General features: G+C 35.0%; 7 protein-coding genes and 1 long non-coding RNA gene across 14 annotated transcripts; 4 read left to right on the top strand and 4 right to left on the bottom strand.

Annotated features, from left to right (window-relative positions):
* Window positions 1-26,767: 26,767 nt before the first annotated feature.
* On the bottom strand, window positions 26,768-29,656 carry LOC110645089 (transmembrane 9 superfamily member 12). The gene is made up of 2 exons (XM_021798119.2): window positions 29,471-29,656; window positions 26,768-29,104 (listed from the first exon to the last, which is right to left on the bottom strand). Exon 2 carries the CDS (start codon window positions 29,044-29,046, stop codon window positions 27,073-27,075), a length of 1,974 nt encoding a protein of 657 aa, XP_021653811.2. The 5' UTR covers window positions 29,047-29,104; window positions 29,471-29,656; the 3' UTR covers window positions 26,768-27,072.
* A 1,900-nt stretch (window positions 29,657-31,556) lies between these two features.
* Window positions 31,557-36,488, top strand: LOC110645087 (elongation factor Ts, mitochondrial). 4 transcript variants are annotated; one of them, XM_021798117.2, is made up of 9 exons: window positions 31,557-31,761; window positions 31,997-32,316; window positions 32,403-32,575; window positions 32,686-32,775; window positions 33,321-33,495; window positions 33,702-33,886; window positions 35,060-35,185; window positions 35,341-35,429; window positions 35,853-36,488. In XM_021798117.2, the coding sequence occupies exons 2-9, from the start codon at window positions 32,022-32,024 to the stop codon at window positions 35,896-35,898; spliced, it is 1,179 nt and encodes a 392-aa protein (XP_021653809.2). In that variant the 5' UTR covers window positions 31,557-31,761; window positions 31,997-32,021; the 3' UTR covers window positions 35,899-36,488. The 4 variants fall into 4 exon arrangements, with proteins under 4 accessions (XP_021653809.2, XP_021653808.2, XP_021653807.2 ...); XM_021798116.2 differs by having other exon boundaries at window positions 31,557-31,776; XM_021798115.2 differs by having other exon boundaries at window positions 31,557-31,893.
* A 68-nt stretch (window positions 36,489-36,556) lies between these two features.
* Window positions 36,557-37,839, bottom strand: LOC110645088 (chlorophyll a-b binding protein 8, chloroplastic). Its single transcript, XM_021798118.2, has 3 exons — window positions 37,582-37,839; window positions 37,436-37,497; window positions 36,557-37,331 (listed from the first exon to the last, which is right to left on the bottom strand). The coding sequence occupies exons 1-3, from the start codon at window positions 37,726-37,728 to the stop codon at window positions 36,716-36,718; spliced, it is 825 nt and encodes a 274-aa protein (XP_021653810.2). The 5' UTR covers window positions 37,729-37,839; the 3' UTR covers window positions 36,557-36,715.
* A 2,212-nt stretch (window positions 37,840-40,051) lies between these two features.
* LOC110645094 (ultraviolet-B receptor UVR8) lies at window positions 40,052-42,268 on the top strand. Of its 2 annotated transcripts, none has more exons than XM_058129163.1 (4): window positions 40,052-40,487; window positions 40,949-41,165; window positions 41,293-41,611; window positions 41,736-42,268. In XM_058129163.1, exons 1-4 carry the CDS (start codon window positions 40,147-40,149, stop codon window positions 42,212-42,214), a joined length of 1,356 nt encoding a protein of 451 aa, XP_057985146.1. In that variant the 5' UTR covers window positions 40,052-40,146; the 3' UTR covers window positions 42,215-42,268. The 2 variants fall into 2 exon arrangements, with proteins under 2 accessions (XP_057985146.1, XP_057985145.1); XM_058129162.1 differs by having other exon boundaries at window positions 40,946-41,165.
* A 6,780-nt stretch (window positions 42,269-49,048) lies between these two features.
* Window positions 49,049-56,144, top strand: LOC110651867 (uncharacterized). 2 transcript variants are annotated; one of them, XM_021807333.2, is made up of 6 exons: window positions 49,049-49,275; window positions 49,359-49,390; window positions 51,380-51,571; window positions 52,537-52,587; window positions 55,566-55,630; window positions 55,722-56,144. In XM_021807333.2, exons 1-6 carry the CDS (start codon window positions 49,199-49,201, stop codon window positions 55,758-55,760), a joined length of 456 nt encoding a protein of 151 aa, XP_021663025.2. In that variant the 5' UTR covers window positions 49,049-49,198; the 3' UTR covers window positions 55,761-56,144. The 2 variants fall into 2 exon arrangements, with proteins under 2 accessions (XP_021663025.2, XP_021663024.2); XM_021807332.2 differs by having other exon boundaries at window positions 49,050-49,275; window positions 55,709-56,144.
* Window positions 52,639-53,094, top strand: LOC110651868 (uncharacterized). Its single transcript, XR_002494270.2, has 2 exons — window positions 52,639-52,762; window positions 52,857-53,094. It is a non-coding gene; the product is annotated as an uncharacterized LOC110651868 (long non-coding RNA).
* Window positions 55,988-57,850, bottom strand: LOC110651865 (uncharacterized). 2 transcript variants are annotated; one of them, XM_058129161.1, is made up of 5 exons: window positions 57,518-57,850; window positions 57,108-57,183; window positions 56,785-56,966; window positions 56,610-56,682; window positions 55,988-56,528 (listed from the first exon to the last, which is right to left on the bottom strand). In XM_058129161.1, exons 1-5 carry the CDS (start codon window positions 57,635-57,637, stop codon window positions 56,371-56,373), a joined length of 609 nt encoding a protein of 202 aa, XP_057985144.1. In that variant the 5' UTR covers window positions 57,638-57,850; the 3' UTR covers window positions 55,988-56,370. The 2 variants fall into 2 exon arrangements, with proteins under 2 accessions (XP_057985144.1, XP_057985143.1); XM_058129160.1 differs by having other exon boundaries at window positions 57,108-57,180; window positions 57,518-57,845.
* Window positions 57,851-58,270: 420 nt separating this feature from the next.
* LOC110651869 (probable carboxylesterase 5) lies at window positions 58,271-59,104 on the bottom strand. Its single transcript, XM_021807335.2, has one exon. It carries the CDS (start codon window positions 59,102-59,104, stop codon window positions 58,271-58,273), a length of 834 nt encoding a protein of 277 aa, XP_021663027.2.
* Window positions 59,105-70,933: the final 11,829 nt, after the last annotated feature.

Here is a 70,933-nt window from a genome sequence, read left to right as displayed (position 1 = left end):
CGACCTCCAGCCATGTTTCAACAAATGGCCGACTTCTTTAGACAAATGGCCGAGTAATGCCAGACCACCACCACCACCACCACCTCCACAGTAAATCACACTGGAAAGGCTAAGGAAGTTTGGAGTGTGGACTTCTATGGAAAGAGAGAAGATGACTCATTGCGGTAGAATTGGTTGAATAGAACAGGTGATTACTAAAACAACTTCACCGCACTCCAGAGCAAAACACAGAAAGTCGCCATCTCATGCTGCAAGATGATGCATATGAGTGGTGGGACACCGTGTCCAGTGAAGTGCAGCCAGAAGCTGTAACTTGGGACTTCTTTCTCTCCGAGTTTAAGAAGAAATATGTGGGTACTGTATACCTAGAAGAGAGAAGAAGGGAATTTATTAACCTGAGGCAGAGACAGCTGTCAGTGGCCGAATATGAGAAGGAATTCGTAAGATTAAGCCGCTATGGAAGGGAGATAGTCCCTAATGAAGCTGAAAGGTGCAAGAGATTTGAAGAGGGACTAAATGACAACATCAAGATCCAGCTCACTGCCTTGGGAATCACAGAATTTAGCAAGTTAGTGGAAGCTTCAATAAAGGTGGAAAAAGTAAGAATCAGTGAGCAGACCAGAAGGGATAGACAGCAGAAGAGGGGACCGGGTCAGTCTAGTTCAGCCCCTGCATTTGGGAAGAAGTTCAAGGGTCCTCCGCACGCAGTTGGGTCAACCACGAGTCGTGGTCGGTCTCGGGGCCTGTGCCACAGTTCACCCCTAGGAGAGGTCAGTCCACACCATCAGTGGGCAGCTCTCCAGGGATGGGGTTCAGGGGACCAGCCCCAGCATCTTCTGCGTGTCCACACTGTCAGAAATGGCATAAGGGAGGGTGTTGGAGAGTGACTGGTGCCTGCTTGAGGTGTGGGTCAACAGAGCATCAGCTGAGGAACTGTCCACGCAGAACTACTACAGCTGCTCCAACACAAGCAGACAGACCTGCTCCTGCACCACAAAGAGGTAGAAGGTCTGGTAAATCCGAAGCTATGGGACCATCTCAGAGGCACGCATTCGAGCCAAGAAAGAGGCGGATAATGGACCACCTACGTAAATTATGCCCTAAGAGCTCAGGAGGAGCAAGATGCCCCGGACGTCATCAGGGGTACGTTCTCCCTCTACACTACACCTGTGCATGCATTGGTGGATCCAGGATCCACTCACTCATACATCTGCATCAATCTACCCGTAGAAAGGGGATCTTGGTAGGGAGAGTGACCAAGACATTCTGGTCACTAATCCATTAGGCCACAGTGTAGTAGTGAACAAAGTATACAAGGGTTGCCCGTTAAGGATTCAGGGGTATGAATTCTTGGCAGACCTAATTGAGTTGCCCTTCCACGAGTTTGACGTGATTTTGGGAATGGACTGGTTGTCACGTCATCAGGCAATAGTTGATTGCAAATTGAAGAGAATTTCTCTAAAAACTTCAGAGGGTAATGAGATCACAGTTGTGGGGGAAAGGACAGATTTCTTGTCCAATGTCATCTCAGCCATAGTTGCAAGAAGAATGATGAGAAAAGGCTGTGAAGCCTACCTAGCACATGTGGTGGATACTAGGCAGGCTAAGCCAAACCTGAGTGACATACCCACGGTAAGAGACTTCCCAGAGGTATTTCCTGAAGAATTGCCTGGTTTGCCACCAGAAAGGGAAGTTGAATTTGCTATTGAGACACTGCCGGGTACAACACCCATTTCCATTGCTCCTTATAGGATGGCACCCACTGAATTGAGGGAGTTGAAAACTCAGTTGCAAGAGTTGCTGGATAAGGGGTTCATACGCCCCAGTGTGTCACCATGGGGAGCTCCAGTGCTGTTTGCGAAAAAGAAGGATGGGACTTTGAGGCTATGCATTGATTACCGGCAGTTGAATAAAGTGACGGTGAAGAACAAATATCCGTTGCTTAGAATTGATGATCTGTTTGATCAGTTGAAGGGAGCAGGAGTATTTTCTAAGATTGATCTCAGATCAGGGTATCATCAGTTGAGGGTGAAGGATGCAGATGTGCCAAAGACTGCATTCAGGACCCGGTATGGGCATTATGAGTTTCTGGTGATGCCCTTTGGCCTAACTAATGCACCAGCGGCATTCATGGACCTTATGAACCGTATCTTCCATCCATACCTAGATCGGTTCGTAGTGGTCTTTATTGATGATATTTTGGTGTATTCTAAGACCAGGGAGCATTTGAGGATTGTTCTGCAAACCCTGAGAGAAAAGAAGCTGTATGCTAAGTTGTCCAAGTGTGACTTTTGGTTGAATGAGATTGCATTCCTTGGACACATAGTGTCAGCTGATGGGATTAGGGTGGATCCCAAGAAAATAGAAGCAGTGATGGAATGGAAGCCTCCCAGGAATACAACTGAGGTTAGAAGCTTTTTGGGGCTAGCTGGGTATTACAGAGATTTGTGAAGGATTTTCCCTAATAGCCGCTCCAATGACCAAGTTGTTACACAAGAATGTCGATTTTGGAATGACAAATGTCGCACCAGTTTGAGAGGTTGAAGGCTATGTTGACAGAGGCACCGGTGTTAACACCGAGGTCGAGAAAGGACTTTGTGGTCTACTGGTGATGCCTCTCATAATGGGATAGGGTGTGTATTGATGCAAGAGGGAAGGTGGTCGCTTATGCTTCCAGCGGCTAAGGCCACATGAAGCAATTACCCTACCCATGATTTAGAGCTTGCGACAATTATCTTCGCCGAAGATATGGAGGCATTACTTGTATGGTGAAAAGTGCTACATTTACACGCACCACAAAAGCACGAAATACTTGCCAACCCGGAAGGAGCTCAACCTTAGACAGGCGATGGATTGAGTTCTAAAGGATTATGACTGTAATTGACTATCATCACGGGAAGGCAAATGTAGTTCTTGATGCTTTGAGCAGAAAATCCATGACGACTTTAAGATCATTGAATGCCCGTCTAACTTTGATTCGAGATGGAGCTATTTTGGTGAGTTGCAAGTGAGGCCAAACACTGCTCTGACAGATTTTAGATGGGCAAAGCGGATGGAAAGTTAACGGCCATTATGAGCAAAATCCCGAAGGAAAAGCAAGCGACTATGAAGTAAAAGCGGATGGGTGTCGTATTACAAAGGAAGACTGTGTACGGAAGATGGGAAGTGAAGGCGATGATTCGAAAGAGGCACACACCGGTGTATATGCTATGCACCTGTGAAGTACAAAGATGTATCACGATCTGAAGCTTGATATTGGTGGCTGGTATGAAGAGAGACATAGCCGACTATGTGACTAAATGCTTGACATGTCGGCAAGTCAAGCGAGAACATCAAGTTCCATCGGGTTTGCTCTGACCTATCGCATACCGAATGGAAGTGGGATCGGTCACCATGGATTTTGTAAGTGGTCTACCCCTCACCCGGAAGAAACATGATGCAAGCGGCATGGGTGATAGTTGATAGATTGACAAAGTCGGCACACTTTACGCGATTAGGGTGACTACTCACTAGAGAGGTTAGCGAATTGTATATCGGTGAGATAGTTAGGCGCATGGAATTCCACTTTCCATCATATCGATCGAGACCCAAGGTTTACATCGAGATTCTAGAAGAAGTTGCATGAATCCTTGGGTACACAACTCCATTTCAAACTGACTTTCCATCCTCAGACGGATGGGCAATGCGAAAAGAGTAATCCAGTAAATAATTGAAACCAATGAAATTGATACAAATATTGAACTGAAATGATAACAATAACATGAAATATATGTCGTCCTTGAGGATATCTTTGAGGAGTTGTGTCATTGAATTTGAGGAAGTTGGGATAGATACCTCCCATCGCGTAATTTGCATACAACAATAGCTACCAAGCTAGCATCCAAATGGCCCCATATGAAGCCTTGTATGGGAGAAAATGTAGAACTCCAGGTGTCTTTGGACTGAATTGGCGAACAAGCTGGTAGGGCGGACACAGTGAAACAGTGAGGAGATGGTAAAATCAATCAAAGCCAACTTGAAGGTTGCCTCGGACAGACAGAAATCTTATGCCGACCTGAAGAGGAAAGAAATAGAATATGTGGTTGGCGACAAAGTGTTCCTCAAGGTGTCACCATGGAAGAAGGTATTGAGGTTTGGAAGGAAAGGTAAGTTGAGCCCTAGGTTCATTGGCCCATATGAAGTCATTGAACGTGTGGGTCCAGTAGCCTATAGGCTAGCTTTACCACCAGAGCTGGACAAGATCCACAATGTGTTCCACGTGTCTATGCTCGTAAGATACGCTCGGATCCTTCACATGTCATCTCCGGAGAAGAAATTGAAATACAATGGATTTGACATACGAAGAAGAACCTCTACGGATCTTGGCTCGGGAAGTGAAAGAGTTGAGAAACAAGCAAATTCCATTGGTGAAAGTGCTTTGGAGGCACCACAACACCGAGGAGGCAACTTGGGAAAGTGAAGAGACGATGAGGCAACAGTTCCCTCAACTGTTTGCATCAGGTAAATTTCGAGGACGAAATTTAAATTAGAGGGGAAGAGTTGTAACACCCTCCCTGTACCAACTCCGTACATTCTCTTTGTTCGGTGACGGTGTGGTCAGGACAGCTAGAACGTCCGGAAAAATATTTAAACTAAAGTCAGGAACCATAATTAACTCAAATATTAATAAGAAAAATTTAGTAAAAATTTTAGAAATAAAATACAACCAAGTTAAACGAGCCGGTGCCCTAGCGATGGGTAACCAGAGGGAAGTTGCGGTTCTCGCAACGAGGAGCCCTAGACCCGGGGGAAAAATTATAAAATAATTTTTGGGATTCCAGAGAAGGGTCATTAAGGTTCCTATGACATTAGAATGCCAAGAAAATATTTAGAAAATTTTTTCAATCGGTACAGACAATTTTGACCCGTTAAGCCAAACGGAGGGCATTTTGGTCATTCGCCTTCAGAGGTGATTTTTGGCCGACTTGTCCAGTTGAGTAAATAATTAATATGAAATAAAATATGAAGAAATATTACTAAAAATGAAATTGGAAATGAGTAGTGAAAGAAAAGAAAAGAAAATGCAAAATAATGCAAATAATGACATATTATGATGTCATTCAAGATTTTCCACCAATCACCATTAAGCCCTCATTTGACTAACTATTAAAAGACATGAAAGAAGACCAAAATAAGAAAGAAATTGCAGCAGCCATCCTTCCCCCAAAAGCCAGCCGAAACCCATTCCATAGCCACCCTCCATTAAAGCTTTTTCAAGCTTTGGATTTCCATCATTTCCACCATATTTCCCTAACCCCTTTCATTAAACTTTGACCATATCACTTGGGAGATCTTTTGGCAGCCAAGAAGGAGAAAGAAAGTGAGGTTTAGGGGCTTGGAAAATTCTGCCACTTGAGGTTAGTGCACCTATATCCATTAAACTCTTTATTTTCATGGTTTGGGACTTGAAACTAGTAAGAATTGTGATTTAAATTAACAAAAACTTATGTGTATAACATCTTGAATTTCGGCTGCCCTAGCTATGGAATAGGGGGAAGTTTTTTGATGAGCTTAGAGTGAAATAGAAACCATGTTGAAGTGATAAACATATGAGCAATGCATTGGTAGCTACTAAGATACATGGCATAAACCATGAATTTGAATTAGGGTTTGGAAAGGTGAAAATGTGACTTGGCTTAGGAAATTATTAGAGAGCATTTTAATGGTCAATTAGTGACCATTTTAGGTAATTTGACCAACAAAGGGACTGAAAAATAGGATTCCAAAGTGAGGTTGCAGGCTACCCTAGGACAGCAGCATAGGGACTGAAAATTCAGTCCATTTGCACTGCCATAACTTGGGCTGTGTTAGTCCAATTGGTGTTTGGCCAATTGGACATGAAACTAGGCTTATAATGGCACATTTTTGCTGAGGAAACCATGCCCAAAAGACCAAAGCAAGAGGACCAAAACTTGGCCCCAATCCGGACACCCTGCACTGATTCTGCAGAATTGACCAAATGAACAGTAACTGTTCATTTGGCCATAACTCACTGTAGATTTGGTCAATTGACCTGAAATTTTTACAGCAACAAGTTAAGACATAGACAAACAACTTTCATGAAGGAACCTACCCCAAATTATGGCCAGAACCTAACCCAAATGGCAGTGGCATTCACTGTTCATGTTACTGTAGATATGGTAATTCTGCAGTTTTGGCAATCCGGCCAGCTTGGGTTTTTGGGCCATATCTGGAGCTACAAAACTCCAAATGGAGTGATTCAAAAAAGGAAATTCAACTAGACAAAATAAGGAACAACTTTCATGTTTTACATTTCTTCAAATTCTCACAGTAACAGTATCCAATGGAACAGTGAAGTTGAATCATCAAAACTGAAAATTCTGCTTGTGTTGGTTTAAACTTGAAATGGTATTAACACTTAATGCCAACAAGTTTTAAACACAAAATGTGGTATGTTGGGAGTGCCAAAGTCAATGTACATATTTTCTATCCAAAAGTCAACATTTTTGTTGACCAATGAGGTGAATAGTAACACCAAAACATGAAATTCACAAATTGAAGAATTTAAAAGTTTCAAATGCCCTAGTATACCTAACAAGATTGGTTTGGATAGTTTGGCATGCCAATAGGGTTCAGTTAGCAGTACTGCACATGGCAATATGCCATTCCGTGATTTCATGGCTTTTAGCCATTCTGACTTTATATTGAGACTTGGCCTTGTGCCTGAGATTATTTACAGCTTGGTAGCTGTTCTGTTGCACACCGGGTGATGCATATGCGACCGATGGTGTGACGGCCCGAGGTATTAGATACCCAGTGCCAGTTTACCCGTTATCCAGTCCAGTCGTCTAGTGTAGGTTACTTTTACAACCAAATGAATAAAAGTGGACAAAGTAAATAATATACAAATACCAAGCAAATGAAACATATACATTCACTACACATTTAAATTCTTGCTATTTTCTTTTATTATATTATTGCACCACTAAGCATTATTGCTTAGCGCGTTGCTTTTGCCACGCGTAGGTACTGGAGATACCGATCGTGAGCCCAGTAGACCACAGACTGGGTGAGTCCATCCGGCAGTTCTGCTCAGTGTCCGTGTCACCTCAACTTCTGCTGTGCATTGGTAGGACACTAGGTGTCATTTTGACATTTTGTAACTTAATTTTGTTTTCTCATATGTAATTAAACTTGTGTAATGTATATTGATGTTTATGTAAATTATGAAAATTGTGCTTGTGAATGGAAATGTAAATGTTTACTTGTGATTTATATGTGATCATCACATGTGATGGATGATTGAGAACTGGAATTGAAATGTTGTTGAGATCTTAATGTTGAGAATTTGTTGATAAATTGAGGTTGGGATTGTTTGGAAATTATTTGGAAGTGTTTTTAAACAGGTTCCGAAGAACTGTTTTCTCCATTTTTAGCCGGTACTCCGCCGGATTTCCTTTAAAATTTTCGGAACCCCAAATAAATAATAATTTCGATAAATGGCTTAAATAAATCATATTTCATAAATTAGCTTCAAAAGCATGACACAAATTAAGTAAGGTATATTAGAGTGTGCCAGTACACCGTGTGGCATTACTTACTCGGGTATACTATACACGGGTAAGGGGTGTCACAAAACTTGTTGGTTTTGGTCACTTTTTCAAAGCATAGGTCATTTTGGCAAAATTGCCAATTTTCGGTTTTAGTGCTTCGAAGTTGCACTGTTCCATTGGTCGATCTACTGTTGGAATTTGACAAAACTTCCTTCATATAAAATGTTCCTTATTGTCTTAAGTGTATTCTCATTTTTGGATCACCTCAATCGGAGTTTTGTAGCTCAAGTTATGGCCAAAATAAGTTTACTGTTCACATGCACTATTCATACTGGTATTTTGGGTTCTGGCAGATTTTGATCCAACTTTGGTCAGTAATTTGATTAAGTTAAGTTCATAATTTGATCTAACTTTCTTCATATGAAATGTTCTACTATGTCTTAGGTTTCCTTCGGTTCAAGAATCGCCTAAATCCGAGTTTCCTAGAGAGAGTTATAGCCATCCAAACATTACTGCTCAATTGAAAATTTGTAGAGTTGCAGGTTTGGTAACTTAACTTTGCTCAATAATTTGAATGGGTTAATGGCATAATTTGGGGTGGTGTTCTTCATGAAAGTTTTAGATCTATGTCTCATCTAATTGCTGGTAAAATTTCAGGTCAATTTGACCTGTCTAGCTCGAATTATGACCAAATGAACAGTTATTGTTCATTTGGTCAGTTTGGTGCAGTGGCAGCCTGCTCTCATTTCACTTTGGTCAATTGTTTCACCAAGTTTTGGTCAGTTTTTGGCCATGGTTCCTTAATGAAAATTGTGCTATTTTATGTCTATTTTCATCCCCAATTGGTGGCATATCAATTAGACTTGTAAAATTTGAGTTTTGGTCCTTCAAAGTGGGTTTGGTCATGCTGCCAGCAGCATGACCATTTACCTCCGAATTTAACTTAGTTTCCTATCATTCCCACACAAGTTATTTGGTCATAATCGACCATTATTTCACTTCACAATAGGTCCAACATGCCATTTATGCATTTCTCTAAATTTTGGTTCATAAACCCTAGTATTGAAAACCCTAACTCATCATTTTCAAGCCTTTAACTACTTCTAATGGTTTAAATGTTAATCATTTAACTAAGTAAAGTTTCTAAACTCATTCTATTGCATCATATTCATGCAAACTATACTCCTCCCAAGCTGCCCGAAAATTCAGTTTGTTCCTCCCCATATTTTTATTTCATTTTAACACATTACAAACTAATTCAACAACTAATGATGCATTAAAAATGGAAGATAATAAGTTAACATGCTCACCTCTCTTTAATCCTCAAAACCCTATCTTTAGCTCCACTTTCTTCTTGTAATTCTCTTCTCAAATTGCAACTACAAGCTTTAAAGAAGTTCTTATGAGAGTTATTATGGTTGGGTAAGGAAAATTTAAGCTTAATGTAAGCTTAAAGAGAAAGTTTCCATGGGGGATTTATGGAGGAAGGTGGGGTGTCACTTTAGGAAGAAGAAGAGCTTTCTAATAATTTTCTTTTTCTTTTCTTTCCTTTATACGTTTTTTGCTTATGGAAGACCACTAAATCCAAATTAATTAATTCAATTTATTAATTTAGTTATGACATCATGCATGATGTCATAACTTTTGACTTTTTTCATTTTCATCTCTTTTTCTTTTCTTTTTTTTATTAGTTCTTTAATTTAATTCTCGATTCTGAAATTTTCTTTTCTCTGATTTTATTTGACAGTTAGGTCAGGAGTCAGCTCTCGGGGTCAATTGACCAAATTGCCCCTCGCCGATTCATCCCGGTTTGCAAATAATCTAATATTTCTTTCGGCTCCCTGACCTAATTATTTGACTGGCTTAACAGTTCTTTTTCATGATTTTCTCTTTTTCACTGTGTTTATAAGGGTCCTAAGGACCGCAGCGTCACTTTTTACGGTTCGAAATTTGAGTTTAAAACGACTTCGCAGTCGTTCCCAAGGAGGTCACTCATCGCTGTGGCTCTCGGCTCGTTTAACCTCTTATGTTCTGTTTTTCTTATTTATACTTAACTAATTGGACATTACTAATTATTTGTGTTTATGGTTTCTCTGGTTGTCTTAAGTGTGGTTCTAATCCCCTTAATTGTCCGGACCGACACCGGTCACCGGAACAGTGAAATATACCAGGCTATACCAATAGGGGTGTTACAATTCTCCCCCCCTTAAATAAATTTCGTCTCGAAATTTTACCTGGTATCAATCTCTGAACAGCTGTGGGTGTTGTCTCCTCATGTCCTCCTCTCGTTCCCAAGTAGCTTCTTGGCCCGAATGATGGTTCCACAGCACTTTTACCAACGGTATCTGCTTGTTCCGTAGCTGCTTCACCTCATAAGCCAGAATCTTTATGGGTTCTTCTTCATAAGTGAGGTCTGGATTTACTTCAATTTCCTCTACTGGTAGTACATGAGATGGGTCTGATCGATACCTCCTCAACATAGACACATGGAAGACATTATGTATCTTCTCTAACTCTGGAGGTAGTGCCAAATGATATGCCAAAGGACCCACTCTTTCCAATACCTCATATGGCCCGATAAAAGGAGAACTTAGTTTCCCCTTCCTGCCGAATCTCATAATCCTCTTCCAAGGAGAAACCTTGAGGAAAACTTTCTCACCCACTGCATACTCAATATCCTTTCTTTTCAAATCAACATAGGACTTTTGACGGTCTGATGCAGCTTTAAGTCGATATCTGATTACCCTGATCTTCTCTTCAGTCTGTTGAACTATTTCGGGTCCAATCATTTTTCTTTCACCCACGTCATCCCAACACAACGGGGTTCTACATTTTCTGCCATACAAAGCTTCATATGGAGGCATCCCAATGCTTGATTGGTAGCTGTTATTGTAAGCAAACTCAATCAAAGGCAAGTGTGTATCCCAACTACCCTCAAACTCAATCACACAAGCCTGTAGCATGTCCTCCAAAATCTGAATTACCCTCTCGGGTGGCCATGCATGCGTGGGTGGAATGCGATCGAAGTTCAATCTAGTTCCTAGGGCTCTCTGAAGACTACCCCAGAATCTAGAAGTGAACCTAGGATCTCTGTCTGATACAATGGATACTGGCACTCCATGAAGTCTCACAATCTCATCAATGTACAACCTGGCCAATCTGTCTAGACTGTAGTCCATTCGGACTGGCAGAAAATGAGCAGACTTAGTTAGTCTGTCGACAATGACCCATACTGCATCATGACTCTTCTGTGTCCTCGGAAGTCCCATCACAAAATCCATAGTTATTCTTTCCCATTTCCATTCTGGCACTGACAGTGGATGTAATAACCCAGTTGGTACTTGATGCTCTGCCTTTACTTGCTGACAAGTTAGGCATCTGGATACAAACTTTGCCACATCTCTTTTTAAACCCATCCACCAGTAATGCTCCTTTAGCCCTCTATACATTTTTGTACCACCAGGGTGCATAGCAAAAGGAGACTCATGTGCTTCCTTCAAAATGATCTGCCTCAAATCAACATCATTAGGAACACATATTCTACCCTGGTGTAGTAGTAGACCATCATTTCTGATTGAGAACTCTGGTTTCTTGCCCTGCCGAACTTCTTCCAACAACTTATGATACCTTTCATCATTCTGAGCAGCCATTCTAATCTGATCAATTAACACTGGCTGTACATGCCATGCAACTGCTGTCTGCCCCTCATCATTAATATCTAAACTGGCATGTAATAACCTCAACTCATGTACCAAAGACAAAGGAGTAACCCGTAGACTTGCCATAGTCTTGCGACTTAGGGCGTCAGCCACAACATTAGCTTTCCCTGGCTGATAATCTATCAGACAATCATAGTCTTTTATCAACTCTAACCATCTCCTCTGTCTCAAATTCAACTCTTTCTGGGTGCCCAAATACTTCAAACTCTTATGATCTGTGTAGATGTAACATTTCTCCCCATACAAATAATGTCTCCAGATCTTAAGAGCAAACACAATGGCTGCAAGCTCCAAATCATGTGTCGGATAATTCCTCTCATGCGATTTTAGCTGGCGTGATGCATAGGCAATGACATTTCAATCTTGCATCAACACACAACCTAACCCATTGTGAGAAGCATCGCTATAAACTGTGTACTCTTTACCCGGAGTAGGTAAAGTCAGGACTGGAGCCTCTGTCAAACATCTTTTCAATTCATCAAAACTTTGCTGGCATTTGTCCGTCCACTGAAATTTCACATCCTTTCTAAGTAACTTGGTCAATGGAGATGCCAACATGGAGAATCCCTTCACAAATCGACGGTAGTATCCAGCTAACCCCAGAAAGCTACGAATCTCTGTGACATTTCTGAGTGGCTTCCAATTAAGGACAGCTTCAATCTTGCTAGGATCTACCTTAATACCCTCTGTTGATACTATGTGCCCCAAAAAGGATATCTCCTTCAGCCAAAATTCACATTTCGACAATTTGGCGTATAGCTGTTTCTCCATCAAAGTCTGCAGTACAATCCACAGATGTCTATCATATTCTTCTGCATTCCTCGAATAAACCAATATATCATCAATAAATACCACAACAAACTGGTCGAGGTATGGTCTGAAGATAGTGTTCATCAGATCCATAAAAGCAGCCGGAGCATTAGTTAACCCGAATGGCATAACCAAAAACTCATAATGGCCATAGCGGGTTCTGAAGGCAGTTTTAGAAATACTCTGCTCTTGTACTTTTAGCTGATAATAACCTGATCTCAGGTCAATTTTGGAGAACACAGCTGCACCCCTCAACTGATCAAACAAGTCATCAATACGGGGTAATGGATATCTGTTCTTTATCGTCACCTTATTCAACTACCGATAATCAATGCATAACCGGAGAGTGCCATCCTTCTTCTTAACAAACAACACTGGCGCTCCCCAAGGTGACACACTAGGGTGGATGAAGCCCTTATCAAGCAGCTCTTGCAACTGCACTTTCAATTCCTTTAGTTCTGCTGGTGCCATTCTGTATGGTGTTATGGAGATTGGGTCCATACCAGGCATAACATCAATTTCAAACTGCACTTCTCTTTCTGGAGGGAATCCTGGCAATTCATCAGGAAACACATCCGGAAAGTCACATACAGTAGGGATGTCCTTCAGTGCTGGACTCCCCACTTGGGTGTCTATCACATGTGCCAAGTACGCCTCACACCCTTTTCTAATCATTTTTCTAGCCAGTGCAGCTGAAATGATGTTTGAAGGCAATAACTGTCTCTCCCCATGTATTACTACATCACCATATTGAGGGAGACCAAAAGTGACTGTCTTCAGTCTACAGTCAATCGTGGCGTGATGCCTGGCTAACCAATCCATGCCCAAGATAATGTCATAATCTCTGAAGGGCATTTCAATTAAATCAGACAGAAAAGTGTGTCATTGGATCACCAAAGGACAGTCTCTATATAGCCTATTTACCCTGACCTCCTGGCCTAATGGACTAGTTACTAGCACATCATAGTCCATTGGTACACACTGAATAGCAGTAGAGCACATCACACTAGCACTAACATATGAATGTGTGGAGCCAGGATCAAATAACACATACACATCTTGGTCAAGGATGGAGAAAATACCAGCTACAATGTCTGATGTTTCAGCTTCTTCTCTCTGACGCATGGTATACACTCTGACTGGTGCACCACTGGGTACTGGCTAGTTAACAGTGCTCTGACTTCCAGGAGTGCTACCAGGACCCCTACCTCTGCCTCTGCCTCTAGCAGCTGACTGTGACCCTCTGGGTGCAGAGACTTGGGCTGATCCTTCAGATGTAGTGAAAGATCCAGACCGGCGCGGACTAGTGCAATCCTTAACGAAATGTCCGCTCCCTCCACAGTTAAAACATGCACCAGTAGCTCTGAAACAAACCCCACCATGAGTTCTACCACAAGTTTCACACTGCCGGACTGATAGAGCTCCTCGGGGTGTCTGCTGGGTCTGCTGACTGCACCGGGTGGTCTTTTGGCGTAAAATCGCCTCTGCCTCTCACGGAGCTAGATCCCCCAAACTGTTTCCTCTTCCCAGAACCACTTCCAGATGCTTGTTCAGTAGTCTTTTCAGTTTTCTCTTTCTCTTGTGAACCCTTCTTCACTGCCCCTTCGGATTTTATCCTTTCCAATTCCAGGGCCTGTGAGATCAATTCAGCAAAATTCTGATGTCTGAAACCTACTACTTGCATTCTCAAATTCTGCCTTAGCCCAAACTCAAACCTCTTGCATCTGTCTCTGGGGGTGGAGACTAAGCTTCCAGCATAGTGGCTTAGTCTTGAAAAATCTCTTTCATATTCTGCTATGGTTCTGTTCCCTTGTTTCAGACTCAGGAATTCTTGTAATTTCATATCCACATATGCATCGGGGACCCATTTCTGTCGGAACTCCCTCAAGAAGTCTGACCAGGTTAACACAGGTGGCTCCACCAGGCTGTGGGGGATGGTCTTCCACCATTCATAGGCATCCCCTTGTAATAAGGAAACAGAATATTCGAACTTCATCTCTTCCGTGCACTGCAGCTTTCTAAAAACTCGTTCCATTCTTTCCAACCACTGTTCTGCCTCCAGTGGATCCACAGTGCCTTTAAACTCAGTGGCCCCAAATTTCATCAATTTTTCATCTTTGCGAGTGAGAAATTTTGTGGTTGTGCTACTGAGCCGGTATTTGAGCTTGGGGTGGCACATTACCCGCCATTTGCTGAAGGAAGGCAGACATCTACTGTATAAATTGAGCAGGAAACTGCGGTGCTGGAGCAGGAGCTGGAGTGGCTGACCCACTCACATTCTGGAGTGCTGGGGCTTCCTCTTGAACCTCAGCCTCAACAGATTGTTCTTCGGAATGATCTCCTCCTTCCATTCCGTTTTCTCAAAATTTCTACTTCCTGAGATCAAACACAAGGAGGTTGACCTCCGTTAGTGCATATTCATGATGTAAATACGTCATATGTATCAATTAAAGATACTTGAGCAGTTGTACTTATCAATAAAATATTCATACACATAGTCAAAATTTATTGAAAAACCATGCTCTGATACCACTAAAACATGTCACACCTTACCCCTCTGTAAGGCATAACATGATCCCGTAGAATACTTAATGAACTACCGAACTTCACCTACCGATAACCCATTAAGTATTCTACGGGATCATGTTATGCCTTACAGAGGGGTAAGGTGTGACAGAATTCTTATAGTCTTATTGATCATCCTCAGGCACATCCATTATTGGAATTACAATAAACTATAAGTGAGCAACTCCTTGCCCATCACATCTCATGTGAGGTTCAATCATTTATTTAGCCCCTAATGCTCAAAATCTCAGGCACATCCATTATTGATTTATCTTGCATTAGTTAAGTTGATCTCATTGAGCCAGTAAACATGCAAATAATTTTAATGTCCTTAAGCACATCCATTATTGGCCATCAACTATTTATATATTTACAACATCTCATGCTTAACAATTATTCTTAAAAAAATCTCTTAAATTAAATGCATCACATGCAAGTATTTAAAATTTCTTAAAATAATTGCATCAATAGAGGGCCATGGTATAGATATAATTACTTTAATTATACCATTTCCAACTTAATCATTTGTTTGGAAGATTTAGTGGTCGGCTTAATTACTATTATGGTCCCACTTTGCACATTATCCAATTGGCATGCATATATCATATACTTGCATACATTCCCATACATCTCATGCATACATGGATAAATAAATAATATGGTATGACCATGGACTTTCTAAGGGATTCAATTCTGAGCCACCAAAAATTGAATCAGGGCATTCCTAGGTGTATTTCATTCATTCATTTTACAAGAGTTACTGAAGAAGTACATAATCAACACTTAATCTTGATTTCCTCCCACTGGTCCCACCAATGCTCTTGACCTCCTTGATCTTCTTGCAATCCAATTACATTGTAATCATTGGCATACAAAGGCAAATTTATAAGAATATGGACTTTAAAGTCCTCAAATAAATGAAATTACAACCCAAATTATTACAATATTTATAATACATGCTACTAAAACAAAATTAATTATTTTTCAACTCAAAGAAAAATAAAAGAAATAAATCCAATCACATTGGTCTTTTATTGTCCATGATCATCCATCATGCATATTAAAATTTAACAATTAAATTAAATATACAAAATAAAAAATTAAATTGAATATCACATATTCAACAAAAAAATTCAGATTTGAATCTCATTCAAATAAATTTAAATTTAGAAACCCTTTCCAAATTTAATACTATGAAAACAATTATTCATAAATTAATTGTGTGATTAAAATTCTTAATTAAACAATTTAATTAGGTATGGGCCTAATTATGGGCCTTAAAATATACAACAATTGCATAAAGGACCCATAAACTATGCACATACATCAAACACACCCTTAGGGTGTGATTCACTTTTATGCCGCCACTAAGGTGAGATCCAAACAGCTTTGGATCAATCCAAATTTGATCAACTCACACAATTAAACCTCATATTCAATCCTAATGGTAAATATAGTGGCTCTGATACCAATTGAAGGAAGCAAAAGTATGGTAATTGGTGCATTGGAGCATTGAATTTCAAAAATTTTTCTTCTAAGGTTTCATGCATCATGCCACATCTCTTATGTGCCTAATTAATTTCAATGCTCAATTGCATATTAAAATACTTTTAATATGTATTAGGATCTTCATTTGCCATTTAAGATTATGAATTAATAAATTAATTCAATTAAACCCTAATTTGAAAGAGGAATTTGGGCACTAACCTCTTCAATGCACTATGGATGCAATTGACACCTTTAGGAAGCTCCTAGGACCCCAAGTGTTGTCCCTCTAGCTTGTCCACACCAAGATCACCAATGGCAACCCTCAATTTTGCTTCTCAAGTCTTGCCAACCAATTATAATTTAGGGTTTGGCTTTTAGAGAGGTTATATGTGTGTATAGGACACTAGAAACAATTCCTAGCAATTTTAATTCAAAGAAACCAAGGGATTTTTCTTTGAATCAAGCGAGAAAAGAAGAGAGGAGATGGACTCTCCAAAGGTGCCGTCCACTTTGAAGAGAGGAAGAAGAATAATTTTGTTTCTTCTTTCTTTTCCTTTTATACTTAGGTTAAAATCTCATTAACCCTCTTACCATATATCACTACTAGATTTAATCTTACTTTTGTTGACCTAATCTCATCAAGCTAAGTGTCTAAGGTAGATTGAATCTTGACTTTTATCATCTTGCATGATTAGAAGACAAATGGCAAGCTCATTTGGTGACATGTGGCACCATGAGCCATGTGTCACCATCTCATGGTGCCACATGTCACCATGTAAAATGACCAATTTACCCTTACTTTTAATTTGAGTTCTCAACCTAAAATTATAGTTTCTCCTCTTCAAATTAATTTATATCAAATATAAATTAACTAATTAATCCCTATTAATTAATTTCTCACAATTAAATTCATATTTAAACACTTTAAATATAAATTTAACTTATACTATATATCCAATAACCTAGATTTGATTTCAAGCCATGCCCAGGACTTTACAATCTCATTGCAAATCAAAACCTATTTAATTAATCAATTAAACTCTTTAATTAATTAATTAAATCACATTTTACTTGGTGATTAACTTGTGTATGTGTGTGACTCACTAGGCTCATCACTAATTGGCAATGAGATATGATATTAACTCTTAATATCATCAGAACTCTTTCTTACCATAAATGATTTCTCTAAATCATTTTAGGCATATCATAGACCATGGTTAACACCTAGCATAGCATGCCATGGCCATCCAATCAGTAACAAGGAATATCTTAAATGAACCTTTAATAATATGTTACCATGCACTAGAATCTCTCCGTTATAAAATCTCAATTCGAGCTGGAGTCATGGTTAATGTCAAACCCCATTTGCTATGAACATTATGTTCTCTTTTAATTTTAATTCTTGATTAATTAGATTTTCTTATCAGAAACTCTTTTCTAACTAAATCTGTCTGTCCTGGCCAGGAACTTGAAACATCAAGAACAATTAAATGAACATAGGATTTTATCCCTATTTACTTAGGGTAACTGATTGCATCTTGATCAACACCTATCTCCATATATAACTAGTAGAAGCCAACACATGCCCATATACCCATACACAATACAAGTATGAAAGCAGTATTGATGCGTCCCACATCGATTCTGCAGGGAGGTCTTGGGTGTTATATATATGAGTTTGCAAACCTCCCCTTGTGAGCTAGCTTTTGAGGTGGAGTTAGGTAGGTTCATATCATTTGGTATCAGAGCCTCACTCTGTATGGGTCGGTGGGCCATGTACAAAGGTTCCCTGACCTTATTCGGGAGAGGTCGGGGTGAACGAGTCATGACCCCGGTTACTTCACGAGGACGTTCAGTCTAAAGGGGTCGGGAATGATGCGTCCCACATCGGTTCTGCAGGGAGGTCTTGGGTGTTATATATATGAGTTTGCAAACCTCCCCTTGTGAGCTAGCTTTTGTGGTGGAGTTAGGCAGGTTCATATCAAGTATCAAACTCAAACCACCTATATACAAGATAATTGTGTTATCTTAGATCTAAAGATTATATGCACTGATATGATATATGACAATGCATTGACAAGAGTAAACTCCATGTGCTTGTCATAAGCAACATTGGTTCGGCCTACTTATCATGTAAAAGTGCCTATCATGTTTGTTATGTGGCATAAGACTCACCACTCCATCTTATTTATATCTCATATAAGTACCTTGGGAACAAAGATGATAACAATATTTTTGGATAAGTCATGTTCTTTGTGAAGTATCCTAGATTGTGAACCAATTTATGATACTTTGAGTTAGAAATACTGTCACTCATATTCTTAACAACTTAAGATTAGAATTTCTAATAAAAAATCAATGGACCTTTTCTATTACATATAAATATATTATGTAAACGAAAAAATGAAATTACCTTTTATTAATAAAATATGTACTAGATACAGACAAAATGATATGCTCTAAGGCATACTACTAACACTTCACTCATTAATAACGGTTAGTGAGGTGATTTGCTTTGTTGTGGTGTGGTGTACAACATGGCATTGATCGTGAAATTTTGTGTCATGGTTTAGACTGGGTGTTCTTGGCAATACCTTTATTTAGTGATTTGTGAAAAATGGTTTGAAATAAATAGTTCATGTTAACTTGAGATTTTGGAAAACACCTCATGTGATTATGAAATTTTTAATTTGTCATATTTTGGTTTATTATGCTTTGTAATGAGTTGAATTTACTTAGTTGCATACCACTAAGTATCAATATTCAGCAATAGCTTATTCTGCTGGCGCAGATAAGAAAAAGGATAAGGCAGCAGAATAAGCTGCTTGTAGTTGAACTTGAAGTTATTTTGGACTTTCTCCGGGTATATTAATTATACCCTTTGTAAATTTTTCTTTTGATGTAAATTAATAATATGGATCCATATATACAATTGAGCAGTTGTATAGTAAAGCTTTTAATAATGTTATTTTTGATTTTCTTTTTGAAATTTGGGACTATGGTACGTAAATTGAATTAAATGCAATGATGATAAGGTTTATTGAAATGTGCTGACTTGTGTTGAATTGAGAATTATTTAGAGTTGGGTTGATTAAAAATCTATTGGAAGTGCTTTCTTTTCAGGTTTTGAAAAACTGTTTTCTCAAAATACAGCTTGCACTCTGTCAAAATTTTTTCAAAAATTATAAAGATTTTATATAAATCAATAATTTAATTTTGATATAAATTCTAATTAAATAATTTTTGATAATTAAAAGATATGACCCACCATTTTAAATTGAAAGAAAAAGGATTTAAAATCTCTTATGTTTAATGAATTATCGGTAGGTGAACATAATTCGGTGAACATAATTCACTAGGAGATCGTGTTAGGGTAAGGTGTGACAATATCAGAGCGAGTTTCAATCTAGGAGACAGTTATTTTTTCTTTTCCTTCTGAAATTCTCTCAGAAACTTGAAGAATTCCATTAGAAGATTTGCGTAAAGCAGAGAATGGAGGAACATGTTGTAATAAGAGGTTGAAATCAAGTTGAAAGAGAAATTGTAAAAAATCAGAATACAGGAGATCCAATGAATTTACTAGGATCTGATCATCCAGGTACGATTCTCGTCTTAGCTCCTTTAGTTGGAAGTAATTTTCGATCATGGTGTAGAGCAATACGAATAGCCCTAGGTGCCAAGCAAAAATTAGGGTTTGTTAATGGGACAATTCCAACACCTGAAGAGGGATATGAGGGTTATGAGTTGTGGAAAAGATGTCATTACATGGTCACTTCATGGATTTTGAACTCCATATCAAAGGAGTTAGTGGAGGGCCTTTATATACGCAACTTCATCTAAGGAGTTATGGGAGGACATAGCAGAGAGATTTGGAGAGAGTAACGGGCCTTTGATTTACCAATTGCAAAGGAAAATTTCTTCAATCACTCAAGAAAATGTTACTATTGCTGTGTATTTTATGAAGCTTAAAGTGCTTTGGGATGAATTGAATTCTGTTGATGTTTTACCTCAGTGTACATGTGGAGTAGTAAAAGAGGTTACTGAGTTAACTAAAAGAAATAGGTTGATGCAATTTCTCATGGGATTAAATGATGTATTTGAACCTGTTCGTAATCAGATCTTGTTACAAGATCCCCTGCCTTCAATTAACAAGGCATATTCAATGGCTCAGAAGTTTGAGACACAAAAACAAGTTTTGTTGAATTTTTATGAACTAAAGGATTCAGTTCCTCTTTTTACAAAAACACAAACTCAGTCACAGAATTTTAAGAGAGACCAAGGGGACCAAAGAAGGTATGATCCGAGGAAGGGACATTGCACATATTGCAATCTGGATGGCCATACTAGAGAAGGGTGTTTCAAACTTTTAGGGTACCCAGATTGGTGGCAGTCCAAGAACAAAAATACACAGCAGAATATTCCTCGACGGTACAAGTTTAACTCAGATCAAGGCAATAGAGTTGCTGCAACAGCTGTGAATCAGTTTTGTTTGAATACTCCTCTTGATATTGCATGTGACAATAGTAAAATTGAGGAGTTAAGTACAATGTTGGGCTTATTACGGCAGGAGATTCAGAGACTGTCTAGAGGAAAAGCACCAATGATAGCTGCTACTTCTTCAATTTCACATCCAGGAACGTCAACACTTCAGAGTGTCACTAATTTTGCTGGTAATTTTAGTTAAGTTAGTGGTTTATTTGCAAAAGGATATGATGACAATTTATGGATAATAAATACAGGTGCCACAGACCACATGACATTTGCATTACACTTGTTTGGTTCCCTTATGACCCTTGCTACACCTATTTCTGTTCACTTACCAAATGGCAATGTTAGTCAAGTTACCCAAGCTGGCACCATTAGTTTACATTCACACATACAACTCCAAAATGCACTTTACTTGCCTTCTTTTACCCATAATTTGTTGTCAGTAAGTAAGCTAGTCAAAACTTCAACTACCAAACTCACCTTTTATCCTTTATTTTGTTTGCTTCAGGACCAGCAGACTGAGGAAGTATTAGCAGTAGGAAGAGAGGCAGCAGGATTATACATTTTGGACAAATTGAGTTTTGTAACTTCCACAATTGTTTCTTGTTTAAAAAAGCTGCAACAAATTTTTCTTTCTTTTCACTCTGTAAATACCATTCTCTCTAACTTTGAAATCAATAAAGAGAGTTTTATATGTTCCAATGCATCTTCTATGTCAACACAAAATATTTCTGTCATACATGCTAGATTAGGTCATGTTTCTTTTGGTAAAATGTCTCATTTACCTAGAATGTCATTTACAAATAACGATAAATTCAGTTGTCTCATTTGTCCATTAGCAAAGCATCATAGACTTCCTTTTCCAGATAGTGACTCAATATCCACCCATCCTTTCGATCTTATTCATATAGATCTTTGGGGACCTTATCCTATCACCTCTATCACAGGAGCCAAAATTTTCCTTACCATAGTAGATGATTATTCTAGAGCCACTTGGACCTTATTGCAACATAAATCTCAAACTCTTGGTATTTTCTCAAAATTTGTCCATTCTATTCAGAACCAATTTGGAGTTACAATTAAGACAGTTAGAAATGATAATGGAGCAGAGTTTTTAAGTCAAGCTTTTTCTCAATTACTGTCTGATAAAGGTATTTCCCATTAAAGAACTTGTCCTTATACACCCCAACAGAATGGGGTGGTGGAGAGAAAACGTAGATACTTACTTGACACAGCAAGGGCAATAAGACTTCAAGTCAATCTGCAAAAAAACCTTTTAGTCTGAATGTATATTAGTTGCTACATATATAGTGAATAGATTGCCAATTCAAAAATTAAGCTAGCTTACTCCTTATGAGCTTTTGTATCAAAAACCACCAGATTATACCCATTTAAGAGTCACAGGATGTCTTCGTTATGTAGCAAATATATACCCTCATAAAGTCAAATTCACTGACAGATCCATTCAATCCCTTCTTCTTGGCTATTCCTGCCATAGTAAAGCTTACAAGTTGTATGACTTGAAGACTAGGGAAATCTTTGTTAGTAGAGATGTTCTGTTTTATGAGTCTATTTTTCCATTTAAACACAAACTTGAAAATGAGTCTTCAACCATTTTTAATTTCTCTGATTTAGTTCTACCTGTACCTTCAGCATCTAAATTTGATAGTCCTAACTCTTCATCACCAGCTACTTCTACTGACTCACAAGATTCTCTTCCTCATGTTTCATCTTCTTCCATACCAATTTCTTCAACTCCACCTTCTACTCCTACTGATAGTGTTCCTGTTACTCATTCATCAAATATTCATAATTCTGTTCCCTTAAGAAGATCTTCTAGACATTCTTCAAAACCTACTTGGTTAAAGGATTTTGTTCATTTAGCTTCAGCTGCCACTCCAACTATAGTTAATACCGGCTCAGCTGCATCCTCATACTCAGGTAACCATTTTCTTGCTTTCACTCCCATTCATCAATCTTTTATAAACAATGTATCTGTTATTCATGAACCTGTTACATACTCCCAAACATCTAAGGATACTAACTGGATTGAGGCTATGCAGCAAGAGATAGTGGCTTTGGAGAAAAATAATACTTGGATGTTAACTACCTTACCAGTAGGGAAGAAAGCTATAGGCTACAAGTGGGTGTATAAGGTGAAATGCAAGCCTAATGGTGAGGTAGATAGATTTAAGGCTCGTTTGGTTGCCAAGGGATACAATCAAGTTGAGGGGCTGGATTACAAAGACAGATTTTCTCCTGTGGCCAAGCTTGTTACTGTAAGGCATTTTATAGCTTTAGCAACTGCTAAAAAGTGGCCCATTTATCAATTAGACATAAACAATGCTTTTTTGCATGGATACTTAGATGAAGAAGTTTATATGCAGCCCCTGCAACGATATGATAAGGCACAACCAGGGCAAGTTTGTTTGTTGAAAAGGTCTTTATATGGCTTAAAACAAGCCTCTAGACAATGGAAACTAGAGTTTACTAGCTTTCTTAAATCTTTAGGCTTCAAACAATCACATCATGATTATTGTTTGTTTACTCAAGGAAGTGCAGATAACTTCATGGCTCTTTTGATTTATGTGGATGATGTCATTATTTCTAGCGCGTGTACTGCTCAAATAGAAGTTGTCAAACAAGAATTACATTCCAAGTTTACCATTAAAGACTTGGGATTCATGAAGTATTTTTTAGGGCTGGAAATTGCAAGATCAGAAAAGGGTACTCTTGTTAGTCAGAAGAAATTCATCATTGATGTTTTGACAGATACAAGAATGTTAAATTGCAAATAAGCTACCTCTCCTTTACCTACTGGATTACATCTATCCATTGATTCTTGTGATCTTATGTCTGATCCAAATGTTTATAGAAGATTGATAGGGAGGTTGGTATATATCAACATCACCAGACCAGATATTAGTCATGTTGTGCAACATTTGAGCCAATTTATGTCTTCTCCTCGACAGCCTCATTGGAATGCAGCATTGCATGTCTTGAGATATTTGAAAGGCTCCACTTCCAGAGGCTTGTATTTTCTAGTGACCAATGATTTTAAGCTCACTGCATTTTGAGATGCAGATTGGGCTTCCTGTGCCTTCACCTGAAAATCACTCACTGGATTTTGTGTGTTTCTTGGTTCCTCTCTTATTTCTTAGAAGACAAAGAAGCAAACAACGATATCCAAGTCTTCAGCAGAGGCAGAATACAGTGCAATGGCTTCTACAGTTTGTGAATTGCTTTGGATCTTTTATCTTCTTAGAGACTTTCAAATTCTACTTCATTTGCCCATTAGCTTGAAGTGTGACAACAAAGTTAGCAGCAAGAAAATGGCTAAGCGAATGTTGTCCCAAAGAAAATGGCTAAATCAGAGTAAATTGAACACTTTCAATAATTTTTCGGCTCTTGCTCAAGATACAATGAAAATTTGCAGCTAGGCACTTGTGAGTAATGTTTTTTTATCAAAGTGTGAACTTAGTGAATAAACAAGTTGTTTGCAAATAATAGCTCAGTCACAAAATGTTAAAATGATTTTGTCAAATCTTTCTTTTCACATACAACTCAAAATAAGCAAGGCAACTTCATTTGGCTCAATACAACTCAATAACACAATACATCAACACATCAAAATATCTCAAAGTGATAAAGTGTTGAAGTTTAAAGAGTTTAATGGAAGAAAATGGTCAAACACAAGTTTTATAGTGGTTTGACTTTTATAGCCTACATTCACTTTTCTCAAAATTCCACTTTGAGAGTCTCTCCATTATTTGATATTTTCAACAGGCAAGATGCAAGCCTTTTACAATTGAAGCAAACTTCCAGGTTGCTTAAAACCTTTGCAAAGTGTTTTCTTCACTCTACCAACTCACAAGTTTCAATGGGTACTTGATAACCACTAACAATTGTGTCCTCACACTCAAACAACCTTAAAACAAGTTTTGGTTGGGTTGGAATCAATCTCACTAACTCACAAGTACAAGCATAAATGCTATAAGATTAAAATAGAAGACTTGCCACTTAAGAACAAGAGAGTATTTAATGGAAGCTGAAAATCGGCATAATAAATTCTTAATAATAAGTAGGAGCACTTTCATTAGGTAAAATGATAGTAAATGAATCTTTTTATAAGTGTGTTTCATAGTTTAAAACCTATGTTAAATGGTGTGTCTAACGCTATTTAAAATTCAAAAAACTAGCCATTATTATATAAAAAGTCCTACAAACAGAGTTGAGTCAGAGCAAACAAAAAATTAGTCAACTAAAATTTTTTGCAGAGTAAAAAGTAGTTAACTAGTTTTTACTCAGAGTAAAAATTAAATAACTAGTTTGATAAGATAAAAAATTAGTTGATAAAATTAATTAACTTAATTCGATTATGTCTGAATTGAAATTTGAAATTTTGAGTTTTTGAAAGAGATTTGTAAAAACTATTTTAACCATTCAAAAACCTTAGGAATGGTATAAAACACTTTTTAAACGCTTAAATTTAAAAACTAAATTGTTGGTAGGTCTCATTTAGCGTAAATCCTTTCCAACCTTATGCAATGTCCTATGAACATAAATTATGTCCTATTTCTTCATGAACTTTGATTCATGATAATCTCCTTTTAGATACAAGATGATAATCTCCTTTTAGATCAACACCTTCAATAGAATGGTCTTTCTATTAAGGTCGCCGCAAAGTATGCCCTAAGGATCATTTCAAACATTATGCACAAAAAGCTAAAATAATTTTCATTAAATTATGTTATCATCAAAGCCAAACTCATTAGAGCTTATGGGGCCTATAGTGGAGCCAAAAAATTATTTTAAAGGGGTCAATATTATATATATATAATTAATTTAAAAAAATAACTAATTACACTCATTATTTGTATATTTTGAATGAGTCAGTGTTAGTATCAAATAATCGATTTCATCAATGTGGATTACCTTATGAGTAAAAAAGGCTAAAGTGGTTAGTTTTTAAGGCTAATTATTGTACACACTGAAAATAATAAAAAATAGTGCTCCCTTGATAGAAAAATTCAATTTTTTTTTTTAATTCTAAAGAGGTAGGACCTATGTATTTGGAGAGAGGGTATATGTACATAATGTGCACTTCATTAGTAGGGTTCACTAATTGAAGCTGTTGCAATTTAATGTATCTTATGTAGCTATGTGCTACTTGTAAGTGGGAACTAGCCGGTCTTTTGTCACTTTATCAAGATGCCACAAAATTTAAGCCCTATTTGACAACAACTTTTGAGGTAGTATTTAGTATTTTAATTATAGTAAAAAAAATAAAAAAAATAAAAAAAACTACCTCTTTTATTTATACAATTCAGTAGTATAAGTGTCTATACTAATATTTAGAGGTTGAAGAAGTAGATCATGAAACGTTACTCCTCATAACTTACTTTTAAGTAGTATTTAGTGTTTTGATTAGTGTCAAAAAAGATATTACTATTATTTTTATATTTAACAGTTAATCCAATAACTATTTTTACTAAATACTTTTATTTTAAATCACTATATAAGTAACTATCCACTAATAGTTAATATCTAATAGTTAGCTGCAATTAAAACAACTAATGTTACTAGAATAATTATTATTGTCAAAAAAACTCTTTGAGTTATTTTGGCCCATCGCTTCCTTTAGTTAAAATTGGTCCCGCACTCTCAAAGCTCTTTGCTCGTTCATTTTTCAGGATTTCAGGTGACCTACCACTGAGGCTGTTTAAAGCATCTGGTCTTGGATTGCCATGTCAAGAGACAAACAGCAGAACAAGCTTGCAGTTACCATAGGTGCGGAGTGGAGGCATGCACAGAAATGAGAACGTTTCCTTAAACCGTATAAACCCTTTTATCCTTCAGCAAAAATGAAATTGCAAATAAGTTCAATATTACAAAAATTGCTAGGGATCATAGAATGGAATTTGATCAGCGAAAAATAAGATTAATTAAAAAAGAACTCTTAAAAAAGTCCTGGGACAAAAAATCACGCAATAAAACTTTTAGGACTCGATAAATAAAAAGGTTAAAATTCAGGAATAAAAATGTTGGCCTTTAATCTAATCACCTCAAATGCTCGTTACATCCTCATGGCAAGTACACAATATATGCCAACAATGAATCAGTAATGTTGACAGCATTGAATGATTGAGGGAAAAAATGTCAATTAACTGTTTCTTTTTTTCAATGATAAAATAGAAGAACTAAAAAAATAGTACTTGGCAAGAAGCTCAAAACTACTATCATGTCCTAGACTCGAAAGCATAGAAAATATAACAGGCCTTGATGCATTTTTAGCATATAATCCGAATCTTTAATACAGCACAACAAGATCAGCTATCATATGGAATTATAAAAAAATAAAAAAAAAGTGAATTGTAAACAAGGGGGCAGCTTCCTCTTTATGCAAGCAGTCTTCCTTCTCAGCTGATTGTTAAAGACATTTAAGGCTTTTAATCAATTTTTACCGATGAGAAAAGGTAATGCACAAAGTAGAAGGACATAAGGAAGCCAATTGTGCCAGTAGACAACATGATTGCAATTGCCATGAGCAGTGAATAGCCGAGATAGAGTATAGCTGATACAGGTCCACTTAAACTCTGCAGGTCAAAAACCAAATAATTGATGGAGTATAAGAAGACATAGAGAGCAACTGAACCGGAAGCAAAGAATGCCTTCCACCACCATTGCCAGTCCTCCACACAGAGATGCATGTAGGTTAGAACCACTGACACTTCGGCACAAACAATAACCAATAGCAGTAGAACTATGAGCAAGAAACCAAAGACATAATAAAAACGTCCAAGCCAAATGCTAGAAAGGATGAAGAACAGCTCAATGAAAAGGGTCCCAAATGGAAGAGTTCCGGCACCAAGAACAAGAAGCCATGATGGGTATTTGCGTGCAGGAATTTCCCTTGGGATCTGGTTGGTTCGGACTGGGTACTGAATTGCCTCAGCTCGTGTCCCAAGGAATCCTCCCAAAAGGGTGAGTGGCACTGAAACACAGAACCACAGGGCCAGAAGTACAAAATACAAGGAAATGGGAATAGCACCAGTACTCTTGCTTCCCCATAGAATGAAATTCAGTACTGTGAGGATAACAAAGGCAATTCCAGGGAAGAAGCATGCAGCTGACCAGGAAACTGACCTCCATCCTTCTGAGGTTCCCTTCATGGTTCTCCATAAACGTACTGAAACATAGCCTGCAGCAATACCCAAGAAAAGATAAAGAATTATCATTCCTGTCAGCAGCATTCCTCGTGAAGCTGGTGACATGAAACCAAGGGCTGCAAAAACAATTGTGACCACTGCCATCCCCGTAATCTGAACTCCATCTCCTACCATGACACAGAGAAGCTTTGAGCAATCTGGTTCCCTGAACACGTCACCTACAACAAGCTTCCACCCTGAAAGCTCCTCATTCATCTGTGCTTGAGATTCTTTGTCCAATTCCTCATATCTCGTCAAATCCCTTCTCACAGTCCTTAAGAATATGACAAAAACAATGCCTGCTAGGAAAAAGATCACCATAAGAGAATTTAGAATAGAGAACCAGTGGACACGGGCACCTTCCATCTTCAAATAAGCATCCCAACGAGATGGCCATCTAATATCACTTTTCACAAATTCAACCTCATAAGTGAAAGAAACCCTCTCGTGCTCCCTTATGATCTGAGACTTGTCAAGGTCCAAGGGGCAGTTGACTGATGAAATATTGTCATAGACATGAAGCTTCGACATCACTGCAGGATCATACTTAACACTGCATGGGACAACCTCAAAACCAACTATCTCAAACCCAGATGCCTTCTTCTTATCAGCTTCAGAAATCACACCCATACCTTCTTCTCCAGTACCAATTATCTCCACACCAGTCCCTTCATACTCATGAACCAAAATTTTGAACTTAAGGTGATTGATGATGTAATCATCATTGCTATTCTGTGGCGTATATCCAACTGGGAACCCAGTCCACTGAATGTTAACTCCATTTTGCGTAGCATACCTCATGGCAGGCAGATTATCTAAAATCATATTCACTTGATACAGATCACGGGTTCTCTGCTTCAAAAGCTTTACCTCATGTTCACTTAATGGAGGCGTAGTACAAAGGAAAACAGACTCATTGATATTCATTCTAAACCGGTAAGGAGAGTTATCAATCTGATCTCCCATAAGGAGCTCCCCAAGATTCTCTGCACTTTTTTTTATTCCACCATTTGGCTTGCAATAAGGTAGACTATAGTAACTAAAGGGAAGCTCGGTTTCAATAGAAGTTAAGGAATTAACTTTGGCAAATATCGGTTCACCATTGGAATATGTGTGCATATAGCTACCAGGCAGATAAAACGCATTGCAAGCATGCACAAAGAGAACCACCAAAAGGGAAGCCCAGTAAATGGTGGGCATCCTCATTTTCGACATCAATGAGAAAGCCACTAAATTAAGCAGATCTTTGAATCAGAACTCGATCTAAGTTAACCTACAAGCAAATTAAAAAATCAAATCTATAGAAAAATGAACTTATTTACTATCAATCCTAGTGAAATGATTATGTAAGTAACTAAATAAGACGAAAATTTATTCATGATTTTAAGTTCCAAACGAAATAATTACTCCTATTCAACAAAAATGCAAAAATGGCTAATCGCAAACAAAAATTTACATAATAAGATTGTACTAATAGAGGCCACAAAATACTACCTTCAGTAGACAACCATAGATCTAACAGGAAAGCTCGTATACAGATACAAATAATTATACCCACTCATCAAAAACAAAAACTTACCTTTTCCGTGTAATCAAAAAATAAATAAATAAATTGAGAGATTGAGATTGAGAAGGTTACCTGAAGCAGATCTGGAGAGGTGAAGACAGTCCTAGTGGAAACAAGTCGGATCCGAAATCCGCGATGCCGCCTCGAACAGCGTGAATAGAAAGCAGAACCAGAACCCTCTGCGTTTCTCTGTGGGAAAGTTCTGATTTTCCTACTTGATGCGAGGAAGAGAAGAAAATCGAGAGATATTGGTTTATTACCCTACCAAATAAAAAAATAATAATTGATTTGATGTTTTTTTTTTTTTTTAATTTTTACAACGGAAATAAGGTTAGATCTTATTGGACAGTTGATCAATTTTGTTGTTGAATCTGTTATTATAAAAAAAATATAATATTAATCAATCTCATTCGATTAAATAATTAATTTAAAAATATACTATTTATTAATTAATTGTGATTATTTTCAATTGATTTGTATAAATTAACTAATAAAAATTTTAATTTGACAAAAAAATATTAATTAATTATAAATAAAAATATAAAAATAATAATTATTTAAAATTTATTTGAGTTAATTTATTTTTTTTTATTTTTAAAATTTAAATTAAAAAAATATTAAATATTAATTTTACTTTTTTTATCTAGTAATATTAATTAACTTATTTATTTATTTATTCGCACTTAAAATAAAATTATAATTAATTAATAATTTTATTATTTATAAAATTTTATAATATAATTATAAAAAATAAGAAATAATTTATGAAATACACAAATAAAATAACTAATTTAAAGAGTACTTAAAAATGAAAGATTATTTTTATTTTTTTAAAAAGTAAAATTATAAAAATAATATTATATAATTTTGCAATTTGACATTTAAGAGTTTGCGTTTAATTTTAACAGTGTTAATTTACTAATGAGATAATAAAAATAGTATTTTATTATTTAAATAAAATAATAAAAATTAAATAAAAAATGATAATTCATTCTCCTTTGAATTTCTGTTTAGGATAAAATTTATTCAAAATTATGGATTTGTTATTTGGGAGGATTCATGATTTTTAAAACTATATTTGAAGGTTCTCAAAAACCAAACATTTCCAACTCTAGAGGTTTTAATACCTTTATCTTTTATAATCTTATCTTACATTTTATCTTACTTTTAAAAAATCTTTCTATACTTCATTCAAATATATTATATTTAAATAAAAATTTATTTAAAATTCTTAATAATTAATTTTATAAAATTTATTATAACTAAATCAAATTTTATTAAAATTTATAAATAAATTTAAAATTTAAAATTATATATATTTTAAGTGATAAAATTATTTTTTTATTATATATTATTTTATTTTATTTTATTTTAAATATAAAATTTATTTCATTTAGAATATATTTATATTTAATGTAAAATATATTAAATAAAAAAATTTATTTATTAATAAATTCTACCATAAAATTTATTTATAAATAAAATAAATTTTACTATAAAATTAAACTAAACAATGTTTAAAAGTTTAAGCACAATTTAATTTAAAAATTAAAATTTGTGAATTAAATTTTTTATTTCAATAAAAAATAAAAAATTTAATTTATTAATTTAATCTAAAAAAATAAAATTTAAATTAAATTAAATTAAATTAAAATTAAAATTAAAATTTTTAAATTAAATTAAATAAAAAATTAAAATAAATTAAATTAAATTTTCGAATAAATAAAAAATTATAAATAAAAAAATTTATTTATAAATAAATTCTACAATAAAATTTATTTATAAATAAAATAAATTTTACTGTAAATTTAAACTAAACAATGTTTAAAAGTTTAAGCTCAATTTAATTTAAAAATTAAAATTTATGAATTAAATTTTTTATTTAAATAAAAATAAAAAAAATTAATTTTTTGATTTTAAAATTAAATTTTAATTTATTAATTTAATCAAAAAAATAAAATTTAAATTAAATTAAATTAAATTAAATAAAAAATTAAAAATAAATTAAATTAAATTTCCGAATAAATAAAAGGTTGCAATTGAGGTTGAAACCGTACTATTTTTTCCGTTTATGAGAGAGGGAGCAATTTTGGGGCAATTTTTTAGAGGAAAATATATACTCTCTGCATCCACGACCCTTGTCTCCAAAACGCCATCCACATTGCCGTTTCATGCGGATTTCCGTTGCAACAAAGATTAATACTGATACCGGCACCCTTTCCCAAACGCCAAGCCATCCTCTCACCATAGCTGCCGCCGCCACCCTCCCGCCACGCCAGCAACGACATTAACCCAAGCCCACCATCACCACTCATCCTCTTCCTCATACTCTCCTTCAAACCCAATACAAGTTTATTTTAAAGGTCATTTCTTCGAAGGTTTTGTAGTTTCTATCTCATATGCATGGTTTGCTGCTAGCTCCACTTTCTTCTAAAACCCTTAAACCCTAGCAACTGTATGTTCAACATCCCCTGAATTTTAGCTTTTTAGTAATTGTAATTCATAACCCTCAATTCTAAACTTGTAGAATTTTTTCTTTTTTTTTTTTATATTATCATATTTTTGAAATAATTTAGCTTTTCTTGGATTTCTTTACAGAGCTTTTATACACATTCATATAGAAATGGCTTTGTCTAGAAGCGCAAAGCGTCCACTTCAAATAATGCTAAGTACCAGGATTGGCTTCTCTGGGCAAAATTATTCTACCTGGACGCGCAAAGCAGTGTCCACTCCCATATCTCAACTTGCAGAGATCAAAACCAGATCGGAATCTGCTTTTGGAATGTTTTTCCGGCGATTCAGCGTTCAAGCTCCTGCGGCACAAGAGCAGATGAATCTCATTAAGCAGTTGAGAGAGCGGACTAGCGCTCCCATCAAGGATGTCAAGGCTGCTCTCATTGATTGCAATTGGGACATTGGTACGGATAGAGAATTTTGATTCGATTTGATGGTTTTTTTGGTTCTTGCAGTTTCTGAATTTGGTTATTGTTGCTTGTACATGTAGAGGAGGCGCAGAAGGATTTGAGGAAGAGAGGGAAGGTTTTGGCCTCGAAGAAGTCGGGCCGAACTGCTGCCGAGGGGTTACTTGCATTGGCACAGGATGAGGGGAGGGCTGCAATTGTTGAGCTTAATTGCGAGACTGACTTTGTTGCTAGAAATGAAATCTTTCAGTACTTGGTTAGTGGGTACTTGCCATTTTCCATTTGAAGTTGCTTAAAAGTTCTATCTTTTATTTTTTCTTCCTGCTATTCATAATTTATTCCCATCAATTTTTATTTTTCTTGCAGGCTTTATCTTTAGCTAAGCAAGCCTTGTTGATTGAGAATGTTTCTCATCAGGTTTCTGGCGTCCATGCTGTTGGACCCGAGTGTTTGGAGGTGAGACTTTTTTTCTTTAACTTTATTGTTGTTGCACTGCTAATTTTTACTTAGCGGATTGTGTTTGGCATCACCTAGAGCAATCAATTGAATTTCTTTCCTCATTCAAATGATAATCATGTTTCAAATGCCCTGCCTAGGGCTTTAATTCTTGATATGTTTTAGGAAAAACAGTTGAGGAGCTCACCTTATTACATTTTTAAGGATCTTTTCAAGCCCAGTTCATTCATTTAATATGTGGCAAAAGTTTGCTTTTATAGCATGTTTCCATATCAGCTAACTTTTGAGAATTGACTCGAAGAATCCAGAGTCAAGATTATCCTCAGGTTCTTTGTGAGAATGTTAATTAGTCTTGTCTATAAATGTTGTAAATTAGATTCTATAGAGAAAACATGGGAGATCTGATAACAAAATCTGAGAATTTGTATTGATGAACTTGTGTTGAGGCTAATTCAAGCAGATCTATTGATTGCCAGCCCTTTTGGAACTGTAGCTGAAATTTGATTTCCTGGATGACTCAGTTTGAATAATTTTATCTTAATCAGGACTTGAAGTTAAATCTTGAACATCCCAAAATAAGTGGAGAAACAACTGTTCAAAATGCAATTACAGAAATAGCTGCAATGATGGGTGAGAATGTGAGACTCAGAAGGAGCTTTGTTATGTCTACATCTTCACCTGCTGTTCTGTCCATCTATCTCCATACAAGTCCTCAACCGGGTAAACTGTTTTGATAGCTGCCATTTTTTGCTTTTGTGGAAGATTTTTGGTCTTGGATCAGACAGTTGCACACACACACAGTCCTTAGCTCATTGGTTGATACATGTGAAATGCCACGATATCTGACTATTTGCATGAACTGGAGGGTATGGAGCTGGTAAAGAATCCAATCTGATTTGCACCATTAAAATTTTGGTTGGATGTAGGTTTGGGTCGTATTGCTGGACTTTTATCTCTTGAAATAGAGGATGGGAATTCCCAGTTGGAAGCTCTCCAGCGCGTTGGTTCGGAACTGGCAATGCATGTGGTGGCAGCAAAGCCGTTGTTCTTGACCAAAGAACTTGTCTCCTCTAGTGCATTGGAAAGTGAACGTGAAATTCTTAAGTCTCAGGTACAGTGAGATTCCTTATTTGCTGCTAGTAGTTCTATGTAAATTCATTATGAAGAATGCTGAAACAACTACTATTGTCATTTGTTCCATTTTTAGTTGGTGCCTACATTTTAGTTCTTTGTTTTTAATTTTGCAGGTCTTTAAATGTAGTATTTTCACATTTTGACATATCTATAGCCTTTTTTTGGCCTTTTAGAAGTATCTTACTTGTGTTACGTGGCTTACCCCTTGACAATTACTTTGTGCTTTTAGATGTTGCATGGGCAATATAGCATATACCAAATTAGAGGAATGACTGTACTTTCAGATGTTATGATATATTCAATAAATGAAACATGGTATCTGATATACAAATTTCTAAATCAAGATGATAATATGGACAATGGAAATCATGGAACATGATACATTTATTAGAAATCAATAATTGTGGAGAGGATGGGGAATATGGTGATGCCATGGCCATTAAAGATGAAGGCTTTCAGGTCAAAAAGAACGTGGGTTCGAGCTGTATAAGGAATTGATTCAATTGAAGATTGGACCTCAAAGGAGCATAACTGTTTGATTGACATTGTTGATTCCTAGTAAATGTTCATCTTAGTGGGGTTTTTGGTAGTATGGTACACTATTTTTCAAAAAAGTTTTTAGGGAAATATTTAACTTTCTTTATTTGTTTTCTTTAATTAATAATTGACCAAAGGAATTTGCAATTATTATTGTCCTCTGGTTCTATTTTGCTGCATGTATTCAAGATTTCTTCTCTTTTCCTATTGATAAGTACTTTGTGATGATGCGATTTTTGGTTGCTTCAAGTTTGCCTATTAGGTAAGATGCAAGCCAAGATATGGCAGCTTAAATATGAAAAGCCTCAATTTCACTTATCCTTATTCAAGCGAAATTGACTGAGGTGTTAATTATTAGATCCTATTGTTATTCAAGGTGCTCTAATGATTATGTTGAATGGTTTTACTCTCTTTCTTATTTGTTTGGAGAGGAGAGGAGGATGCTTTTCTAGGCATGTTAGTGGGGGAAAAACAGAGGAGGAGGAGGAGGGAGAGGGGGCGGGGGATGTTTCTTACAGTTCATCTTTATGTTTTAAGCACAATCTAGTTCCTTGTTAATTGCCTCATATTGCTACTTAAAGATTTTAATAATCAATCTGGTTTTATATTGCAGGCGGAAAGCACAGGGAAGTCTCAGATGGCAATAGAGAAAATGGTAGAAGGTCGTTTGCGTAAATACTATGAGGAAGTTGTTCTAATGGAGCAAAAGTTCATAATGAATGATACTATAAACGTAAAGGTGCGCTGGACAATGTTGCGTAAAAGTCTTGGTTGTCTGTCTGTTTGTCTGTCCATCTCTCTTATACGTCTGTGTATGCACATGTGTATATATGCATGCATCATGTAGTTAATTGTTATTGTAAATTTATGTTTTACACATTGTTTTACTTGCAGACACTGTTAAACAATCTGTCCAAGGAAGTGGGCTCACCTGTGAAGATAGGGAACTTCTTTAGAATGGAAGTTGGAGAAGGAATTCAAAGGTAGGGAATACTGCACTTCTTGTACTCATGAAGAAAGATGAGGGTAGAGACTAGGTAGCAAATGTTTCCATCATTTATGCCTTATTCTTCCTTTGCTACTGCATGTTATCTGAGCTATTTCACACGAATGGATAGATGTGTTCCTTAAACAAAACTCTGATGGTGGGACTTAATTCCCATTCTGCTGTAAATCTTTGAAGACATTTCAGCTAGCCTGATGGAATTCTATGTATTTTTATGACGCTGTAACATGATATAGGATGTGATGTCTGTAATACTGCTATTATCAATGTGTATTATGCATTAGTGCTTTGTGTATTTTTCCTTTCTGTTTGATTGCTGTTTTGAAATATTTCCCTGCTATACCTTACTTTTCCTGAGATGGGCTCCTTTTATATTATTACTGACTAATGTGGTTTGCAGGCTAGAGGCATCGGGTGCAGATGAACCTGTCGCTCAGTCTGCTTAATTTGAGGGGATTGTGTTCCTTAAACCGTTTCAGCTCATTTGGGTAGACATTGGTCTTGACAATATCACTTTGAGTTTGAGGTTGATGGGCATATTTTGGGTTTTCATCATTTGATGATAGTCTTCCTGCAATCAAAAATTGTAGTTACTTACTACCAGAATGCCCAAATATTAGAGTCTGAGCTTTGATATCCTTCTGGGACTATGAAATTCTTTTTCTATTCTAGTAGGCATGATAATTTCCTGAATCAGATAGATGAGAAGAGCAGTAGGATATGGTATTGCAATTATATCATACTATGGTGGAAGACAGGAAGTGGCGCAATAACACTCGCCTCCATGCTTGTATTCTCTATTCTAGAAACATTTTGATTGGGTAGAGCCAGTGTTGATTTTTGGGGTCGACAATTTCAAACGTTTCAGAAGCAAATTAATAATTGATAATCATCTCCAGTAACATGTTGGGAGTTGGTGCACTGAGTTCTGTATGACTAAGAATTGAAAGTGCAAATTGTGGATGACCATCATGTGCCATTTTCTCTTAAAGTTTTTTCCCCATTTATATCAGCTTCATTGTTGTTGTTTTTGCCATTATATTACCCCTTTGCAATTTGTTAGGGTCATAAAGATGCCTGATTATCTCTAAAAAAACTAGACAATAACATTAAGAGGTCTTTCTTGATCTTAACATGTCCCTTATCACAGAAAATTACAGTAGGGCTTTTTCACACGATTGTTACAATGAGTAGGAGAAAAGAAAGGCCAAAGGGAAGAAGCAGCTAGGGCAGGTCCAATCCACAAATAGACAAGAATTGGCTCTAATGGAACTTGAGGCTTGTCAAGATATTGTTGTTGACAGGATCAGCCAAGTGATCCAGGAGGTTTTGGTATGGTCCAACTCCAGTCACAAGAGCTTGTATGAAGTAACCCACAATTGCCAGCATAGCCAACCTCCCATTCTTCACCTCCTTGAGCTTCAAATCTTTCATTGATTTCTCATCTTTACCTAACCCAAGAGGGTTGAACAGGGGTCCTCCCGGGTAGATTGGGTCTCCAGACCCTCCCAAATACTTCTCCAACCCCAAGAAATACTGCTTGCCCATGGAGCCTGGGTTTGCCCAATCTTGGAATCTCCTGTGCTCTGCAAATCCCATGAGTGCCATTTCCAGCACAAACAGTGTGTATGGGTCTGCCCAGTAGTCGTATGTACCGGCAGGTGGGATCACACCAGTTTTGAACCAAGGGAGGGCTGTTTCTTGGGGGATGAGACCAGCCTTGCCAAGAATTTCTGGTGCAATGGCACCTACTGCCCCCAACATGGCATATCTTCCATTGATGACCTCACCGTAGGCTAACCATTTTGGCTCAATGAATCCTCCTGTACCTTCAGGGTCTGAAAGACCAAGCGGATCAAATCCATAGTCACCTGGAAGACTACAGAGTAGTAGAAAGTTTCATCAGAAGTGAACTAGATGCCCAGATTCTCTATGTCAAAATGCTTATTAAAAGACTCAAGCTTTTAGCAAGCACAGAATTACCTGCCATCCAAGTAAGAAAGACTTTGCCTGGAAGCAAACCATAGTTGTCTATCTGCTCCTTGCTGGAAATCACATAACAAAACATTCATTAGGACATAAATACATATTAAAATTCTGATCCGGTTGTGAGAGAGGCAGAGACATACCTTAACAGGAGGAGTAGAAGATGCCCTAACAACAAAGGAGCTCTTCCTTGAGGACCCAAAAGAAGACTGGGTTGGTCTTGCTCGTAGTATTTGTCTGGCAGTCTCCGCTGAAGAGGTAAGAGAAGATACAAGTGCTTGTGTTGCCATTTCTGAGTCTCTCTCTCCTAAGGAACTTCGAGCCCTGCCTACGATACGGAAAACCAATGCAGGAAACGAGGGCCAACCTAAACCACTACTTGTGGGCTTCAAATCTAGGCTGACATGAGAGATGACCCAGTCTCTAGATTAGGTTGTTATCTTCTTGGCCAACTAGGAATTCACACGTGGCTTTATGAATTGGGTAAAGGATATGCTGCCACCCTGTGTAATTGGCCTGAAACCTTCTTTGCCACATGGCACGCTCTCCTCCATGACTCTTCCCATTATGCCCTCAAAAAATCTGGTGTTATCAGATAGCCTAACTTCCAAGAATTCTACAAAATTTTATAGTATTTAATTAAATTTTGTATTTATATAATTCATTTTAAAATAAATTTAAATATTTTATTAAATTACTAAATTTTTTAAATCTAAATTATTAATAAAAATATATTTAAAAATATCAAAAAAATATGAGCAACAAATTTAAATATCTGATTTGAAATGTTCTGTATGTGGAGATGTGAGGAAGAAGATTTGGGGAGACAATGGAGAAGAAATAAAGTATAAAATGTAATTTAGATACATAGAAATAAGTTCTATATTCAATAAAACTTTTCTTCAAATAATATCCAAAATTTTATATTATTTATTATTTTTCTTTCGTGATTAGATTTATCATAATTATATTTGGTATGATATAACATTTTTCTTAAATTTAAAATAAATTTTCATAAGAAAAATAAAAAAAAATAGAAAAATAAATATTTTCATTGAAGATAAAAAGCGAAGTTATTAAATCTAACTTGTACATTGACTCAGCTAATGGATTGGGTTAACGGGACATCAGTTCAATCGGTGTGTCAATGCATTAAATTATTTAAAATTAATTAAGTAATATATTTATTAATATAATTAAATAATTTTAATTAACTAAATTTTATTTTTAGAATTAATATTTTAACATTTATTACATTAGACATACATGTATCTTAATAATATTATTATAATTTATATAAAAATATTCAAAATCTTTAAATTTAAAATATTTTATTCTCAATATTTACAGTTAATGTATAAAATAAAAATACTGTTATAATTGAATAACTATTTATTAATATTTGTAAAATATTAATTATATATTAAAAATAAAAAAATATTATTTTTCACAAAATTTTTATATTATTATAAATAAAAAAATAAAAAATTGAAAATATTTTATTCATTGACTAAATGTAAATATAAATTTTTAAATATTAAATTTTAAAAAAATTAAATTAATGGGTTATTGAATTTATGAGTTACTGATTTAATCATAGCATCATTTGTTTTGTTAGTTAATTTCGATTCAATGAGAGAATTTATTCAATTTTATGTTCGAATGACCAGTTTATTAGGCTAATCCACCAAATTGGTCCGCAGTTTAATTACAATGATAAAAAGTTCAATTAATTTCAGATATTTTATTATTAAAAAATAAGATTTAGTAACCTATTATTATTTAATTTATATATTTTAATTAAATTAATTATTTAATCTATATATTAAAAAATATATTATTTAATTTTTATAAAAAATTTTATTAGACTATTTAATTCATCTGTAAAATTATTTATTAGTTAATATTAATCAACTTATTATTTAATTTTTTTTATTTTAATAAAATTAATTAAGTAATCCTCATATAAAAAATTATATTAATTAATCCCTATAATTTAATTCTATTAATTATTTAATATTATAATTATTTTTTACATCTAATCTATCCTAATTCTTTTACTCTTATTTATTTTTATTCTTTTTTATTTTCTTCTCCGTATTTTTTCTTCCCAGCCTACACATTTCTCCTCTTTATTTTATCTTGATTTTTATTTGTCAATAAAAATTGATGTAAGCTTTATATATAAAAATATTATTTTTTTTAATTTTTAAATAATTAAAAAAATTATTTTTAAATAGAAAAATATAAAAATAATATTTAAAAAATTAAAAATTTTAAAAAAATGTAAATTAAAATTTAATTTTTATGTAATAAAATTTTTATTTTTATTTAAGAGTATATTTTTTAAAAATATATAAATTAATTAATTTTTTTAAAATATAATAATTAAATAATAATATTTTTTAAAATATAGAGATTAATTAATTATTTTTTTAAAATAAAAAAATTAAATATTAATATAAATAATATGAGTGAGGAAATATTTACCGAAGAGATTGAATAATTTAATAAAAAATTTTATATGTATTTTTTAAAATATAGTGATTAATTAGTTAGTGAGACAAAATGATAGATAAATTAATTTAATAATTTTAAATTTTAATAAAAACAATGCTGTTTTGGAATGAAAAGTTTGACTCCTTCGACGCAAAGGAGAAGGATCTTTCATGATCTGTGATCAAGCTGCCAGATGATACGATAACAAAATGTTGAGGATTAGATTACGGAGAGAGCAGAAGCTCCTCAATCTCATTGCGGGTAACCCAACAAGAAGATGTCTGAGCACCAAGAACCTTAGAAATTGTAGTGGGGGTACAAAAGTTATGAGCTTTGGTGATGGCGGCCATGGAGCTCTGGGACTACCCACCTCTCTTACTGGCCTTGGAACCGACGCCTACGAGCCCACTTGCGTCCCTGGCCTTCCCTCTGACATTGTTGGAGTCAGCGCCGGCCACTACCACTCCCTTGCCGTTACTTCTCAAGGTGAGCTCTGGGCCTGGGGCCGCAACCACGAAGCCCAGCTCGGCCGCGGCCTTCTTGCCTCCAGGTTAACTGAGACTATCCTCTCCATTCTCTAGTTCTTTATTGTGTGAGTGAATCCCTAAAAGGTGGCTTTTACTATTCTATACCAATTTATACTTGTGTGCCTGCCAGTTGTTTGTTTTTATGTCGCTATGGTTCCTAAATGATGTTAAATCTAACATTATTAATGCTTAATATCGCTTCATGTGTAAGTAATTAAGAATTCAACTAAGGAAACGGATAAATCAATATTTCTGAATGAAACTTGTGCCCTGTAACTGCGTTGCGGATGATTGATAATTTCCAAGGAGGTGCTTTGTTCTGGCTTTTAATGGAAGGATTTCATTTATGGTGGACTTAGATAATAGAGACAGATTTCTCAACAACGGATGCACGCGCCTGGTGTAAATTCTTCTTCAGTTTTGATTCTTAAATTTGTACACTAAGAATAGTAAATTGCTGACTACAAAATATTGATTTTAGCAGAGATACATGGAATGAACCAAAGAGGGTAGAAGGGTTGAATCAAGTCCAAGTCCTCTCCGCATCTGCATCTGGCGTTGTCTCTGCAGCCATTGGAGATGATGGCTCTTTGTGGGTTTGGGGAAAGTCTAAGCGGGGTCAGCTTGGTCTGGGGAAGGGAATCACAGAGGCCTTGGTACCTGCCAGAGTTGAAGCACTTGCAAGAGAAAAGATAGCTAAGGTAGACATTTAAAAAAGGTAGACATCTTTTTGGCAACACAAGCTTCATACTGATGTAGATGTAGCAAGCTTGAAGTCTTTTCAAATTGTTTGATGGGAACTTCATTAAGTGCATTTTTGGTCAGCAGGTATCATTGGGTTGGGGGCATACCCTTGCGTTGACTGACAAGGGAATGTTATTTGGCTGGGGTTATTCAGCTGATGGTAGGTTAGGAAAGATCACCAGAGCTGTAGAGGCGTCTCTACTGGATTCGAGTGCAGATATGGTTAAACCTAACCAACAACTTCCAAAATCAATCTTAGAAGCTGCAGAAAGGCATGTTTTAGAAGGAATGGAGAAGGAGAAGGACATGCCAATAGTCTGGGATCCTTGTTTAGTGGAAGAATTACACGGCACTGAAGTTGTAGACATTGCCAGTGGGCTTGATCATTCCTTGGTTCTTTGCCGTAAGTAATGCTGCATGTTATATTGTCTAATAGGTTCAAAGTTGATTAATGCTACAAAAATTTAAAATCACCAACATAACATGCAAATTGTGTGTTGCTTGTTTATCTTACTGTCGTATTCCAGGTGATGGCACTTTATTGAGCTCTGGAAGCAATATATATGGCCAGTTGGGCAGAGCAAATCATGAAATAGGATTGTTTCCAGTTGATATGAACTTCCATCTGTTGTCTATAGCATCAGGTCTTGGCCACTCTTTGGCAATTTGTGGAGTTGCATTATCCGAAGGAGATGCCACTAGCATTGTTTCATGGGGATGGAATCATAACTCCCAGCTTGGAAGGATGGGACCAGAGAACATCCCATTGGAGGTTGAGGGATTGGCAGGGGAGTGTGTTGTTTCGGTGTCAGGAGGGCGAGTACATTCCATTGCTCTCACATCCAAACAGGAGGTATGGGTTTGGGGCTGTGGTAAGAATGGCAGACTTGGGCTGGGGAGTTCTGCTGATGAAGCTGAACCGATCTTGCTCGACAGTTTAGAAGGTTATGAAGTTTTACAAGCTGTTTCAGGCTTCGATCATAATCTAGTCTTGATTACTCAATGATGCTTGTCGAACGTTAAAGAGTAATATGATTCCTGCAGTTTTGCTTTTTCCAAATCTCTTTTACTGATTTCTTGGATTTTTAGATGCAATATACAAGCTTTAGTCGACTTTAATGTGGATGCTGGACGGTGTCTCTCACAGCATATCCATCTGCATGTCATGATTTGTATTTGGGGCTTCATTTACATTGTTTTATTAATTAGAAATTATGAAAAATTAATTTAAAATTATATTTAACACATTTTAATAATAAATTAAAAAATAACTTTTTTAAATAAAATTTTAAAATATTTTTTTTAACATCATTAAAAATTATATATATCTTTAAAAAAAGTAAATTTGAATTATAATCCCAAACTGGCCTGAAATTGCGTTGTCTTGAACCAATAGTAACAATCAGTAATAATTCAGTTTAAAAAATAATAATAAAAAAATCACTCAGAGGCTGAATTTGAGATTAATTATTAAAAAGTATTTTTAATAGTGCTTGCTTTAAAAAAGTTAATTGAATTTATTACATTTTTTAACTTCTTAAATTATACATTATTGTTTTATATTTTAATCTTTAATTTTTAACTGCAAAACAAATTGATAATTATTATAAAATTTTACATTTTTCATTATATTTTAGTTTTTAACTTTTTAAATTAAATTATATTTTACTAAAATTTAAAATTAAACTATATTTTATCTTTTGAATTATTATTTTATGGAACAATAATCAGAGCCTATCGGTGCCACTATACTAAAACAATAAGAAAGTATAGCCTTAAATATTTTTAAACTTATTTATTGAGAGTTTTTTTATTAGAATTCACATTTTAATGTCATAAATTTATAAATAATTCTAATATAATTAAATTAAAGTTTATTAATTAAATTATTATTTTTGGGTGTGTGCTATGACCCATAAATTTTAATAATTTAACGACAACAAAAGTTGTTTCACAGAAAAAAAAATAATAAACATTTATTTTTATCACGTCTCTTTATCAATTAAAAAAAATAAAAAAAAATTCCTTAGTCTATAGCTTACTAATGATTTTTAAATAGATTTAGTCTCCTGCATTATTTATATATTAAATTATTTATATTATCTGATATTATTTATATTCAATTGAGATGGTGTTCTTTGTGTAATTTTTTTGCCGTCATATGATGTGATAATACACTAGACATTGTGTAATGCTCTTAAAACTGTCAATTGAATTATCATTTTTTGTGTAAAATCATTGATGACAACACATTGAAATATCATTTTAACTGACGAATTTTGTGAGTAATACATTATTTTAATAAATAATTTAAAATTTACATAATTATTATGGTAAATAATTTTTAAAATTATATTATTTTAATAATTAATTTCTGAATTTAGTATATGTAAATTATTTTAAATATTCAATTAATTAAAGGTTAGGAAAATATATTTTTTAATGAGACTCATTTATATAGCATGACTCACTGTCATTTTAATTTAGTTATTATTGAGTTGACAAGAATATGTCATGAGAATATAGGAAAATAAGACAACAATAATAATAATAACTAAATCTTGTTGTCAAACTAATTTCCATATTTGAAAATTAGAATGTTATAAGAATTTAATTTAATTAATTTTTTTGTCAATTTTTGTATTTAAAATAAAAAAAATTAATTTTTTAATTTAAAATAACTAATTTTAAAAAATATATAAATTAAATATAATTATGTGAAAATTTAATTTAATTTAATTTTTTTTCTTACAAATGTCTAAATTACCTTATTATTTGGCATCTTTTCAAGTGAGGTTGTATAATTTAATTTATAACAAAAAGCATCTTGTAATTTTCTTTAACACCATCTATTAATGCTTATATAGCATTAAACATTCATTTAAAAATAATTTTTAATTATAAATATGAATCTCACTTGAAATAAAATGTTTCAAAAATAAAGAAAATTAAATTCTTTATTAAAATGTTCTTTAATTGCAATCATTTTCAGTGTATAACATGATTTCGTAGAATACCTAATGAACTACAACTTCACACCCCGATAACTCATTAAATACCCTACAAGGGATTTTCTTCTACTGGCACACCTCAACACTTCTCCGAGAAAGAATCGCCTAAATTGAGTTTTTCTAGAGAGTTATAAATATACCAGGCTATACAAAATGGGAGTTACAATTCTTCCCTTAAATAATCCGTAACCTCATATGGCCCAATGAAAGCGAGACTGGCATCCCAATGCTTAATTGGTAGTTGTTGTTGTAAGCAAACTCAAATCAAAGGCAGTGTGTCCCCCCAACCGCCTCAATTCAATCACACAAGCACATGCCTTTAGCCCCTATACATTTTTGTGCCACCGGTGTGTGCATGGCAAAGGAGACTACTGTGTACAAAATGCAAATCGACATCATTAGGAAACATATATTCGCTTGGTGTGTAGCAAGAAGACTCATCCTCCTCGATTGAGATTCTTTTTTGCTTGCCTCTTCCTTTCCTTTTTTTTTTTGATTGATCATTCATTCGCGGGCATTCATCTAGCTAAACCTAGAAAATCGAATCTCTTTGACATTTTTTTGGGCCTCCAATTGTGGATTCTATTCTATCTTCTTGATCTCCCTTGATGCCCTCTTCGATACTATGTGCTGCCCCAAAAGGAAATCTCCTTCAGCAAAATTTCACATTTATTTTATTTGCATATATCTCTTTTCTCTCCAATACAATCAAAGATGTTGCGCATCACATTCTCTTCTCTTCCTCCGCATTATAATAGAATAATCATCTATATATATCTATCAAAATCAAGAGGTATGATGCGTGAGCAGCTGTTCATCGGGATCCATAAAAATAGCGCAACCCAAAGTTAGCACAATGGAACAAAAAAAAAAAAACTATAACTCTCATAAGTTAGTTTGTAGTTTTTTTAAACTTTCAACTCTTCACTCTTCGAATAACTGATCTCAAAATCAATTTAGTCAAGACCATGCAACACACTGACCTTCCGTCAAGTCAAGCACTGTCAATGGCAATCGATATCTATCTGTTATTTAATTTATTTAATCGCTAATCATCACATAAGAACCAGTGCCATCCTTCTTCTTTACAAACTTCAAAACAAACACGCCCAAGGCTGATATGGCTAGATAAGCAAAGCTTCAGCAAAATTTTTGCAAGCAGCACTTTTCACTCTTTCAAATCTCAGCAGCCAGCCTATAGATATGATTTTCCACACACCATAACATCAATCATCACATCAATCTCAAACTACACCTCTCTCAATTCATCCAAGAGCAAGAAATCAGAAAGTCACATAGGTTAAAACATACTTCAAAAATTTTGCTCTACTACTAAAAAATGTCACCACACCTTACTCTAAGTAAGGACACATGATCGTATAGAGACAATGTTTGAACAACCAGCTCTTCAAATACACAAAAAAAGCACTTCTAAAAATTTTCTTCAACAACTACTTCAACATTGTATGGGAATTCCATTTTACCACATACATTTTTTTCACCACCAAACTTGCATCGGTTAAAGAATCGCCTAAATCGGAGTTTTAGAAATTTTATGTTTCAAATGGCAAATCTGCGATCTGCAGATTCAGTCACCAACTTTTTTCAGTAATTTGTTTTTAATCCTCCATTGAAAAAGATTTCCGATTCTTGCTTATGATATACATTTTGAAATATAGAAACTTCGATAAGAGTACTTAAAGGTTGTTTGGTTTACCTGTTGGATGTAGCTAATAGCTAATAGATACCTAAGTTGGTAAAGTAAAATATTTTATAAGTTTAAAAAAATAAAGTTGATAGCTATTTTGATTTTATTTTTTATTTTGATTATATTATCCTCTTTCATTTAACACGAAAATTAATATTATTAATACTTTTATCTCTTTTATTTATAATTTTAAGCATTTTAATTTTGTTAAAATATTTTTTATTAATAATATAAAATATAAAATATTTATTTAAATCTAAAGACTTAAAATTAATTATAATTTTTTTATCAATAATAATAATTACTTTATTATTTTATCTATATTTTTAAAGTTATTTAATGATTTTTTTTAAAATTTAATTATTTTTTTATTTTAATAATAAAATAAATACTATAATATAATAGATTAATAATTATATATTTATTTTAATAATGTAATAAATGATATAATATATTAATTTAATAATTATATATTTAATTTAATAATAAAATAAATAATATAATATAATAAATTCATAATTTTATATTTATTTCAATAATAAAATATTTATATGATATATACTCTTATTAATTATTTCATATATCAATAATAATAATTAAATATAATTTTATTAAATATTTAATATAAATTAATTATTATTAATTATTAATTAATAATTATAATTATTAATTAATAATTATTAATTATATTCAATGGTTAAACCCAGCATATCTTTAATTGGATTTGTAGACAATCCAAAACCCAAAGGAATCCAAATAGTCCAAAAAATTATAAATGGCACAAATATGTTGCCATCATCAAACAGGAGAAGTTGTAGACAGCCACACGATTTAAGTCATCACTATGTCAGCCATTATCAAACAGGATTTAAGTCTCATAAATACCTTGCTACCATGTAGTTCACGCAAGGAAGAGCCACACCTCTGCTATACCAAGCATAACTTGCATAGCCTTTAAAGCTCATAAAGAAGTTTCAGCGGCGAAGGGAGTAAGAAAGGCGGCAATGACCACAGTGCGACATCCCATCCCGTGACTACCTTGCCACCATAACAATCAAACAAAGACCCTTTAGTTGTCGGAGAAATTAGATATCCCCAAAGGAAAGAAGACTGCCAAAAATTCCGCAAATCAATCAAGAGTGATAATGATAGAATCTAGGTAAATCATGCATTAGAAGCAAATAGAATCCATCAAAATTACTTCACTAACATTACAATTAGCATGGCTAACCATTTAATTCCTAATCAACAACAGTGATATAATCATTCTAGAAATAATTATATATACATCGCTTTTTTTTTTGTCAATAGATAAACACATATACATATAGCTCAACAATGAGAATAGACACTTATTAAAATCATGATAATTTTATTAAGGTCTTTATTTTCATATGAATCATACACGCACGCTGTTCATAATTAATATAAAATTCCGAATGATCAACCCCTGAGCACGCTCAACTCACCGCTTTGACCCTCTTCAATATCGTGAACTCCATAAAGCTCGTCAGGTACGCTCGCTATCATCCCATAATGAATTGAGCCAAGCGTCATCTGATGAACCGTAACTTGCGAGAATGAACTAAACAAAGTAACGCTGCAATTGAACTTGTAGAGAACTTAGTAGAAAGGGAATATTTTGGTTATAATTCTTAGGTAATTCGGAACGTTAGCAACATGTAATATGTTTTAATTTATATAAAATTTAAATAATTTAAATTCAAATAATTAGAAAAAATAAATTCAATTAAGAGTTAACTCAATTATTCAAATATTCTATTTGAAATCGATTAGTTTAGGCAATCAAAATTTTAACTTGAAAAATAAATGAATAATTTTTTTTTATAAAATTAGTATTTTAATTTAAAATAATATGCAATATAAATTAGTTTTAATTTACTCTAAAATTATATTTAAATTAAATTTAATAAATAACTTTTTTTGAAAAGTAATTAATGGAATGATAAGAGCGACAAAGCTAAAGGGTTATAATAAAAAAAATTATATTTATAAATAAGTGAATTAATGAAAAGATAAAGATATGTAGTGTATATTTTTTTATATTTGAAAAAATGTGAATTAATGAAAATTTTAAAAAATATAAAAAATAAAATAGTTATAGCCCTCACTTCTTATTTGTTTTTTTTAAAAATTGATATTTAATAAGTAAAAAAGAGTAAAACTTACCTTAGTTACCTTTTATAATTCACCATTTTTCAAATAAGAATATGTAAATTACTTATCTATCCTTACTTTTATTTGCCTCTCTTTCATTCACATTCAAAGTGATCATCAATTGTTGCCATTTCCTTTTTCATTTTGTATTTTTTTAATATTTATTTTATATTTTTCTCAATAATCTTCATATTTGTAATCATTTGAAACATATATGTGTTTGTTTTCAGATCATCTGAGTTTTGTCTTATCTTTTGAAAGCATTTGTTATCTCATCTTCTATAAGAATTTAATATTTACTCCTTTAATGAGGTTTTATTATTTTATCAATTGCAAGAGTAGTAGATTGCTACTGAGTGGAGTATGTTTTTCATCGAATGATCAACTCAAATGCTCTATCAACATGATCATATAATTTAAATTAAAATAATAATTATTATATTTTATATAAATAATTTATTTTAAATTTTTTATGTAAAATTATGATAATATGATATTTTATAATTTATATTTATATTTTTTTATTAAATAAAAATTTTCAATTTTATTTTTTTTGAAAAACTCTTACGTTCTATTGCCATGAGAATGAAGACAACCTACTTAAAATGAAAACTAGATATATTGACAAATAAATAGAAGTAAATTTCACTAAATTCAATTTTACTTATGAATAAAAACAGTTTTTTTTTTTAATTATAACTATTTTTTTCACTTAATTATCAATCTATGATTGATTTATTATGAGGTATAGTGTATAATTTCTGCTATTATAACCTTAAATGGGCAAACCTATTTGGTACTTCGAACTTGGTGCCATTAATGTTTCCGTACAAACTAAACGGTGCCGCGTCTGGGAAAGTAGATGGATGGAGAATAGATAGAGATAGAGGGGTTAAAGAGCAATTAAGAAAAGTAGAATTAGGATGAAAATGCAATTTATGACAGCGAGTGGTTTTCCAAAGCGCGTAGAGTGAAGGATAGACTAACCCGCAGAGCTCCTGGATCGAATCGAACCCAGTCCAGAATCCAGGGCCGGACACCAGGTGAGGCGGTAGACTCTCCGTTGAGAGGAGGAGAGAGAAAAGAGGCAGAGATGCTGGAAAACCCTACACCTGCAGCTCAGCCTGATTCCACCGCCGTCGTCAAGCGTTATGCTCCTCCCAATCAAAGGCAAGTTTTCTTTGCTTTTTATATTTTCTTTGCTACGTGACCCTAAGATCAGGAATAAGGTCTTGTTGTTTCAAAATTTGCAGGAATCGTTCTCTTAACAGGCGCAAATCGGGAGGTCTCTTTCTTTTTTCTTTTTCAAATTGTTAATTTATGAAAAAATTGTAGATTTTTGTTAGGAAATATTGTTGATATGCATTTATGATTTTGCTTATCAGGGAATTTTATTAAACTAAATTCAGTATGAATTAAGCCTCTTCCATTAGCTTAATTCCTGATAAAAGACTTGTTTTTGCTTATCATGTTTAAATGGCTCTTTTTTTAACATGAAGCTTGTACCAACTACAGATTATTGTTTATCGATTCATTTGGTGTCTTCACTTTTCTCTGTTTATCATCATCATCATCATCATCATCATTGTGAAAGAGGGACTAAGTGCAAATAATAATGAAAGTGTTTCTTCTTTTCATTTGTCTTGTACGAAAACTGCTTTCATATCAGCGCTAGCAATATGTGTCAAACTTGTTTGTGTCTGAGTCAAATGAAAAGAATCCTCTAACTAAAAGGAAATATCAGCTTTCTCTCAAAAAAACTTTTAGAACCTGTAGTATCCGATTAGTGACAATGGCACTGTACTAAACAATTTGTTCTTAATTTTAAAATCTATTCTTTGAGTTCCTTATGGAAGTGATGCCCTTATCAAAGCAAAATGGAAGAAAAGGACCTTGCAGTCGAGACCCACCTGTGTTGGCATTCAGGTTGTGTTGGGTTTAATTGTATTCTATTAGTCCCAATAAGATTGATGTGCACTCCATCAGTATATTAAATCGATCAAATAGGTCAAATATGCTTTTAGAAGAACAATGCTGAATTTTATGTAAAATGTTTGTGCCACTTGGTTGTTAATATTTGCTAGCAAAGAAAATAGAGAGAAAGTTTTTGATCGAAAGGAATAATTCTGTCAGAAGTCAAAACATTATTGGTGCATTAGCATCACATTCATAGGACTTATGAATTAAAACATTTATTACACAAGCAATTAGTGTTCTTTAGAGTGTCTTAAGGATGACGTGATTATTGGTGTGACACGTCTTATTACTTAGGTAATTGTGTCACCAAGTTTGCATTTAACTGCACTGAAAAGATATGTCAAGAATTGCTATGTGGCCATTGAAAAGGACTGTATTTAACTTACTTTCTTAGTTGAGATGAGGTTTTTGACTGCCATTTCGCTGGTGGGGATTTGGGATTTAAGCTACAGAGGAAATTGGTGGATTTTTTAGGAGATGGTATAGCCATGTATAGATTAGTTGTGATAGGTGGTAAAAATGTGAAGTTGACATCTTAGGAGGGGTAAGATTCTTCTAAATGTCCAGGAGGAACTCCTTCATGAAATGGGAAATAATTATTTTTCAAAATGCATTAAATAAAGACAGCTGAGAAGACTTGTATGAAAAGCATTCTACTTTGAAGCTTTGGATGCTTATATCATTTTCTTTGCTAATAGTAATTTGAGACAAAAATGTAAAATGTCAACTTGTTGGTCATATATACTCATCATATATTTCTGTCACATTTCATCTCTTCCCCCCCTTCTTTTCCTTGATTTTTAAATTCAGGCCATGTTTATGTTAGTTGTTGGGCATGTAGTTTTGAAGCAAATCCATTGCTCTGAAGAATTAATTTTTATTGAGTGATATGAGGTTTTAAATATTTTTGTTATGCTCTCTCTTTATGCTTCTTTATTCCTGAAAAATTGTACTCAGTTAAGGTACTTCTGGTTGTTTGGACTAAATATTACATGTCTATTTTGATTGTTATCTCAACTTTCGTTTGGTGGCATTGCTGTTTATTGCATGAAATGCTTCCTCTTCCTATCATTCAATGTGGATTCCCATACTGTGGTTCAAACTACGATAAATGTTTTTAGCAGCCAAAATAAAGATTCTGTTTGCAGTTATGCTTACCAAACATGTTAAATTTCTTTGTATTGAACAGTTAAGCTGTCAGATGCATAAAAATAGTGGAGAAGTTCTTTATGTTTTTCTGTCTATTATTGCTTTGGCACTAAATGATAAAGGGATTAAGGTTGTCTTCATTTTGCAGACCGGTTTGATCGAAGCAGTCTTAATGCAAGTGATGCGGAGAAGAATCAACAGCATGCCTCTCCAAGAAATATTCCAATTATAGATCAAGGTGATGTAGGGAGCAGCAATCTCCTGAGTGAGAACTCTCGCCCAGGCTTAATAGCTTTAGAGGGTTGCTGTCGCAGTGAGGCTTCCCAGCTTTTGAATGATCGTAAGTGCATAATGCAGTTGCTTTAAAGGATTGCTTGTGGTCTCCAAGCAATAATATTGATTACCTTGTTGCTTTTATTTATTTATTATTATTATTATTAATTTTTTATCAATAGCATAATAACAGCTAAATTTTTGGAGTAACAATCTATATAACAACTAAAATAACATGGTCACCCTGGAGCGAAATTGAACACTTGATGTGATTCACAGTGCAAAATAATTTTGACTTTTTATTTTTGCTGGTCACTTAGTCCCTTGACAGATATATCATAATTGTGCTCAAAGTATAAGTTTTATTTCTTGGAGGTAGGTTCTTTCATTATTCATATAAGTGATCGGATGGTGCTTTTTAGGAACCTTTTTAAAGTGGTCTTATTTTAAACATCACATTGCTATCCTCTTCCTCAACGAACAATTGAGTCAATTGTCTTAAAAGGAGTGAAATTATTTAGTTCTGGTTACTAAATTTTGTGAAAGTTTCTTGTTTGGACCAACTTAAATATTTTCCCAATGCCTGAGAGATCACTTTTTCTCCTTTAATATTTCAAATATGGTATTTAGATGGGTAGAAAAGCATGTTTTCTGACACAGTAGAATATTAAAATGGTGTTAATGGATTTGACCCACCAATTTTTTAGGATCAGGATGAATTGGATTGATGTCACTTGTATACTTTGTGGTTTCCTGTTAATCTTATTTATTTCAAATCCACAGAAAATTTCACTTATTTGATGACTACTCTGGTAATTGCACTTATTTGAAGTCTTTGGTTGTTTGTTATGTATTTTAGTGGGTGTGGAGTGTGAGCAAAACTAATGCATAAAGCAAAGAAGAAGTTCAAATTTGTTTCTGTTTTGGTTACTTAATTGATTATATAGGATAATGCTTGGGTTATTTTAGAAGTGCAAGGGCCCATGCAAGGTATGGTGTGACCTGTTTACCTTTATGTTATTTTAAGTGCAGGCTGGGCACTGGCAATGCATAACTACAATGATGTATCCATAGATTTATCTGGTGAGTGGAATTTACCATGGAAGTCTTTTATTCTGTTGCTGATTTGACTGGTTTCTTGATGATATGGGCACTTTTTATTTTGGAACTAGTACTACTAGCTTGTGTGAGTGCAGTGGCTCTGTGTGGTGCTTGTTTGCTTGTGCATGAGAATCAAGTTTCATTGACATAATGAGAGGTATAATTTTAATGAATTCTGGGCACTGTTATAGTGATTCTAAAGGCAGTGATCTATATAAGGTTCAAAAATGTTGGGATATATTTTATTGCAGCTACATTTATAGCCTGTAAGATCTCCAAGCTAGACTGCAAGAATAAAGAAACAGAAAGCTAGTTTGTTTTGTTCTAGTAAAAACTAATGCAGAAATGTGTTACAGCTGCATGGTACATATAGTGTTGCACCGATGTCTTATTGATATTCACTGCATTTTAAGGTGTTTGAATTGGTGTTGTATAATTTATGAGTAGATGCTGGTAAAGTTCACATTGAGCCAAAATTCTCTTTTTTCAGATTGACATCTTTTGCAGACATTTATTGTGGATTTCATTAATGTCTTGCTATAATTTTTGGGCCTATCATCTGTGACCTTCTGGTTGTGGTTTACTGGATTGGTTTGTTTTTCTAATTTGGTGGTCCTTTTCCCTCTTTCCTCGGTTGTTGGACTCTTTTCTTCTGATGCATAGTAAAACTCAGTCACGTTTTAAATGCTTGTGAATGCATAGGCGGCAGCAGCATAGCAAAGTATACACTTTTCGGTTCTTTTCCATTTGGTGACTTTCTACAAGCTATTGCAATATTCATTATCATGGACATGAAAATTAACATTGAAAAAACCATGTATATTTTCAGATTACAATTAAGCTATTGTTAGAATTAATGAGATTTTCCTTAATTTAAGGAGAAGATTGCTCCTTAATTTAGGGGATGAGTTGTCTCTTTAACATGGTTATTAAAGGCTCATGGCACACTAAGGCGCTAGGGAGTCCTAGAGCCTGGGCGCAAGGCGCAAGCGTAGGTGTGCGCCTGAGCGAGGTGAGGCGCAAAAGTATGAAAAATTCATTAAAAATAAATTATATAATAAATTCATTAAAAATAAGCACCATAAATTTAATTATTATATTAGTAATCATATGAAAATATATTAACCACCATTATTTTAATTAAATTATATATATTATTGAAAATTATCATTAAAATTTATTATATTAATTTTATTTTAAATCAAATATAATATTAAAATAATAATTTTAATTTTTATTGCATTATAATTTTAATTTTAATTATAGGTTTAATTTAGGAATATCTACCTAAACATAATTTAAAATAATTTAAATTGAATTTTATAACTATAATTTATATTTATTTTTATTTATGAAAAATAAAATTAAAAAAATACATGTAAAAAAGTATTAATAAAATATATTATCTCTAAATTAAGTTTAGCCCAATAACCGTCAATCCATTAAAATCAGCCCATTTAAATAATATTAGTACATGCCACACCAATAAAAGCCCCCTACTTAGCAGCAGCCTACATTTCATTAGCAGGCAGCCAAGTACGCATTGTCTTCAACAACAACTTCTTCTTCTTCTTCTTCTTCTTCTATTTTAAGGCCTTTTTTTGTTGTCTTTAATGTCTTTTTCTTCTTCTTCTTTTTGTTTTGTGGCTGTTGTCTACATGTGGGAAGAAAAAAAAAACGCGAGTGTTTATGACTGGGCTCTAAGCGCGCTTGATGCCTTGGTGCGCCTGGGCTCGCCTGGGTGCGCCTCCTGTAGGTCGCTCGCCTTTGGGTGTCTCAGGCGATGGGCCTGAGGCGTGCCTCGGGTGCGCCTTTAATAACAGTGCCCCCTAATTTATGGAATCACCAAAAGTCAATAGTTTAAGAATAATTTATGGAACTATGTTCCATTATAAATATGCATGTAAACAAGTGATGCAAATGAAACATGTAGCCTTTGTGTTGTTTCTCCCTTCCTTCCTCTCTTTTTTCTTATTCTCTTTCTAAAGCTTAACATGTTAAGTTCTTAGAAAGAGAATAAGGAGAAAAGGAGAAGGGAATAACCACAAAGACTATATTTTCATTCACTTCACATTTTGGTTACACAATACATGAGTCCATATTTATAATGGAGGATACAATACATATACCATAAATTATTCCTAAACTACCGACTTTTGATGACCCATAAATTAAAGGAGAATTTCAACACTCCTCTTGAATCATGGGATTTTCCAATATGAGACAATTCCCATGAATTAAGTAAAACCTCATCAATTTTAACTCTCCCCTTTGATGTGATTTCTCTTGAAGTTATGAATTCATCATCAAGCTGCTTTTTTTTTTTTAAATAAACTACTAATGTTTGAAGATGGATGATTCTCCTGTAAGATTCATGACGAAAGAAAATTTGGGAGAAAAATTGCTTTTGGGATTCAAACCCAATTTACCCAAAGCTGAATTGAAGAAGAAGAATACATAAGAAAAATAACTTGGGACTAAAACCCACAGCTTTGGGACTCAAAAGCAGGAGGGAGATAGCTTTGAGACTAACCCACAGCTTTGGAAGGAAGAAAGAGCAGGGATTTCAAGCCTAGGTTTTAAAGAAGAAGAGGAGAATAATAAGAATAATCTCAGAATTTTTAAGGGAAGAATAAGAAGAGGAGGCCTGGAATTTTTAGGGCTTTGATACCATGTTAAGTTTTTAGAAAGAGAATAAATAGGAAAGGAAAGAGAAGGGAAGAACCACAAAGATTGCATTTTCATGTACTTTACATTTGATTACACAATGCAGGAGTCCATACTTATAATGAAGGATACAATACATGTGATGATACCATAAATTAAGGATTTCAATGCTCCTCCTGAATCATGGGATATTCCAATATGTGACAAATCCAGTGAATTATATATAATTCTAATATGTGTTACATATATATTTGTACATATCTTTCTTTTAATTTATGGTTTCCATTATTCAGAAAGGCCGGTTATGTATTCAGGAAGTAGTGCATCAGCATGGGGAAACTTAAGACCTCCTCATCAGGTGAGCAAATCTTCCCCTGCAACATCATCCTTCCCCCTCTCTCATTCTCTCATGATATGCTGCTGGATTGCTTTCCAGTTAATTTCTCCAGGTGGTGGTCCCTCTTCTGGTTCACAGATGGACTTCTTAAGTGAACTTCGCCGTGCTATTCGGAATGCCAGTGCCAATTCCAACAACTAGCAGTCTTACATCTCTACTTAAGGATGAATGCTGTCCAACAGCTAGCAGTCATACATCTCTACTTAAGGATGAATGCCGTCTGAATCTGAAACTGGTGTAGTGCTTGGAGCGATGGTGCTCCGGACTCTGGGTTACCTGTTCTGTTGTGTTAATTAAAACCCAGAACTTGCTACTTCCTTTTTTTTTTTTTGAGTGATTTATTGACAAAGGTTATGCACCTTAAATGTAGTCTTGTGATTTATGTTATAGAGTTTGTTCTGCGTAAGAACAAAAATCAATCTCTCCTGTTATATTTTATTGAATTTATTAAATTGGTACCTCTATCCTTAGAAAATGTGATGAAAGAGCAAATGATGCAAGGATGGTAAATTCACCATTCAAGAATTTTGATGAAATTTACATTGATGATGTTGATCCATGATGTGACCAAAAAGATTATCAGTCTTTTTGCCTTAATAAACATTATGTTATATCATAACCATTGAGCAAAAATGCAATACAATGGATGATCATGTTACGTCACTTGGAATGAATTTGAGTAACTTAATGCCTGTAATTCATTATTGTTCTTTCCACACTGGAATGATTCCTTGAGCTGCCAAACGCTTTTCCACCCAGAATACTACATGTTTTGCCGTGATTTTCTTCTCATCAACCAGAAAAGGTTCGACAGTGCTTGCTCCCGAGCCATAGGAGGATAGAGAAAACCCTTTTGGACCTGTCACCAATAAAAATGGGATTAATTATAATAATAATGATAGCAGTAAGGTATAGTTGGAACTGGTAAAAGAGCAATTGCCTGTTAGGTTTCCACTGGGGAAGAATGCCCAAAATGAGTAAGGGTTGCCCTTCTTTTTAAAGTATCCATCCAACTGTTATTTTTAATGCAAAAAGGAAATGAGAAACTTTGGTTGATTTGGTGACACGGTGAGGAGCAAGTCAATAATCAGTAGTGACAAAATCACAAGACTTACTCTGTTGTCTTGGAAAGATAACTCAAGTTCAGTGATATCTTGTTCAGCTTCAAGAATCGCTTTTAATGAAGGAATCACATCTTCTTCCATCAACTGAGGGAGTGCTTTGGCAGGAGCCTTTCCTGCAGATTTAGGCTTTGCTGGTGCCGTCTCTTCAACTTTCTTCACCTTCTTCTCTTCAACTAGTGAACCCAAAATAAACAAAAATGGTTAATTAATGCATGGTTTTAAAACCTGATCACTTCTAACTAACTAGAAGTTCCACAGCCACAGGCAGCAAAATCAATGGTGTATATATATATAGCAAGAATGTGAAAAGTTACCTGTGGAAGTAGATGATTCTTGCACAGCAGAACAGGTGATACTTCTTCTTGAGGTTGCTGACTTGCTAGCAATCTGCTGCTCACATTTATAGATGATGCAGATTATTTAGCAAGGAAAAAAAATTCAAAAAAACCTCCAAATTCTATGTAAAAAGGGGGGAAAAATCTAATTGAATAAACTTAGCTTTGATTCCAACTTGAACATAACTAACTCTTATCAGTGTTCTTTATCTGCATCACTGACATTCATTTCAACAATCCAAACCCAACCCCAGATGGATAATTCAAGAATTATTTGGCTAACATATACACAACAGGATTTTTCCAATATTTGAGCAGCTAAATTCAAAAGAAAAAACACATAATAAATGTTTTGCGTGTAATTAATGATGGAAAAAATATTTACATACCAAAGAGAGGGTTGAGCAGGTGGTTCTGCCATTCCTGCAAAAACATGAAGGTGTTGAAGGGAAGCTCGAAACTCCCATAGCTCCACCTCGAGTTGCCATGTTATTAAATATTGAGTTCATTCAAGAAAGATTTTGATAACAACTTATAACTTTTTCCAAATTATTTTTCTTTTTCAATAACCAATCATTTTTCTATTTTCTAAATTCTTTGCAATTATATATACATGTATACAATATGAGAAGAAAATCAGGGAGAGAGAGCTGATGAACTCAGAATGAAAGAGAAGCACTCAAGAGGAGAGAGATAGTACTCTGATCCACACACAGCCTGGTAAAATATATGCCACTGATTTCTTATAATTATTATTATTTTTTCTTTTCCTCTCTGGACAAACATAAATTTCATAAATTATAGAAATAAAAAAAAATAAGTAAATTTTATATTTCTTGGTGGTCCACCATCCGTTGCCTATCAGCTTCTGTCCCCTGTTTTCACTGGAATTATATAATTTATTTATTTATATTTTTAATATGGATTACGGGTTCTTGATTTTGAACAGTGGATTGATCATATATGTATATATATATATATTTATTTATTTATTTACAAATTGCTTATAAAATAATAGTAAAATAATAAAAATACAGAAAATATAATCATATATATCACCACAAGATAATGATTCAGTTTGAACAGTGGGGTTGATCATCAAACAAGAAGCAAAATTCAAACATAAAATCAAATAAATGAACCTAGGATTGTTGATTTATGAAGGAAACAATCTGCTCTGTTAATCTCTTAGCTCTATCACAGTAGGGGTTAAACAAATGAAACCCATGGTCCTCTCCTTCAGTCTCCACAATCTCCACAACTCCACCCCACCCACTGTTCTTCACTGCCTCATAGTAACTCACTCCCCTATCCTTATACTTCTGATCTGCTCCAGCAACACATACAAGAATCTTGCTTAGAAACCCCAGCTTCCTCAGATCCACCCCAGCACCAACTGGGTTGATTCTGGGGTCACTTGTCCCTTCCAATGTTGGGAACAAGAATTCCAACAATTTGCTTCTTTGATCATCACTTTTGCCAAAAAAGGGATGAACCAAAACCATTCCAGCAATTTTAACCCCAAGTAGCCCTTCATCAAGCCCAAATCTAATTCCCACATTGTGTGTAATATTAGCACCAGCACTGTCACCCACTAAGAACATCTTCTCAAAATCTGCGTGCTGATTAATCCAAGTTTCAGGACCATCTCTATTCACATGAGAAGCTACCCATTTAACTGCATCACAAGCATCATCATATGCAATAGGGAGAGGGTGTTCTGGGGCTTTTCTGTAAGGAATCACTACCACTAGTACGTTACCATTTTTTACCAAGGAAGCCAGATGGCCATAGTAAGTAGGAGAGAAAGGAGTCTGAACACAAAATGCTCCACCATGGATGTATATAATGAGAGGGAGTTTTTGATTCTGGTTAGTGGATATGGGGAGGAAGAGACGACCAGAGAGGGTATGTTCTTGGAAGAAAAGGGTATCTTTGGTTTGGACTCCAGCTTCATGGTCGATGGAGGGTGGCATTATTTCTGTGCCGTGTAGTCTTTCCACTCGACCATCTTCGTATACACGGATAAATGGGGAGAAGTTCCATGGGGTTCGGCTCCATTGGTTATTGTGGCTACAAGATCTAGCTAGAAAGAAAACCAGAAAGTTTATCCTGGTGAAGTGGTGGGCTGTATCGAATTTGTTAAGGAAATTTCCTTTGTTGTAAATGGGAGCGAGCGCTAATTATAGAATACTCCGTGTTAGATCCGGCCACGGACCGGTTTGAATTGTGAATCACATTGGAAGTGGCTCAAGTCAAATCTGAAATCAATCTGCGTCAATGGTTTTGACTTATGAATCGGTCTAAAATCGGGGTATCGGGAGTCGGTTATGATTTCTTGAACTTCAACAGATACTAACCCAAAATTGCCTGGTTCAAATAAACCGGCACTTTTGAACCAAAATCGACCTGTTTAAAATTTTTTTTTCAAAAATTTATATGGTTCTAAATTTGGCTCACTTTTATTACTTTACATTAAAAGTTAAAGAAACTAAATAAATATATAAAAATTTATTATAATTTGATAATAACATGAACTGAAACCGTATTAAATTAAAATTATTTTAAATTGAAATCATTTCAAATCAAAATTAGCTTGAACTATGAGGCCGATCAAATTGGCGATTCTAACCCGAAACCGACTCGTGATATTTTACATTCTCAAATTTTCAGTTACTTCTTAAAATATAAATCTCACAAGCATGAAATAATTTGGGTGGAAGTGGGATCCAAATTCTTTTTCCATCACTTCTGCTCCCAATCTCTTTCAACATGTCTTTATCAAGCTCAACAAAAAGCAAAACTCACTGCTGTTAGTGGTAGTAAGTAGTGATAAGTGAGGAGGAACTCCACAAATAATGTTGTAATCACATGGTAAAAGTAATATAAGCCTGTCTAGCATTCGTTGAAACTGCTGTTAAAAAACTTATTTTTTTAAATATACTAATTAGAGAGTGTTAAAAAATAATTAAAAATTAAATTTGATCAATTTTAGTCATAAGAATATTAAAATAACAAAACAATTTTTTTCAAACTATTTTTCTTAATAATATATAAAATGATACTTTTATTCAGAAAAATAGTTTCAAGTTCTGAAACTCAATAGACTATTGTATCATGATAAACTTTGGTCCGCCACCTGGCCTGCTTCTCACTTATCTACATGTTTTTCATGTCTATCACCCATTAGCATGGATAGATCATCAATAAACATATCAATTTAAATTTTATGGTTACTATTTGGTACTTGAATTTTGATTAATATCATAAATTGATATTATATTTTAAAAATTAAATAATTTTAATCATCACTTATACTTTTGTTAAAATTAGAGGCTATTATGTTAAAATATTGCTATTAATTTAAGTAAAAAAATAAATATATCTTTATTTAATTAAGAAAAATTTACTATTTGATTCTTAGAGTTTGATCATATTATGATTTAGTCTCTATATATTTAAAAATTAAATGATTTAGCCCCTCACTTATATTTATCTTAAATTAAAATTAATTATTATCAAATAAATTAGAGTAAATATCACACTCGATTACTCAACTTTTCGAGTGTTTCATAAAAGTCATCAAATTTTAATTTATTTCACAAAAGTAATTGAATTTCAATTTGATTTTATAAAAATTACTGTGATCGAAATTAAAGATTTTTAGGTTAATTTACTGTTAACTATTTTATTAATTTCTTAAAAAAAAGCAAGAAAATAAGATGCATAAAAACGCATCCATGCTGCCATTCTCACCATCAAATCTCTCCCTTTTTTTTTTTTTGTTTCTTCTTCTTCTTCAACAACTACAAGTTATATAATTTTATTTACAAAATAATTGACAGGTTAGCAAATTAACATAAAAACTTTTAATTTCAGGTAATAGTGACTTTTATGAAATTAAATTAAAATTTAGTAAGTTTTATGAAAGAAATTAAAATTCAGTAACTTCAATAAAAATACTCATGAAATTCAGTGACCATATATGATAATTACCCAATAAATTTATTCTTTTTGTTCTATAAAAAGAATTCAAGAAAAAATTTTAATAAAAACAAAGTTAATAAGAAAAAGTAAAACAAATTCTAATAATTTCATTAGTTATCAAATTTTCAATTTTTAAAATACAGTGATCAAGTTGTAATATCAATAAATTTTCCTTAATTTAGTAAAAGATATATTTATCTTTTCACTTAAACTAATGATAATATTGGATAAAAGGACTTTTAATTTTGACGAAAATATAAATAAGGGACTAAATTATTCAATTTTAAAAATACAAAGATCAAATTATAATATCAATCAAAACTCATTGACCAAATAATAAATTACTTTAAATTTTAGCTTTTGGAACCAGTTTGGAATCAACCCTTAAATCTCTAAAGTTTTAATTTTGATTTAATCTAATTCAGTTTAAATTCAACGGTTTAAATTTTTTTAAATGAAAAATCCGGTTTAGCACTTTAGCCTGGAATTAAATCAAACAGTTGCAGTTTTTTAATTCATATAAAATCCGAATGATCCATAAAATTAAAGATTAGTTTGACAATTTATATAATCCGATCCATAGCTAACCTGTTTAAGTTAACATGGTCAATTCGAATTTTGATATGAAAATTTTAAATAATCAATTTTTTTGAAAAACTATTTACAATCCCCAAATTGATTCGAAATCGTTTTAGCAATTCCATAGGTGAATCAAATCAACTCGGAACTCAAAATAACTGAATTTATATCTGCCAAAAGAAAAAAAAAATATTAATATGTAATATGAAATGATCCAAATTCAAACTCAAACCCATTCAATTTGATTCATTTACCTCTTCTACAATGATAACTTAGATTTATAGAGTATTTGATTTGACTATTTACATTTGATTTTTAATTTAAAATATATTTTTTTTATAAATTAATTTAAAAATAAATAAATAATTATTTGATAAAATTATTTAAAATTAAATTTTAAATAATTTAAGTATTTAGTTAAAAGGTACTTAAAAGTAGCTTAATTTATCAAAATGACAAAAAAAAGATATATCATTAAGTTTTGCGATTATTAAAATGATGATAATATTGATATTTTAAAAAGTTATCGAGATAATATAGTCTTTTACTTAATCAAAACATAATTTTAAAATAAGCAGATAAGTTATTAGTAAGGAGTGACTTTTGATTTATTCTGAATAATTTTTTAACTTATAAGTGAAACCAAACGCTAATCTACTTATAATTTTTTAATTATAAATAGGTTTAACCAATCTATAAGTCAAATCAAATGCCTTCATAGAATGAAAACTCAAGAAATAGATTTGAAAGAGAATTTTTTTTTCCTTTTGATTAATTTTAAATTAAGAAAATAATGTGGAAAATAGATAATAATTTTCTTAATCCGTCTTTATTTAAATTAAAAAAAATTATTTAACACTTATCATCTTATGTTAAATCTAATCTCAATTGATTTGCTATTTTATTCAATAATATCTCTTAATGTAAGATAAATAAAATAGTAATACTGTCACGACCCAACCTATGGGCCGGACCGGCACTAGGACCTGGGCGCTAAAGCCCCCTAGACCCATAGTAAGTCTAACTATTCCTCAACCCAATCCTAAGGCCCATTTGAGCCCAATTTCAAGAATTCAACCGGACATAATCCGACCATAAAATGGATCATTCAATGGGAAGTTTTTGACTTACCCGACCTGTAAACACAATATATAATAATTTGGGGAGCTCAGCTCACCCTCCACATACTCATAATATCCTAAAATCCAATGGGAGCTCAGCTCCCTCATCAAATCCAGTCATGCATGCATTTAATATTCTTACAAATTCAACACAATATTATATTACAGACCCAAATTAATTAAAATACTCCTGACACATGCGGAGTCTAAAATTTAACTCAATTGTACAAAATACATCAGATATTACTAATCGACCTGCGAAGGAGAAAAGCAGGTTAGTGACAACAAGAAATCCTCCTGTAGCCTGAAAGAAAAAAATAGATGAACAGGAGTGACTCAGAGAATAAAATACTAATTTTAACCACAATTTCTATAGCTACATAAAGCTAATGCATTCTAAGGAATGGAATGCAACATCATCATAAATTTCATAAAAATCACATTATAACAGTGAAAAGGCAATTTGGACCACTCACACACCCAATACTGTTCAAACAGTACATATATGAGAGCTGATTTGTAACACCCCAAATTTCAAATGTATTATTTTATGAGTAATATTAATATTTTTATTTTATTTAAATTTTAGGAAATTATTTAAAATTTTTTGGATTTTCAAAATCAGGTTTGATTTCCCAAAAATATAAAACTTTGATGATTTTTAAAAATTAATTTAAAGACCATGTGGCAAAACAAAAAATATATTTGGAGTCTACGAATTTTTCTGAGTTTTCTAGAATTTTTCTGAAATTTTTAGGCCTCGTTTTCGGTCCCAAGGTAGAGTAAAAATTCAAAATTTTGTATTCTAAATCGAATCGGACGAATCGAACTTGACCGGATCGGAACGGTCGAATCGGACTGGCCATTTTCTTTTTCTTCCTTCTTCTCCATTGTGCGCTCGACCTCTCCTCCTTCCCTTCCCGTTTTCTCTCTCCTCCCTCACCCCCAGGCCGCGCCACCGTCTCCCCAGCCTCCCTACCTCTCCGGCGCGCTGCCCCGGTGCCTCCCCACAGCCAGCCGTCGTCCCAGGTGGCCGGAAATCGCACGCGAACGCCTCCTCTACTCGAGCGTGACGCTTCACCTTCCCGGCTGAAATTCGACCGATCCGGCCACCGATTGGGCCGGATCTTGTGTCAAACACCATCTACACCTCGAGAGCTTTCCATAGACACAAAGAACACCTAAATCCATGAGCAGTTTGTCCAACTTTTGTCCGGAAAGTTTTAGCCCATTTTGACTTTTGGGCTAGATTTCTCGCAAACCGTGAACCCCACGAGAAAACCGAGAGTACCGGAGCGCTCCACTCGTCAAGAGCTTCCCGGCAATATAAATTTCAAAATTTTCTGACACCGTTTTTTGATGGGTCTCACGGAACTTCTTAGTATTTTTTCGAACATTAAATGAGCTTAGAAAATTTGGTAAAAATTATATACTAACCCCCGTATTGTGAACTTCGTGTAGGTACCTTCAATTCGCGAAAATCTGACACTTGTCCAAGTCTGTGAATTTCCGGCCAGACAGACCGGCTACTGAAAAAGTCTCCAAATTAGATCGAGATTTTGGCTACCCCACCATTGTCAGACGTCCTGTGCGCATCCCCAGAGTCAGAATTGGCATAGGTAAACCCGAACCTTGCTTTTTCATAATTTTCTAGTGCTTAAATGGGATTAAAAATTCATAAAATATTCGTGATAGCTCAGAAAATTATGATTCTTTTTGCAATAGCCTAGTAATATTGCTAAGGACTGTAGGGCAAAGTTTTAGAATTTTTAGAGTTTATTTGGATAGCTTTTTTAAAAAGGGTCAATTATAAGGACTAAACTGTAATTTTATATCGTGTGATTGATGACTGTTTGGATGGGCCCAGGAGGGGCTGTGTGATATGATTGAGTTGTGGGTATATAGTATGCAAATATAGAAGTGTGTTTAGCCTTTTTGCAGGACCTAGGGAGACTCTGCCGGATTTTCGACATGACTTAGGACGTATTTGGTCTTTTCTTGGTTTGTATTGAGTCAAGTGTATTAAATAATTGTAATAAAATTGTCAGGTGAGCCGGGACAGCTTTCTTCCTCTGCCTAGCCACCACAGTGACTGCTGTCAAGTCTGTGAGTAAAATATTAATTTTAATTGTAATTTCGATATTATTATATGTTCAAACATGCCCATGCATCACTTATATGTATATATCTATGTAGTTAAACTCTAGGCACGTTTTATATTGCATTCACAACTGTTAAAGTGCCATGGATGTTGTTGTGGTAATTTGGAGCAGTGTGCGTGCGTTGGCGTGCGTGTGATGTGGTGTTGGCTATGGATACGGGTAGACACGGCTTGAGATCTTCGCTGTGACCTGGTCTTTCGGGGTAGACACGGCTTGAGTTCTTCGCTGGGACCCCGATTTGGCTTATTAAGTGGAAGTCCGAGCTGAGTTCTTCGCTGGCACAGGTTGGAATAAGAGAGCTATATAGGGGATCAGCTCTCATATATTTATGATTTGACATTACTGGGTGTGTGAGTGCTCCAAATTACCTTTTTGCTGTTATGATGTGAAAATATTGCTGATGTTGCATTTCACTTTACAGGGTGCATTAGCTTTAGATAGTTTTAGAGATTATGGTTAAAATTGATATTTTACTCTCTAGTCGAACGCTCACTCATGTTCATTATTTTTCAGGCTACAGGAGGATTTTGTTGTGGTTAACCTGCTTTTCTTCTTCGCAGGTTATTTATTAATGTTTGTGTAATTTTATTAACTCCTAGAATTTTCGTATGTGTTAGAAGTATTTATTTGATTTGGGTCTGTAATATAATTATCATGTTGGACCTGTAAACGTATTATTATATGCATGTTTGATGCACTGGATGAGGGAGCTGAGCTCCCATTTATTTTTATGACATTGAGTATGTGGAGGGTAAGCCGAGCTCCTCAATTGATTATATATTGTGTTTACAGGTTGGGTGAGTCAAAAACTCCCCGTTGAAATGTCCACTTTATGGCCGGACTCTGTCCGATTGAATTCTTGAAATTGGGCCCAAATGGGCCTTAAAGTTGGGTTAAGGAATAGTTAGGCTTACTACGGGCCTTGGGGGCTTTAGGCTGGCCCAGGTCCTAGTGCCGATCCGGCCTATAGGTTGGGTCATGACAAATGTGGTATCAGAGCTTAGGCTCCAGATTCATAAGGAATAATTGTCTAAAGTATTGGGAAGAGTCTACTAGGAGTCACATGCAGAAAATAGGGTCCACATTCGTCTTGCATTGTCATCTTTGCTTCTAGTTTCTGCTTCATATAATTATGTATAAATATGAGTCTATAGAGCTGTGTAACATGCTGTTTTGAATTTTGTGGGCTAATGCTGCTGAATTTCAGAAAAATGCGTAAAAGCAGGAGAGCTGCCACTGCACCAGAACCATATGTGCCTGATGAAGTGTCGGCATAGGATGAGGCGCCTACCCCGAGGAGGTGGGGTAGGAGGCCTAAAGCTACTCAAGTAAAAGAGTAGCTGCCACTAGTTCAGGATCAGTCTTTTATGGCACAGGGTCCCACGGACCCAATGACAGCTACTCTAGCTGGTTTACAGAGAACCATCGATATGATGGCACAATATATGGTCTACCCTCCCCAGCATCAGCAGTCCACCGCACTAAGAGGGGAACCTTACAAACAGATAATCAATTTCAAGAAGTTGGTGCCTAGTACTTATGATGTGTCAGATGATGCCTATCGATTTTTGAATTCCTGCAAACAGGCAGGAACAGAATTGCGGTTGACTGACAGAAGACTTATTGAGTGTGTGTAGCATGTCATAGGGCCTATGCCTAGACAATGGATGAATAACTACATATTACCTCAGATGGAGGGTTTGTCATGGACTCAGTTTGTGGAACTGTTCATCAACCGGTTTATACCAGAAAGTTTCAGAGATCAAAAGCAGTGGGCCTTTAAGGCCTTAAGGCAGAATGGCAGGTCTGTAGATGAATATGCTACAGAATTTCTGGAACTAAGCAGGTATGCCCCTACAGCAGTAGCTATAAAAACTATGAAGGTGAAGTGGTTCCTAAAGGGGCTTGACAGGAGATATGCAAACCTGGCCATGATGTCTGATCAGTCTTTTGATGTGATAGTTGATCGAGCCAGACAAATTGAGATTAGCTATGCTGTGGATGACAGTGGAAGGGTAAAGAAAAATAGAGCAGAGGGTTCTTCAAGTGTTCCCCACATGGGTACTACGGATAGTGGTGGCCAAACTAATTACAGAGGAAGAAGCAGGAATAAAAAGAGTGGTTTTAGACACAAATCTCAAGGATTAAGACTAGGGTACAGATCCAGCAATGGTCACAGTTCGGGATACAGCAGTTCTGGGTTTGTTTCAAGATCCTCCTTGGCACCTTGCGCACAGTGTGAAAGGGGACATTCAAGACCTTGTCTGATGGCTTCAGGAGTATATTTCAGGTGTGGCCAACTAGGTCACTTTGCTAGGGAATGCCCCGTGTTCAGCGAGCTACAGATGGGGTCACAGGGTTCTATTGCAAATGTTTCGTCGATTGTATCCACAGTGCTTCCATGGCATGGGCGATCGATGTACAACAGGGCCGAGGATAAGGGGGACGTGGATTTGGAGGCAGATCAGGAGGTAGAAGTCAGTACCAGGATTCTGCCACCCAGGGTAAGGGTTAAGCTCAGGTTTTCACCCTGACCCACCAGGATGCTCAGGCTTCCAATGCAGTTGTGGCAGGTATTCTTCTGGTCTGTTCCTATGAGGCTCATGTTTTAATAGATCCGGGTGCTACACACTCATTTGTCTCCCCAGTGTTTGCCATGAGATTGGGTAAGAACCCTACCACTTTAGAATGCCCTTTGTCTGTAGCTACCCTGCTTAGTAATAACATAGATGTAGATATGGTTTTTCCAGATAGCCCAGTAGTAGTGGATGGAAAGATCCTCCCAGCAGATTTGGTTCCTCTACCAGTAATAGATTTTGATGTAATTTTGGGGATAGATTGGTTGGCAACTCATTATGCCACTTTAAACTGCAGGAACAAAAAGGTGTATTTCCACATACCTGGTGTGGAAGAGTTTAGCTTTGATAGTGACAGGAGCGTGGCTCCATATAATTTAGTGTCAGCAATTAGTGCTAGAAAAATGTTAAGGTGTGGATGTCAAGGGTATTTGGCATTGGTGAGAGATACATCTGTAGAATGTGTCAACATGGAAAATGTTCCTGTTGTCAGAGAATTCATGGATGTCTTCCCTGAGGAGCTTCCAGGGTTGCCACCAGGAAAGAAAATAGAGTTTTGCATTGATGTTGTGTCGGGTACAAACCCCATATCAATACCGCCTTACAGGATGGCACCAGCAGAATTGAAAGAGTTAAAGGAGCAACTACAGGAGCTTTTGGATAAGGGTTTTATACGTCCGAGCACTTCACCCTGCGGTGCTCTTGTTCTATTCATGAGAAAGAAAGATGGGTCCTTGAGGTTGTGTATTGACTATAGACAGCTGAACAAGGTGACTGTGAAGAACAAGTATCCACTTCCTCGGATCGATGATCTGTTTGATCAGCTCCAAGGGGCTAGATTCTTTTCCAAGATAGACCTACGGTCAAGCTACCATCAGTTGAGAATCAGGAATGAGGATGTGTCCAAAATAGCATTTAGGAAAAGATATGGTCATTATGAGTTCTTGGTGATATCTTTTGGACTCACTAATGCACCAGCAGCCTTCATGGACTTAATAAACAGGGTATTTAGGCCATTCCTGGACCGTTTTGTCATCATATTCATAGATGACATTTTGGTATACTCTCGGATCGAGGAAAAACACATGTGGCATTTGAGGATGGTGTTGCAGATTTTGAGGGAGCACCAGTTATATGCCAAATTTTTAAAATGTGAATTTTGGCTAGAAAGCATCTCATTCTTGGGACACGTGGTTTCTAGTGAAGGCATTCAAGTGGATCCCAAGAAAATTGAGGTCAGAATCGATTAGCTTAGGCCTACAACAAATCGAGGTGCAAAGTTTTACAGGCCTATTGGCTACTATAGGCGTTTTGTGTAAGATTTTTCCAGGATAGCGGCTCCTCTAACTAAGTTAACTCAGAAGAATGTTCCATTCATTTGGACAGATGACTGTGAGGAGAGTTTCTAGAAGTTTAAGAAGTGTCTAACCACCACCCCGGTGTTGACACTACCGATGAGTGGTGAAGGATATACCGTGTACTGTGACGCCTCCAGAGTTGGCATAGGGTGTGTTTTGATGCAGAATGGAAAAGTAGTGGCTTATGCTTCAAGACAGCTGAAGAGGCATGAGCAGAACTACCCCACCCATGATTTGGAAATGGCGGCTGTAGTCTTTGCACTAAAAATCTGGAGACATTACCTGTATGGTGAAGTGTGCGAGATATACACCGACCACAAGAGTTTGAAGTACATTTTCCAACAGAGGGATTTAAACTTGAGACAGAGAAGATGGATGGAGCTTTTGAAGGACTATGATTGCACCATCCAGTACCACCCTGGGAAGGCTAATGTGGTAGCAGATGCTTTGAGCAGAAAATCTTCTGGCAGCTTAGCGCATATATCAGTGGAGAAGAGACCGTTGATTCAGGAAGTACATGAGTTGATGGATCGAGGTTTAATCCTAGATCTTTCAGATGAGGGGTATTGTTGGTTCATTTTTCAGTGAGACCAGACCTGTGAGATAGGGTTAGAGTTTCTCAGCAAAGAGACCAACAATTGATGAAGATTATAGAAAGAGTACAGCAGGGTGAAGGTGGTGAGTTTGAATTTGCCAATAATGGCGCCCTACTGCAAGGTTCTAGGATATGTGTGCCCAATGTGGACAATCTCATAAATGAAATCATGCAAGAGGCACACTATACATTGTACAATGTCCACCCAGGCTCCACCAAGATGTACCATGATGTGAAAGATAGCTATTGGTGGAATGGCATAAAGAGAGACATAGCAGACTTTGTGTCCAAGTGCTTAGCTTGTCAGAAGGTGAAGTTTGAACACCAGAGGTCGTCAGGGAAGCTGCAAGAGCTCCCTATCCCAGAATGGAAGTGGGAAATGATTACTATGGATTTTGTGACTGGGTTGCCTTGTACCATGTGAGGATATGATTCGATATGGGTAATTGTAGATCATCTGACTAAATCAGCTCACTTTTTGCCGGTGAAGATCACATATTCTGTTGCACAGTGCGCCCGACTCTATATTCGAGAAATAGTCAGATTGCATGGAGTTTCGGCTTCCATAATATCTAATAGAGGGCCCTAGTTCACTTCTCGATTTTAGAGAAAGTTGCGGGAGGCACTTAGCACACAGTTGAACTTTAGTATTGCTTTCCACCCTCGGACAGATGGACAGTCCGAAAGGACAATCCAAACATTGGAAGACATGCTTCGCATGAGTGTTTTGGATTTTGGAGGTCAATGGGATGATCAGCTATCTTTGGTGGAGTTTGCCTACAACAATAGTTACCATTCCAGCATAGGGATGGCACCCTATGAGGCACTATATGGAAGAAAGTGTAGGTCTCCTCTGTGTTGGACGGAAATGGGAGAAGCGAAGGTGCATGATGTAGACCTAGTGCAGTACACTTCAGACATAGTTCCTTTAATCAGGGAACACTTGAAAACAGCTTTCAGTAGGCAGAAAAGTTATGCAGATCCTAGACGGAGGGATATAGAGTTTGCAGTAGGCGACTATGTATTCCTGAAGGTTTCTCCGATGAATGGAGTCATGAGATTTGGAAAGAAGGGCAAGTTAGCACCTCGGTATATTGGACCTTTTGAGGTTACTGATAGAGTTGGAGCAGTTGCCTACTGGTTGGAGTTACCACCCAACCTTTCCCACGTTCATCTTGTATTCCACATCTCCATGCTCAGGATGTCACACCTTACTCCTCCGTAAGGCATAACATGATCCCGTAGAATACTTAATGAACTACCGAACTTCACCTACCGATAACTCATTAAGTACCCTACAAGGGATTTTAAAACAATTTTCTTACATTTTGGAAGTGGTGAGCATTTTGGTAGGAATTAAAAACCATTTATTCAAGTTTAAATACTAGTAAAAATTTTTGTCCATTTTAATTTTCTGCAATTTCTAT

The sequence above is a fragment of the Hevea brasiliensis genome, chromosome 10 (genome assembly GCF_030052815.1).
Source record: "Hevea brasiliensis isolate MT/VB/25A 57/8 chromosome 10, ASM3005281v1, whole genome shotgun sequence".
In the NCBI taxonomy this organism is placed as follows: domain Eukaryota; kingdom Viridiplantae; phylum Streptophyta; class Magnoliopsida; order Malpighiales; family Euphorbiaceae; genus Hevea; species Hevea brasiliensis.
The sequence above is the reverse complement of the archived record's forward strand: the minus strand, read 5'-3'. Positions and strand labels throughout refer to the sequence as shown.

Coding starts and splice junctions, on each gene's coding strand:
- LOC110645088 (XM_021798118.2), bottom strand. CDS start 37,728: ATGGCAACACAAGCACTTGTATCTTCTCTTACCTCTTCAGCGGAGACT. Junction 37,498..37,581: donor CTTCTACTCCTCCTGTTAAG/GTATGTCTCTGC, acceptor TGTGATTTCCAG/CAAGGAGCAGATAGACAACT. Junction 37,332..37,435: donor CTTTCTTACTTGGATGGCAG/GTAATTCTGTGC, acceptor ACTACTCTGTAG/TCTTCCAGGTGACTATGGAT.
- LOC110651865 (XM_058129161.1), bottom strand. CDS start 57,637: ATGAACTCAATATTTAATAACATGGCAACTCGAGGTGGAGCTATGGGA. Junction 57,184..57,517: donor CCTGCTCAACCCTCTCTTTG/GTATGTAAATAT, acceptor AAATGTGAGCAG/CAGATTGCTAGCAAGTCAGC. Junction 56,529..56,609: donor CCCCAGTGGAAACCTAACAG/GCAATTGCTCTT, acceptor TATTGGTGACAG/GTCCAAAAGGGTTTTCTCTA.
- LOC110645087 (XM_021798117.2), top strand. CDS start 32,022: ATGGCTTTGTCTAGAAGCGCAAAGCGTCCACTTCAAATAATGCTAAGT. Junction 32,576..32,685: donor ATGAAATCTTTCAGTACTTG/GTTAGTGGGTAC, acceptor TTTTTCTTGCAG/GCTTTATCTTTAGCTAAGCA. Junction 32,776..33,320: donor TTGGACCCGAGTGTTTGGAG/GTGAGACTTTTT, acceptor TATCTTAATCAG/GACTTGAAGTTAAATCTTGA.
- LOC110645094 (XM_058129162.1), top strand. CDS start 40,147: ATGTTGAGGATTAGATTACGGAGAGAGCAGAAGCTCCTCAATCTCATT. Junction 41,166..41,292: donor CAAGAGAAAAGATAGCTAAG/GTAGACATTTAA, acceptor TTTGGTCAGCAG/GTATCATTGGGTTGGGGGCA. Junction 41,612..41,735: donor TCATTCCTTGGTTCTTTGCC/GTAAGTAATGCT, acceptor GTCGTATTCCAG/GTGATGGCACTTTATTGAGC.
- LOC110645089 (XM_021798119.2), bottom strand. CDS start 29,046: ATGTCGAAAATGAGGATGCCCACCATTTACTGGGCTTCCCTTTTGGTG.
- LOC110651869 (XM_021807335.2), bottom strand. CDS start 59,104: ATGCCACCCTCCATCGACCATGAAGCTGGAGTCCAAACCAAAGATACC.
- LOC110651867 (XM_021807332.2), top strand. CDS start 49,199: ATGCTGGAAAACCCTACACCTGCAGCTCAGCCTGATTCCACCGCCGTC. Junction 49,276..49,358: donor TATGCTCCTCCCAATCAAAG/GCAAGTTTTCTT, acceptor CAAAATTTGCAG/GAATCGTTCTCTTAACAGGC. Junction 52,588..55,565: donor TGTATCCATAGATTTATCTG/GTGAGTGGAATT, acceptor TCCATTATTCAG/AAAGGCCGGTTATGTATTCA.